Source organism: Plectropomus leopardus, chromosome 16 (assembly GCF_026936395.1).
Source record: "Plectropomus leopardus strain MGB_pleo_1.0 chromosome 16, ASM2693639v1, whole genome shotgun sequence".
Taxonomy (NCBI): Eukaryota; Metazoa; Chordata; class Actinopteri; order Perciformes; family Serranidae; genus Plectropomus; species Plectropomus leopardus.
Genome location: NC_142191.1, coordinates 33,334,395 through 33,395,342, shown reverse-complemented (window position 1 = coordinate 33,395,342; position 60,948 = coordinate 33,334,395). Strand labels below are relative to the sequence as shown.

At 40.2% G+C, this 60,948-nt stretch overlaps 3 protein-coding genes across 4 annotated transcripts; 2 read left to right on the top strand and 1 right to left on the bottom strand.

Annotated features, from left to right (window-relative positions):
- The first annotated feature begins 927 nt into the window (after nucleotides 1-927).
- On the top strand, nucleotides 928-12,811 carry psmc6 (proteasome 26S subunit, ATPase 6). Its single transcript, XM_042503642.2, has 14 exons — nucleotides 928-1,086; nucleotides 2,287-2,366; nucleotides 4,447-4,486; nucleotides 4,924-4,976; nucleotides 5,966-6,033; nucleotides 6,228-6,342; nucleotides 6,859-6,946; nucleotides 9,124-9,185; nucleotides 9,272-9,395; nucleotides 9,625-9,686; nucleotides 10,879-10,999; nucleotides 11,079-11,159; nucleotides 12,248-12,319; nucleotides 12,408-12,811. The coding sequence occupies exons 1-14, from the start codon at nucleotides 1,002-1,004 to the stop codon at nucleotides 12,524-12,526; spliced, it is 1,170 nt and encodes a 389-aa protein (XP_042359576.1). The 5' UTR covers nucleotides 928-1,001; the 3' UTR covers nucleotides 12,527-12,811.
- Nucleotides 12,812-14,503: 1,692 nt separating this feature from the next.
- On the bottom strand, nucleotides 14,504-21,753 carry cgrrf1 (cell growth regulator with ring finger domain 1). Of its 2 annotated transcripts, none has more exons than XM_088089645.1 (6): nucleotides 21,536-21,753; nucleotides 19,652-19,791; nucleotides 18,658-18,835; nucleotides 17,654-17,801; nucleotides 16,678-16,785; nucleotides 14,504-15,951 (listed from the first exon to the last, which is right to left on the bottom strand). In XM_088089645.1, the coding sequence occupies exons 1-6, from the start codon at nucleotides 21,637-21,639 to the stop codon at nucleotides 15,613-15,615; spliced, it is 1,017 nt and encodes a 338-aa protein (XP_087945771.1). In that variant the 5' UTR covers nucleotides 21,640-21,753; the 3' UTR covers nucleotides 14,504-15,612. The 2 variants fall into 2 exon arrangements, with proteins under 2 accessions (XP_087945771.1, XP_042359334.1); XM_042503400.2 differs by having other exon boundaries at nucleotides 19,652-19,788; nucleotides 21,536-21,752.
- Nucleotides 21,754-23,197: 1,444 nt separating this feature from the next.
- On the top strand, nucleotides 23,198-46,960 carry ddhd1b (DDHD domain containing 1b). Its single transcript, XM_042503460.2, has 13 exons — nucleotides 23,198-24,288; nucleotides 26,962-27,138; nucleotides 27,427-27,555; nucleotides 29,336-29,483; nucleotides 29,580-29,689; nucleotides 31,662-31,768; nucleotides 33,219-33,475; nucleotides 34,501-34,573; nucleotides 35,678-35,827; nucleotides 37,169-37,233; nucleotides 38,229-38,407; nucleotides 41,175-41,432; nucleotides 42,792-46,960. The coding sequence occupies exons 1-13, from the start codon at nucleotides 23,562-23,564 to the stop codon at nucleotides 42,974-42,976; spliced, it is 2,565 nt and encodes an 854-aa protein (XP_042359394.2). The 5' UTR covers nucleotides 23,198-23,561; the 3' UTR covers nucleotides 42,977-46,960.
- Nucleotides 46,961-60,948: the final 13,988 nt, after the last annotated feature.

The following is a 60,948-nucleotide window of genomic DNA, read 5'->3' as shown; positions in this document are numbered from 1 at the left end:
ACCTTGGGGGACAGAGCCTTTGCCACTGCTGCCCCAACCCTCTGAAACTCCCTCCCTCCAAACATCTGTATCTCAGACTCACTCCCCTCATTGAAAAATGAAATCAAAATTCTCCTTTTCAAAGCCTCAAACACCTGTCTCTACTGCCTCCCCAAATCCGAACTTTCATATGCTCTGAATGTCACTGGTTTTTTTTTTATTTTGTAACGTGCTTTCTTTAAATTGTTTTTCAACAAATATTATTATAAACATATATGAAACATATATTTTTAACATGTATATAAACATGTATTTTGTACTCTCTGTTTTGCATGTTTTTCTTTTTGCATTTCGTGTTAAGTGTCTTTAAGTACCTAGAAAATCGCTATATAAGTTCTATATATTATCATTATTATAATAATAATAAACTTTATTACAGACTCAATGGTCCAGATAAGAGCAAGAGAATACATACAAAAGATATAAAAGACACATAAAAGTACCATACACAACATATTCACAATGCAATAAGATCACTTAATAAAAAAAATAATAAAATAATAATAATAATAAATAAATAAATTTTAAAAAAAAAATCTCCTTAAATCTTAGAAACATGTTTGGGCAAGTTTGGCATCCTCAAGACAATAACCACTAAATGTAAGAATTTTGGTGGGGCTTAAGATGTCTACGACGGGCTATAGTGGGACAGGTGGAGCATTTTGGGGAAACATCCAAGTGGTGTGTGTAGGTAGGCGATGCCAGAAAGAGGAGACAGCAGAGCAGGATGTAGGACATGGAAGGACGTGACAGAAGGAACGCAGAGAATGGAGCTGAAAGACAGAAAGAGGACATATTGACCTGTAGGGGGACAGCTTCTAAGGTGGAGACATGGGAGTGAACATTGTAGGAGTTGACGCTCTCCGGAAGATGGCAGCAGTGCGACACGTAGGATGAAAGCTGCCGCAAAAAGCCAAGAAGAAGAAGTGACACTGTAATTTCCCAGCATTCAGCGGGCTATCATGGCGGACACTAGAGAGAAAGCGCTGCAAGACTACAGGAAAAAATTACTGGAACACAAAGAAATTGACGGGCGGTTAAAAGAATGTAAGAGACAGGTTAATTTTGACTTTAGTGGTGTGGTGTTCACACGTGTGGTTTGTTTGTTGTAGATAATATCAGCGAGTAGCCAGTATCAGCTAGCTGCTCTGCTAGCTAGTGCTTTGTCATGCAGTTAGCATCCTCGTAGGAATGAATAGAAGGAAGGCTAACCCGGCTCCTGCTAGCAGTTAGCTTCAGACTAGTAAACAACTGTAACGTTAGTGTTTTACCGAACACTAAAAAAACGTTACGTTGGGTTAACAACTCCTAAAATTCAGTGAACATTAGCATGTGCAGCCAGGACTTGAAGTTACTGCTACGTGTTTATTTCTTGTCGTATCCGTTTACTGTGTCTATAGTTTTATATTAATATAACTCCGACCAGCTAACTAAAAACTTACATTAGCCTTTAGAAATCTGGGTTGACATCAGTTTATCGTGCTGCGTTCAGATGCCTTACACAAGCTGTGTAACCCTTTGACGCCTGAGCAAATTGTTTTTTCTAAAACAGCAAAAAAGGCAGGAAACAACTTTGCACAAAACGTCTCCCAAACAGCGATAAAATAGTAGAAAAAAATGACAATAAGTGGGAAAAAACCCTAAAACTGAAAAAGTAACCCTATATTGTTTAAACATTGCAATGACATATATTATAACCACACCCACGTGTATCCTTTATGTAATGGTTTTATGGTAAAAGTCTCATAGAGATTTAAAATCTCAGTAATCCTACTTGGAGGGCAGCATTGAACATTGTTACCACGATGAACAACAAGCAAACAAATACAGCTGTCACACATTACCAAGAGCCAGCACATCCTCCAGTTAAAATGCAACATAACACAGTCAAATATATCAATATGTGCAATTTTCAACTGAGAATTGGAGTAGCAATCACTTTGACCAAGAGTGCTATTTTCTGTTTAATAAGTTACAGGAAAATATGTCCATCCGTATATATTTTTAATTGATTTTCTCATTTTCTTGTTAGTTTTTTAAACTTTTTTCTGTACTTATTTTCACGCAATTTTCTTGCAACATTTGACTAAATTCTTGCTCAATTTTTTGTTATGTTGCTCTTTGCCTTCTCTTTATGTTTTTTAATGAAATTTGCTCAGGTTTCAAGGGGTTTCACTGAGCTTTCATCCCGCAGTCTGCGTGTGTTTTTGAAACTAACTCTAGCTATCTCTCTTGTTTGTTTTCTAGTAAGAGAACAGCTGAGAGAACAAACGAAACAGTACGAGAAATCAGAAAATGACCTAAAGGCTCTGCAAAGTGTTGGTCAGGTAAGAATTTTTCTGTAGCCTACTGAATTCCCATGGGATGTCTTGGGATGTTACTTCTGGATTTGTTAAAGTGGCTGAAACAGTCGGCTTAAATTTAATGTTACACAACACACAAACAACACATTTACAATCAGTCACCGTAAATTGAACTTCCCTAATGAGGGTGAGTGTGACAAACTTGTGCCGGGAGAACGTGTCAGACATTAGTCCGCACGTTGACATGATGTTAGAAAAAGTCAAATTAATTAGGGCCTCAGCACCAAACGGTGCGAGGACCCTCTTGAAACTGAAGGAATTATTATTATTATTATTATTATTGTTGTTATTATTATTTTTTCCCTCTCAAAAGAATTGCCTTGTTGAGGGCTTTAACATATTCAAAAAACTTTGCAGACTTATCAGGTCTGGTGAAAATTTGATATTTTAATGGTCTTGTGCGTGGGTGGGAGGAAATGTATCAGTGGCGCCCCCGACTGATTTTCAACAAAGCAGCCCCCGCAGCATGTTTTACTGAGAGCTGTGAAACTTTGGAGGCCTGTGCAACACCCCAGTACCTACAAAAAAGTCTCTTGGGGTCATACCGTAAAACCAACAGAAAGTCGGGCAGTTTTATTTGAAGTTGTAATTTTGGTGTAATTTTGGCCTTTTTCAGGGGTCATAATATTTCTGACTTGTCCAAGAGGTTTCATCAGATTGACTTCAGATGTTATGACTACCTTCATAAAACCTTTGACAGTAAAAGTTATTCAAATCATGAGTTTTCATCACACCGTGTGATCTGTATGAGGCATCTAATTTGCATGTTCTGCCATTAACCAGGAAGTAAACAGGAAGTGGTATGTAACTCTACTGTAAATAGTCCAAGAGTCCCACCCTGAACACATCTATATGACATTTTTAAGTGATAATGAGAGCGCCACCTATTGGCACAAGAAAGGCAAAGTTTTACAGTAAGATGTCCAACTCGATTGCTCTCAAAATGATCTCAAAAAAATCTTTAAGGCGTCGATGATGCTTGAAAATGCATATTGAGAGTTTTCATTGAAAGGTGTTTCCACATGACATCAAAAACTCTTGTAACTTTGCCCCAGATGGTCAGATCTTTACAAAATTTCACAGATTTGATAAGAGCCCAGGCCTAAAGACATCTGCAGTACAATTTTGAATCTTAATCACAGCGCCACCTATTGGTAGCAGGAAGTCATTTTTTTTACTCTTTGATTTTTCCCCTGTAGCAGGTAAACCTCATTGACCTCATATCCAATTAGAATACTGTAAAGACCTTAATGATGCACAGAAATTACACTTTTGAGTTTTCATCAAAAGCTGTTGCCAAATTTACGCATTATTCACCATAAAGCACTTTTTGAGAGGCAAGCCATGCACCAAAACTCACCAAACTTAGCACACACATCAGAAGTCCTAAAATGTGATATTTAGTGTGATTGTTTTTGCCAAAATGGCTTTGTAACGCCCCCTAGTGTGCATCCACTAAAGAAGAATACTGTGATCAGGGGACAGACTTTCAATACAAAGCAGATAAGCCAAACGCATGCGCACACACACACACACACACACACACACACACACACACACACGTCTCCTAAAGCAGCTACACGTATCCAGCTCCAGTGCTACATGGAGGAAACAGTAATTCACTGCTGCATGCAGTGTACCCCTTTCACAGAGAGACATGGCCGCATCAGTCGGCGTTGTGCCAGTAGCCCTGACATGCGTGGAGGGCCCGTCCATCGCTGCTTGCAGCTTTACTGTAGAATTTGGTTTGTCTGACTAAAACTGGATTTTTAAAATGCACGCACACTTGAAAAGATATTATTCTATATTTATTGTAAATTTATTTGAATCATTTATTTAGATTTATTTTTAATTGCTGTCTGTCTGCTACTGTAAAGCCCGCTACTTCTCGTTTTAAAAAAGGAAATCTCAGCGCTATAACAGTTGTTCTATTCTGTGCCATGTTGGATCCTTGAATTTGAGGGGAATTGAGTCTGGAAAGTCCTTGGATTAATATGAAGAAAGGTGTGTTGATGCTGTTTTTTTTCTCCTCTGTACCCTGCAGATTGTCGGAGAAGTGCTCAAACAGCTGACGGAGGAGAAATGTAAGTTCAGTGGCCGATATTTCACATTTACATGTGTCACATAACTGGTTGTAACAATCAGAGGGATTTCATCACCGCTGAGCCACACACGTGCATACACAAGTGCCCAGCTTGTCAGTCAGTAAGAGCAGGATGCAGGACTTCCTCACTGAACCATGGTGATCCCAGCTCGACCCATTTTCTGCCATCACCTCAGTCCTAAATAAGCTCACTGCTTTCACTTTATTATAGGTCAACAGATCACTTACTGTCCATCGTGGTCTCAACAAAATATTGCTCTGTGCATTCATCAACACGTGGCTCTCATGTTTGCCACTTTCAGATGACTTGGCAGCCGATGACAAATTCTGCATATCGACGTGTGACTGTGACATGTCAAACAGTGATTAGCTTAGTCATGTGATGCCAATGTTTTCTTTGTTGTTGTTTAATTCCAGTCATTGTGAAGGCCACCAACGGCCCCAGATATGTGGTTGGATGCCGCAGACAGGTATGTGCTGGACAGATCCAATGTGCCAAACATTCTTGTTGCAAATTTTTAGAAAAATACCTGATTTTTGCAGCCTCTTTTCTAAAAAGTTGCAAAAAGTGTTGCAACTTATTAGCCCTTTCTTTGCAATGAAATAGACGGGTCAGACGAAAATTGCAAAAAAAATAGTTATTATGCTGTCTTTGATTTGGAGCTTATCAATTTCAGTCAGTGTTTCCCACAGAATTAGGATCTGCGATGGCTGGAGGTGGGAGGGAGGGGAGGCAACAGCTGGTTGCCGATGATTGACTGTTGGTATTGTTCTGACGCAGCACTGAAGGACTGCTTGGTGAGGTTATCTCTGTCTCTCTACCCGGCATGAGCCAACAGAACAGCGGTGACGATCATCAAACTGGTGCCATTAATCATCCCAGTAATCTCACACCAACAGTGAAACAGCTCAACTCTGTCACTACATCCGCTGATAAAAACTGGGTTATGTAAGCTGTTTGATCCTAAAAGTTAATTCCATCAATGTGTGTGTGACTCTGTCACAGGCGCAGTGTAATAAACAGAGTGGGGCAAAGAGGGGCTGAGTGAATCAATACGCTGAATGCGTCTCTACAGTGACATGGGATTTTAATGTTACCAGTTTCAAATAGTCACATTTTCAGTAAAGTTGTTAGGATTGGACACAACTGCAAGGTCATGCTGAATTTATGGGGACTGGCTAAAATAGTTGCAATGGCAACTTTGAGAAATCCTGGGGGGACTGAAGACAGCAGGATTTGCCTGTAGCAGTGGTGCAGTGGTGAAGGTAGGGCCAAAATGCAGTAGTCGATGTGAGACAATAAAAGCTTGGACAAAATGTTTTGCATAAATTTACACTGCACCAATCACAAATAGTTTTGAGGGGACTGAAGCCAAATATACTTATCGACCCATCAAAGTCTCACTACTTTTTGACCTCAGTGTTTAGAATCTGTAATCTGTGATATATTTCATTTCAGTTGGACAAGTCTCAGCTGAAGCCAGGAACCAGAGTGGCTTTGGACATGACCACACTCACTATAATGAGGTAAGCTGGAAATCCTGAACTCGAAGAATGAGAGAATATTAAGGATCTCTCTGTGCACCTGTTTCTGCCCAACACTGAACTGGATGATTATAGCCTGTGCTTTGGCATATATCCCTCTGCATATCAAGCAGTGACTTCCTGAATGCACCATGTGCTCCATGATGAGTTTTGTGTCTGTTCCTGTTCTTCCAAAGGTACCTGCCCAGAGAGGTGGACCCTCTGGTGTACAACATGTCCCACGAGGACCCTGGCAGCGTCTCCTACTCTGAGATCGGAGGCTTGTCCGAACAGATCCGCGAGCTGAGAGAGGTACGGCAGTGAAATCCTGGAATGATTGCATGATTTGCAGTGTGTTGTACTTTCAGAGAGATTCCATATATGTGCGGGCTGTCTGTTTTAGATGAGTATCCACAAAGCTTCCAAGTATAAAGGATGATAAAATTCTAAGAAAATTCTTAGTATTATGACATTTTCTTTGAATTTCTCATTCACAAAGGGTCTTAGCCCTTGAGAGAGCTCCCTAAGGTGGAAAAACTGTTAGTGAGGAAGACTTTGAAGAGGCTTAAGAGTTTCTCAAACAGAGGAAAAAGCAACAGGGCCATCCACTGCTCCTCACTAAGGGCAAAGTTTCTGTCTCTCCCTGCTCAGAGCTCTCAGAGACATTTCTAGTAAGACGTCCTAGCTGAAGAATTATATAGTTATATATAATTATAAACTTCTCAGAGAATTCTTAGAAAGCTTGTGAATATGGCCCCAAGTGATATATTTTGACTTTATTTTCTGTCTATTAAGACAAAAAACAATGGTGCTGTTATTTACTGTCAGGTGATCGAGCTGCCTCTGACCAACCCAGAGCTCTTTCAGAGAGTGGGGATCATCCCGCCGAAAGGCTGTCTGCTCTATGGACCTCCAGGTCAGTACTGCAGGGACAATACATCTGTCTTCATAAGGCTGTAAATCAGCTGCGTCCATGCACACGCGGTTCAGGAGGTAGAGCGGTGGGGCACCGTGTATGGCAGCCTCAGCCAGCTGTGTGTGTGTGAATGGCTGAATAGTGCTTATGGGTGCTTTAAGTGGTTGCTAATAAGACTAGAAAAGCACTTTAAATGCAGTCCATTCACCAACATGTCCAACCATTACCACTGAGACACCAGCACATTTGTTTTAATGTGTAAGCTTACTGGAGTTCAATTTTATTTTCTTCTTGTTTTTCGATTTTTGGTGATTTTTTAAAAAAGACAATATTTTGTTTATATTTTGGCAATTTTTATAGAAAACTTATATTGTGTTTTATTAAAAAAAAAAAAAACGGTTTGTTTTCTTTAAAAAGTTTTGATTATTATACATATTTTTTCTCCTTTCAAATTTTTTGGGCGATAATTATTTATTTTTTTCTTAAATTTGGCACATTTTCTTTAAAATCCTCAAAAATATTGTTGGATTTTCACATTTTAGGGGTTCTTTGAACACATCACGATGTGGGAGGCTAGGCAAGTGGGATTAAGGAAAAAAGTGATTGGGGGTCCTTGAAAGGTCATCAGAATCTGGTTTTTAGCCATGCCATTTACACATACAAGGAATGTGACTTGGTGTTTTGATGCAAAACAATTAACATAAAGGAAGAATAAATATAGTGAATTTAAATAGAACATAAGATAAAAAATATAGAAGCAATTTAAATGTATAAAATGACAAAATAGAATATAAAGGACACAAAATGTATGTTCAAAAGGTGCAGTGGAGGGATTGTACAGTTTTTCAGAAGTGTAGTTACAGTGCAAATGTTAAGTTTAAATAATTCAGTTGACCTAAAGTGTGCAGTGTACAGAAATCCAGTCCAGTGTGCGTTAATGCAACGCACTGTGATGTGACGACAGACTCAATGACGGCGGTGTAGAAGTGCGCCATCATTATCTTTGGCAGGTTGAATTTCTTCAGTTGCCGCAGGAAGCACGTCCTCTGCTGTGCTTTCTTGATGAGGGAGCTGATGTTCAACTTCCACTTGAAGTCCTGGGTGATGATGGTCCTCAGGAGGCGGAAAGACTCCACAGTGGAAACTGGGGAGTCACAGAGGATGATGGGGATGGGGGCGGCAGTGATCCTTCTGATATCCACTACCATCTCTACTGTCTTGAGACCACTTAGCTCTAAGTTGTTCTTGCCGCACCAGGTCACTAGATGGTCATCCTCCCACCCGTAGGTGGACGGACTGGTGGCTTGAGGTGCAGCTGTTTGTGTACAGGGAGAAGAGAAGAGAAAAAAACGCAGCCTTGAAGGGAGCCGGTGCTGATGGTTTTGCCGTCAGAAACATGCTTCCCCAGCTTCACCTGCTGCTTCCTGTCAGAAAGGAAGTCTGTGATCCACCTGCAGGGGGAGTCAGGCACGTTCAGCTTGGAGAGCTTGTCCTCTAGTAGAGCGGGGATTATTGTGTAAAAAGCAGAACTGAAATCCGTATAAAGGACGCTGGTGTAGGTTCCTGCTGAGTCCAGATGTTCGAGGATGAAGTGGAGGGCCAGGTTGACAGCGTCGTCTACAGACCTGTTGGCTCTATAGGCGAACTGCAGGGGGGGTCCAGGAGAGGGTATGTGATGTGTTTCAGGTGTGACAGTACGAGGCCCTTAAAGGATTTCATCACCACAGAGGTCAAGACGACGGGTCTGTAGTCATTGATTCGTGTAGTCCTTGTTTTTTTCGGGACAGGAATGATGGTGGATGGCACATGGCATGTCTCCAGCGAGGTGTTAAAAATGTCTGTAAACGCTGAAGACAGCTGATCGGTGCAGTGCTTCAGGGTGGAGGGGGAGACAGAGTCCGGTCCAGCTGCTTTGCGGTGGTTCTGTCTCCTGAAGATCTTATTATTCAGTCATCATGGGGGATGGTTTCAGGACTGGCCCATTGTCTCTCAAAGCGACAGTAAAACTCATTCAGGTCATTGGTGCGCCGTAAGTCATTCACAGAGTCGGGGGTTTGGGGCGTCATGGAAAAGTTCTGAAATTCTGTCCATTACGGTGTGTGGGAACCGTGTTTCTAAAATGTATTTGACAGTTGTGGACCTGTGTGTGGTGCTGATGACAGATTCCCTCTGAACAGGCACCGGGAAGACCCTTCTTGCCAGAGCAGTCGCAAGTCAGCTGGACTGTAACTTCCTCAAGGTGAGTGTGGTTGCCATCGCCACGGTCGAGGTGTACTGCCACAGCGTCAGCGAGCTCACGTTTCCTGCATGTGCGTGTGATTGAAGGTGGTGTCCAGCTCCATCGTGGACAAATACATTGGTGAGAGTGCCCGGTTGATCAGAGAGATGTTCAACTACGCCAGGGACCACCAGCCCTGCATTATCTTCATGGATGAGATTGATGCCATCGGTGAGTGACAGAGTTTTCCCCCCGAGGCCTTATTTAGTATTGTAGTTTCAGCTAAATGTACTTGAAAGAGTATGGGGGTAGGTATACAAATGCTGCACTCACTGACAAATGTGTCATTTTAGTTTATTAACGATGAGTTTCACATCAGTGTAGTAATCATCCAGTTGGTTGGACCACGTGTGTTGTCAGTCGCCGCTGTATGTTGCTGTATGTGTGCTGTTCCCTGCAGGCGGCCGTCGTTTCTCTGAGGGAACTTCTGCTGACAGAGAGATCCAGAGGACTTTGATGGAGGTAACTGAGTCACTGAAATGTCCCAAAACACACCTGCACCAGCACACATATGAATCTATATTGTATTATGTAAAAAATTGAAATCATTATTTTTAAATGTAATAATTAATTGCCTGTAAAAGGGGATTTATGGTCATGTCTTAGTTCTGTGCAGAGCCTACACACACCGCCTACGACACTGTAAGCACTGACACTGCGTGTTGGTGTGTCGGTGTCAATCTGCAGTTCCACCTCCAAAAAGCTAGCTGGTGGTGGGCTTTCTGTGAAGTGCTGTAGGCAGTGACAAGATCAAACACAAACACACAAATTAGCTTCATTATAACTCACAAGGTTCACAAATAAAACACTTGTCTTTTTGCTGGACACTCTCATAACAAATACAACATGCTAATGTTGTTAGCTCAAGCCTATAGCATTTTACATTGTATAAATGAACCTAGCGGCTAGCAGACACGTCATCTACTCATAAAGCTAGGAATCACAGCAACACGTAACTAAGGTAACGTTACAAAATTAGGCTCCATTACAACTCACAAAGTTTACAGACAAATTAACTTTATTAGACACGTTCTCCCAAAAAATACATTATGCTAACATTGGTAGCACAAGCCTATAGCGTTTAACAGAGACCACAAAGACTTAATCATGTGAGTCATGTGAGTAAATGTGACTAACATAACTTAAATCAAGCTTTTAATACAATCAGTCATTTTCTGTAACCACTCGCGCTGTCATCGGGCGGAAGGCGGGGTACACCCTGGACGGCTCGCCAGACTATCGCAGGGTCGACACATATAAACAGACAACCATACACACTCACAATTTAAGGCAATTCAGAGTCACCAATCAACCTGACCTGCATGTCTTTGGACTGTGGGAGGAAGCCGGAGACCCCGGAGAGACTCCAACCGGGTTTCGAACCGGGGACCCTCTGTTGCTGTGAGGCAACAGTGCTAACCACGACGCCACCGTGCCGCCGCTTTTAATACAATACAGTCAAATTAGATTAACAGTGAAGACATCAACTCCCATAGTGCCATGCTTCTCCATGATGTCATCAAAGTCCAACATTGGATATTGTTGTGATGGAGACAGCACAGCATGTCAGAGGCGCAGCTGTCAAAGTCAGTCCAGTGGTGGTCGTGGTGATTGAGCTTCTTATTATGGTGTGTCTGCGTTTGTGTCCCGTCAGCTGTTGAATCAGATGGACGGCTTCGACACTCTGCACAGAGTCAAGATGATCATGGCTACCAACAGACCGGACACTCTGGACCCGGCCCTGCTGCGGCCTGGCAGACTGGACCGTAAAATCCGTAAGATCCCACTTCCTGTTCACCATTAGCTCTCTGTGACGGTGACAGAGAGACACTAACGAACTGCTGTGTTCTTCAGACATCGAACTGCCCAATGAACAGGCTCGTCTGGACATCCTCAAGATCCACTCCAGTCCCATCACCAAGCACGGAGAGATCGGTGAGTGAGCACAAGTCCATCCAAAACAAGTCCCACTCCCACTCAGTGTCCCACATTCACTTTGTCACTCACCAGCCAAAGAGTAGATGAAAAAAAATCCACTGGCTGAACGCACTTTCTATCAAAACGAAGGAAGCGAGCAACAGACCGGCAGCTGGTAATTCTTGAGTTTATTTAAAACATGTATGTATGCATGTTAGGTAGGACTGAAGTTTTTAATTATTTTTTATTAACTTTAGTAAAACAAGGTGAAAGTGATCAGAAAGGTACCTGGAGTCCTGTGAAAGGAGATATTTATCGGGGTTTGCTGATTACAACTTGATTTGATTTTGAAATGAAATTTTTCAAATCTGCCTGTGTATGTAGAGAACGGGATATTGTTATGTTTTTAGCAACTAACAGGGTTCCCTTGGTCATGTAATACCTGGAAAAAAACATGGAATTTCCCAGTCACATTTTCCAGGCCTGGAAAAGTCATGGAAATAGTAAAAATCATGGAAGGTTTTGGAAAAAAATGTGGAAATATGTTGTGTGTCTTAAATCACATTGATGTAGAGTACCGGTGAATTTGTTTTCTGTTGCAGATGACGAAACGCAACTCTAAAATGAGTCAACTTTTGGCAACTTTTTTGGTTTTTTTTCCAATTGCTATTATTTTTTTATTGCCAAAGTTTCTTTAAAGGTGATTTTTTCCCCCCCATTATTTCTTTTTCTTGGCAATTTTTATAGAAAAGCTTTTTGGATTTTTTTTTTTTTAAGAAAACATTTTGAAAGGAATGTCTCTTTTTAAAACGTTTTGGCAATTTAATTTTTATTTTTTTATTTTTTGGCATTTTTTTCCCCTTGAAATTTCCTGGCAATTTCGTGGAATAAAAAAAAAGTCTCTGTTTGAAATCATGTTCTTAAAAAATAATCATAGCCAGTGCAAACAGAAATTGTTTCTTGCACATATGTTTGGGCAAGTAGGGCAAGAAAAAAAAATGCATTACATAAAAATAGTCATGGAAAAGTTTTGATATTTTGTCCATGACTGAAAGGAGAGATAGAGGGAGAGCTGCAATCCTCTAATGGTCTCTGTTTGTCGTCAGATTTTGAAGCCATCGTGAAGCTGTCAGACGGTTTCAATGGAGCCGACCTGAGAAACGTGTGCACAGAAGCAGGTTGGATATCTTCGCTAGTTTCACTGCCTCAGTCCGTGGTCTTCCCAGAATGCTCCGCTCACATGTTTACGTATTGCTGCGTCCGCAGGTCTGTTTGCCATCCGCTCCGACCGTGAGTACGTCACTCAGGAAGACTTCATGAAAGCCGTGCGGAAGGTGGCCGATTCAAAGAAGCTGGAGTCCAAGCTGGACTACAAGCCTGTGTAAATCCTCTGTGTGTCTGCTCTGCATTACCTGTTGGTGGATCTGCTGCGTTCGTGCTCCGAGCCCAGCAAAACCAGTTTGTTAACGGGAAGTAACATTAGAAAAGTACGTGTCATCACAGTTGCCAACTAAGTGACTCAGTAAGCCCTGTTTCCACTGTTAGTCTGACCTGCCTTTTTCACACGGGATCAAAAGATGCTCATTGATGTTACTCCACAAAAAAAAAAACTTCTAAAAACATGTCATTAAAATGTCTTTATGTACTTAAAATACAACATTATAACCAAACGTCTATTCTGGTCTCTCATTACCTGCGAGTGAGTGTGAGTGTGAGTGTGAGTGTGATGCTGAGTTCTCATCTCAGTGAGCGCAACACGTTTGTTCCTCGTCTTTAAGGTACTTTCTGCTCCATGTGATGGTTGTCTGTGCGTTTATGACCAACAGTCACAATCATGAATGAAGTACTGCATATAAAATCAGATGAAACAGAGGTACAAATTACATGCAGGAACGTTTAGTTTATGGGATGGCATCAGTCAGATTCATTAGACTAAAATGAAAATGACAGAATAAGAAAACAAAAACTGCAGAAACACTAGAAAAGATTTCTAATATTAAAAGTAGGCCAAGTACTAAACTACATGTTGGTATTTTTATATATGACTGAAAACATGAAAACAGTATCTCAAGAATGAATAGATGAAGAATTCTTTTTCATTGACTTTGACTAAAGGATGAACTGATTAGATATTGGGCATCAGAGGTCGGGGCCCCGGTGACCTCACATTCATCAAACTCTTGTGAAAACTATCTCAAGATCACCTTGAGGGAATTTAAGTGTTTAAATTTCAAGGTCACTAAGGTCACCTTAGATCTGTCACAGTCTCGTAAATGCCCTATCTGAAAAATATCTTGAGGGAATTGCCTAAAATCTGGCACAAACATTGACTAAGACTCCAGAATGAACTGATAGGATTTTGGTGGTTAAAGGTTAAAGGTCACTGTGACCTCACAAAAAATGTTTAGTGCCATAACTCAAGAATTTAAGTGCTAATTATGACAGGATTCACACAAATGTGTAATAGGATACGATGATGAAGTGATGATATTTGCTATCCAAGAAGTTCAAAGGTCAACTGTGACATCATAAACACTTTCCTGTCCGTTACTCAGCATCATTTCTAAGGGACAGAAGGCGGGACATTTGGTCAGATAATGAATTAGTGACACTGATGTTGAAACTGTGCGTATTGTGGAGGTCTTCTGTGCTGAAGATGTGTGTGAAGCATCCATGTTGCTAGTTGATGACTGATTAGTTTCCTCTGACCCAAATGTTGTATTTAGAACCGAAGGAGCCAGAGTGGATTTGTTTTCTCTAAAAAAAAGATAATCTTTGTTTTTTATTTTCAGTGATCACACAAGTGCTGATCTGTACAAAATCACTTTGATACACCGTTAGAAAGAGGAGAGTTTTATCTTTATAATTATATCAGCAGTGTTTTTGTACTCTAAATATTAAGCAAAATAAGTCACATTCAAAATGACTTGCGCTGAGCCAACATTAAGAGGAAACATTTGTATCACAGTGGCCAAAAAGATGCATTAATGAGGCAATTTGCCTTCTAAACTGGGAGCACATGCTTTAATCTGGGGGCTGTCCCGAAGTGAAAAATACACGGATCCCCGGGACATCGGCAAACCCAGTCTCTCCAGATGTGCCGCAGTTGAGCAGCAGCTGCACACGCCAGCAGTGTGGCTGCTGTAACCTGGTAACATGAACGTAGAAAAAAACGGAAAATGGTTGCAAGAACATTACTTTTTATTGTCACCTCGTGAATGTATTGCATATTGAGTAGACTGAAAATGGCAAGAGATGGCCCTGCTGAACGCAGCAAACTTGCAGTCAGTGGTGAAAAAATAAGATACTGCCCAAGCCTACACTCTGGTACTTCATGTATACTTAAAGTACAAAAAAACTACTCCCAGTGTGCATCACTTTATTTTGATTGTGAAACAGAAAATGGTTGTAAATTGAGTATCACTGGGATACAGTATCCTGACCAGGCCAGCAGACCAATCAAAATTCAAATAAAAACTTTCAAATTACAGGAATCATCACTGTGCTCTCCTGTGTGACGGATCTGTTGATGAGGTCCCTCTCCTCATGCTGATGAGTCACTGTGTTTGGTCTGCAGGTGTTTCCTCACTCATAAAAAACAGCAACACACCCAGGCCGGATTCATCTATTGAATGATTCATCACTTTTTAATGAGCTCAGTCATCTGCAGTTACAGAGTCAGAATAAAGCTGAGGAGCTGGTCGTCTGTGGTCAATAAATACTGTTAAAGAGGTCAAATTATCACCTAAAACATTCACAGACTTCAGGAAATATAAATAATATGCACATAAAACATCATCTACATCTGCATTATTTACAAATATGCAAACAGTTTCTTCTCTTCCTGTGTGATCTCACACTGATGCTAATTTTATTATTATTATTTTACATATTAGTATTTTTAATCTAATTATTTATGTATGTGTTTTGGTCTATTTGTATTCTGTTATAATGTTATTTTCTGTTATTATATGATTATTGTTATTGTCATTGTTCATTGTATTTTCTGTCTGTCGGAGTGTGTGACAGATGTATATCTGTACATTGATTTATTTATTTACATTGGATCCTCATTAGTTGTTACTGTAGCAACTATTCTTCCTGGGGTCCACACAAACAAAACACAACATACAAAATCAATCAAATATACATTAGTAATAAAACACTAATGTGCATGTTTTGATGTACAGTTGAAACTTCAATAACAATATTGAGAAAAAAAAAACATTGCCTGCAATTTCTTTGCCTTTTCTCTCAGGGCTTCCACAGGATGTCCCCTTTTTGTTTTTTGTTTTTTTAAATATAGACATTTCTCATGTTTTGCTGAGTGCTTAATGCTGCACACAGCCTGATGGATTAATCTGTTTGCAGACGGAGAAAAAGATGAAGATGTGTCAGGAAAGCTGCAGGGATGACTGTGCATCTTGCTGCATGATGTCTCTTAAACAGCATTGGCTTGTTGTGTGTGAAGTCAGTGTGGTGCAGCGGGTCCCGGACCCGGGTGCAGGCTGAAGGACTCCTGGACGAAGGCCCTGCAGATGGGGCAGTGCTGGAAGTGTGACACGCAGCTGTCACACACACATGCATGTCTGCAGGGCAGCAGCACCCTGTTCACTGCTGCGTTCTGACACACCACACAGTCTCTGCCCTGCCCCTCAGACCAGTCCTCCTCCTCCTCCTGCTCCTGCTCCTCCAGACCTGGACTCTGTTCTGCTTTGCTGGCCTCGGCTTCGGCTTCACTGGGCTGGACACTCTGCTCTGACTCAGGAGGCTCGGAGGCCCCCCTGCTGTCAGCTGACATGAAGAGAGGCTGCAGGAGACAGGAGACAGGAGACGGGAGGGACGTCAGGGTCAGGGACTGCCACTAAAACATGATGACAGTGATGTGATCCCAGATCAGGCTCACAGGTGACTCATCTATAAGAGAAAGTCTACATCAGCCCGTCACCCAACCAAACACTGACCCTGCCCGACCCTGCTCAGCTTCTGAGATCATGAGGAGGATTTCAGGCCATTTTTGGGGGCAGAGGAGGACCACATCTGTTCTGCTGAGTCACAGTTTAGTCCGAGCGTCTGCCCAAACAACTCACCAGCTCAGCGGTGCAGCTCCAGGCTTCTGCAGTGCTTTAGGACTCATTTCATTTTTCTGATTTTCAACAATGCTTTGACCAAAATAGGAGGGAGAGATTAGACTATGTATTTCTTTTATTAACTGAGCCAAAAACAAAAAGGCAAAACGGCGTGCCTTGGAATTTCTGATTTTGACTTTAACAAAAAAAACAAGTATAACCTCTCCCTCTTTTTTTTTTTTTACATTTTTTTCCTTAAATCCAAAGAGCACCTGTTTTTGAAAAAAACAATGCTTTGAAAAGTATTTCAGCTGTCAGCATTCACAGCACGTTTTCTGCCGGAAATACAACTCTACTTTAACATGTTAATGTCTGAAAGGCACTGCTGTCACAGTTACGTAAAAGCAGCTGCCTGTGTGTTTAGGAGGGAGGCGGGAACGTCCTGCTGAAACCAAAACATGACCCACCTTTAACTCGTACATGTTCCCTGTGGAGGTGAGAAGGTACTGGAAGAGAGTGCGGGCAGAGAGGCGGTACTTGTCATCAGGGACATGAAGAACTGTCACATTGGCCACCTGAGAGAGGACAGACAGCACGGTGAGTCTCTGATTCTGGTTTCATCCTCAAGTCTCTCCTGTCTCTTTAGCCTGCAGGAAAAATACTGAGATGAAACTGAGCAGCTGATGCAGGTCTGGTCACCTGACCCAAACACAAACGGGAGGTCAGAGGAGTCAGGGATGGCGTTCTGAGGAGGACAACAAACAGGAAGAGGACAAAGACAAATGAGACACACAGAGGAGTCAACCGGCTGAAGTAGCTAGAGCAAAAAGGGTTTTTCACGCAGTGGCGGGCTGCTTTAGAAAGCCGCTGTAGTGCCACCATCAGGACTATTAACCCTTTAGTGGAGGAAGTCTGGCTTGAGACTTGACCTGTGTGCAAGGTGTGGTTTACCTGCATGTGCGGGAATGCAGATGTCATGGTGGGAAGAAGGAGGAAGAGGAGAAGAAGAAGAAGAGGAAGAAGAAAACAAAAAAGGAGAAAAGGAGGGGGGGGGAGAAAGAGGATGAAGAAGAGGAAAAAGGAGAAGAAGATGAAGAACACAAAGAAGAAGAACAGGAAGAAACACAGAAGAGGGTGAAGCAGACAAAGAACAACCACAGAAGAAGATGAAAAAGACAAAGAGGATGGAGAACAGGAAGAAGACAAAGAAGAAGATTAAGACGGCGAAGAAGAACAAGAACAGGAAGAAACACAGAAGAAGATGAAAACGACAAAGAAGAAGTGAAGATGAAGATGAGGACAAAGAAGATGACGTAGAGGAAGGAGCTGAAGAAGAAAAAGAAGAACAGGAAAAAGAAGAAGGTCATTGACAAAAACGGGCGGGAGCAGCAGCTCTGACAGGCTCATGTGTCAAACTGTCCGGTGGGACAGAGGTCTACTCACGATGTTGTACGTCTCTCTGGCATCCGGCTCTGCCAGCGTCAGCACCGCCACGAGAGGGTATCGATCCCGCGGCAACGGCCCAAAGTCGGTGACCCCCTGCTCAGCAGGAATCTGTGTGTGGAGGTCCAGCGAGTCTTCACTGTCCACACTGGCAGCGTGCAGTCAAAGAGGCTAGCCACAGGAGCTACTGTAGGACACATGAGCCAGACACAGAGGGACAGACCCTCACACATGTCTCAGTCAGCAGGAGCATGATGTCCCTAGGATAACATGACCGCTGTATGATGTGGACACAGGAGGACCGTGTGGACTAAGTCCGATTTTCCTGTTAGGTGTATTTGTTTTTCCTGCAGGAAACATGAGTCTGTCATCAAAGCACAGACCCTCCAGTCACAGAACAGACAGAAAGGACATCGGCCAGACAGATGGAGAAAATATTTTAAAAAATAGAAACGGATCTTTTGAGGTATGACGAATGCACCAAAATGTTCTTCGCAAACCACCAATAAACCTCAAAGTAGAAGAAGTGGTTGAGTTTGAAAACACACGGGGAAGCTGCTGCATTATTGGCTGCCATGAACGTCTTCGTGCGATTTTGTATTTTTTTTTTAGCTTTCCAGCTTGGAAGCAAGTACATTTTATCTGAGGTCGCAGACTAAACAGACAGGCATTGCATGGCATTATGGGTAGCAGCCCTCAGATAAGTTCAGTAATCCAGTTTAACTGTTATGTAGTTACCATTAGCTCAGCTACACAACCATCACTGTTATCTTTCTTTGTTGGTAGTATCAAACATTTTTTTTTTTTCTGGGCTGCAGGACATCATGTGACCATATAATCACACTGTTTGCCCACTAATAAAGTAGTACAGAACCAATCGGGTTTCAGCCCCTTCAGGATTAAGTTCCTAAAGGGATTTAGTGAACAGGTGATGCTATCCTGCAACTTTTTACAGTCAGATAAATTTGCTCCCGCTAACTCTTTGTTGGTGATGAAAAGGATACTGGAAGCTCTGGCAGTGGTGGTAACGGAGGTGCAGGGCCTCCTGGAAGTGCTGGGGGGTGCTGAGCAACAGGCCGTGCTGGTGGGCCTGCAGCGCCCCCTGCAGGGCGCTGACCTCACAGCCCCAGAAACAGCTCAGGACACAGGGCTCCAGACAGCAGGGCTTCACCGTCACACCGTCTGCAACACAGTGTCGGCTGATGTTATGATGGCCTGGGACACATTAGATAAAGCTACAGCTCAATGGTAATATTGGACATCTAGAGGCTGAGACATTTGGAGGACACATAACCCTACACATTTACAGCTGTGCACATAGTATACTGTTGATTTTCATGTAATCACACGAATGCGTACGACAGACAGAACTGGAATGATATCTGACACCAAATAACTCATCTGCAGGGTTTCCGCACGTTCATGCCACAATCAAAACATCTGCTGCCTCCAGCAGATTGTTGTAAGCATCATTGCACCACACTGCTGAAGAGTGTACTGTTGTCACAGATGGAGCAGCAGAACAGCAGGTGCAGTTAGAGCGACACTTGCCCGGCCATTGTTCTGGGTCTAAAAGTTTGCATTCACTCACTCTGCACTCTGCTTCTCCTCTCATCTATCAATCCGTTCAGCTCTGAGTGGATCAACTGATCCACGCTGCAAATCAAACTGCTGCTGAGGGATAAAAAATAACTCATGAGTTTCCCCTGTGCTGCTTTCATGGACCTGCAAAAACCTCCAAATTTAGAGATGAGGCACAGAATGATTATAAAGAGGGACACGTGTACACAAGCTACCACCACAGATAGACTTCTGATTGTGTGGGAAACGCTGTGATATCCACACGTGGGAGCAACACAGTCCTTTAGCTGTGGTGCGCTGGAACAGGAGGGACTGATTGTCATTTTCTTGTAAACATTTGTTGGACGGATGGAGCACTTCGCATCCACAGACAGTTTAAATCCAAATCTGGCTGTCTTCAACCGTCCCAGTTCTCACCAGTGACAGACGCCGGCCCAGAACCCATCCGCATGCTGAAGGGATTGGTCGTCTGGACCATTTGCTTCTCAGGTGTTGGTAGGAGGGACTCTGTCTCATCGGAGCTACGAAGGATCACCGGGACATCGAAGCCAAACCTGCTGGACAGAAGACACGGTGAACAAATTGTAAAAGAACACAGGTTGTTCTCTTATTTTGTGTTTGACACTAAATGACTTTACTAATTGGCTGTGGATATTCATGGATCCAAAATTTGTTCATAGGAGTAACACGTATACATTTTGAAAATGGTTCCTCTTTGATTTTTTACTATAATTTACAGTTAATATTGATATATTTTCTTTATCTGCTCTTTACCTTTAAAACCTGGATAGACATCACTTTTCTCGTGCTGCATTAAGTTTTTTAAACCTTTGAACCCCCTTTGGTTTGATTTCTTGAGAAAAAAAAGGGGGAAGGAGATAAGCAACTGTCGTGAAAATTGCAAGAAATTAGTAGATTTAGATTTTTTTTTTAAAAAAGGTAGAAGGATAGGGGTAAAATTCCATATAATAATATAATTATCATCATTATATATTTAACATTATATACCAGAATTATTGTGGATTTTAAGCAGGTTTTTTTCAGGTCATTTCCTTGTGTTTTTATTTATTGTGACTCTGACTTTTTTGTTTGTCTTTGTTGCTAATTTGAAGCAGAAGAACACCAGGTGCAGGTCATTTTTGCTTATTTTCAGGTATTTTTTTCTTCACTTTCCCATATTTGTGTTTATTTGTTTGTTTGTATTTTGTTGCTAAATCATTCATTTATCTGTCTTGTACTTTTTTTTTTTTTTTTAATAATTTCTGGGTTCATTTGTGAGAAAATAAAAAGTTGGTCATCGCTTTCTTTCCAAGCTTTTTTAAAGAAACACTGCCAATTTGCCCAGGTTCCAAAAGGTTAAATAATACGAATCAGTGCGCCAGTATCTTAAAACAACTGACTTTTCCACCCGTCAATGCACCATGTTGGTGTAGCGTCAGCGAGATGTTCGTGTCTGCAGGTCTTAATACACTGCAAGCCTCGATGAGAAATTTGATGTATAAATTTATAGGTCGGCTGAACAACTCAGAGAACTGTATAATCATGGCTTTGACAAGCATCAAACTGAGCACTACACGCTGTATGTCCAGGATATGGAAGCATTGGTATAGTAGTCTCTTCTGTGGTCACTGACTTTTTTAATTGTTTTTAAGTGATCTGTACATATTGTATTGGGAATATGTTTTGTTGGTATAATAGTCTCTTCTGAGGTCATTGACTTTTTTTTTTTTTTTTAAGTGATCTTATTGCATTGGGAATATGCTGTGTTGGTATAGTAGTCTCTTCTGAGGTCACTGACTTTTTTAATAGTTTTGAAGTGATCTGTACATATTGTATTGGGGATATGTTGTGTTGGTATAATAGTCTCTTCTGAGGCCATTGACTTTTTATTTGTTTTTGGGTTTTTTTTAAATGATCTTATTGCATTATGAATATGTTGTGTATGGTACTTCTATGTGTCTTTTATATCTTTTGTGTGCATTGTCTTGCTCTTATCTGGACCATTGTGTCTGTAAAAAACTTTTACATTTGGCCAAAATATGTCTGTGAGAATCAGCGATGGTAGCTAAGTTGCAGTCAGCTGGAGCTGCTTCAGTTGTTCTGCTCTTGTTTTGTGTAACATTATCATGATAATGAGGCGATCGTGTAATCCAAGTGCCAAGTCATTAAGATAAAACAGTAAGAAAAGTTGCCTGAATGGAGCCAGAGTTGGTGGAGCCGTGTGGGTGAACTGTGAGTGGAAAGTCTCTAAGTGTTATTAGCAGGTCAGTGGCTAAGCTAATGTGGCTAAATAACACTCACCAGCCGAGCACCATGGCGGCGGTAACGACGAAACACAGAGAGACCACACTGATGTAAAACAACGGGGAGTACTCATACAGCGTCACGAGGAAAACCGCTGCCATTTCATTTGATGTGTGTCACAGAATGAGCTTAAGTTATTAAAAAATCCTTTGCTAAACACTTTCCATATCAGCCATGACAGGAACCCAGATGGAACTACGGTGGCCTAGAAGGTAAAGAAAGGACAGAAAATGCATGACGCATTCCTACCTAATGTGTTTCAGGACCGCTGCATCTTTTATTTTGGATACTTGGATGCTTAACGTTTTTCCCAGTTTCTGGCTGTGATAAATTGTGTAATTTTGGCAAATTTTACTTTGGTGGGCTCACGGGTTTTGAAGGCGTTGTTTCAAAAATGAAAAAGGGTAAACATTTTTTGGAGAAAAACGCTCTGGCCAAAAAAAGAAAATAAAAAATTAAAAAATATATATAAATAAATGTATATATATTAAACAAAAAGGAAATTACCCGAAAATTTTAAAAGAAAAAAAGAAATCGAAAAATGTTTGTAAAAATCCCCCTAAAAAAATACAGAATGTTTACTGCCTAGATTTGGAGAAAATCTTTGTCCTTGAGATAAGGTAAGTAAGCTAGAGAAAGGTTGGAAAAAGGTAACTACTTATATGACAAAGTAACCCATGGTAAAAAAAAAAACAAAAAAAAAACTACTTGATTTGTGTAATATCTGTTAGTATTTATTTAGACATCCATCACATACACATTCAATATTTTCACAACAATATTTCATAATAAAAAAAAAAAGATTCAATTGCATAATAGATCAAATATAGAGGAAAGAAAGAAACATAGTAATGAGTATCAAATTTTCAATAGATGTCAAGTATATTTCAGAATCAGTATCACTAAAAATATTAAAGGTGTGTGCTTTTTCGATCCAAATCATTTTATGTATGGATTTTTCTAAAATAACAATCAAACAAATAACATATTTTTTAATTAGCTGATTATTTTAAATGAGGAATATATCTAATTTTGTCTTTTGAAAAATTCTTCGAAAAGTAATTTTTTAAAATTAAACCAAAAAGAGGTGGCATGTAAACAATCTTCAAACACGTGTTCAGTGGGTACTCCTTCCAGTGGCCTAAGGTGCATTGGGACGTCAACATACATATTACCCAGCAATCAACATTGCATATCTGCTGCTCAAAAAAACAGAAAATAGAAAATAAGAAAAATTAACTGTTTAATTCCATTGCTTGTTTTTATTGTGTATGTATAATTAGGATCATATTATGTTATAGGTGAGATAAAATCAAACAAAAAGTACATAAAACTTGACAGAGATAAGTTTGCCTTTTTATGGACATAAATAGCTCAATTTTAGGAAAATAAACACAGTTGCGTTTCCAGGTTGATGTTTTCTCATATTCTATGTAACATATATATTGTCATAGGTAGTTGTAATAGTAATAGCAATAGGATCAGTAGAAGTGGTAGTAGCAGAGGTAGTATTAGTAGGAGAAGTAGTTGTGGCTATAGTAGCAGCAGCAGTAGTAGTAGTAGTTTTGGTAGTAATAGTAGTATGTATATCCGCTTTTATTTTGAAAGTCACCGACTCTTGTTCGCGGAGTTTATTTTGAATGTTCCAACAGGAAGTTGTGTTTGTTGTCATGAACTTGACGTCACGGAGCAGCTGAGATTACCATCGTAGCTCGTGCCGTTCATTGAATATTTCTGCAGTTATCACAAAAAAACCCCCCAAAAAAACAGGCAGGCCTAATCTGAGCGGGTCGTGTGCACAGGCCGGAGGACAGGAGGACATGTTTGACCTGTGCGGGTCATGATTGTGACATGTGTAGCTGTCATGTTTAGACATTTTGCAGGGTCAGACCGGTTCGCATACAGATGTTAGCAGCTGGGGAGAAAGAGACCGTTAATCCGGTGTAGTAGTCTGACGGCTGGGACACCATTGTGTTTTTTATAACGCTGTTTCCATGTCCTGGGTGTCGTTTTTGGGCAGACCATGAGCATGATGAAGGAGAAGCCGACCATCCGCCAGCAGAGCTCGGAGAATAACTCGGTCAGCAGCAGTGAATGGGACATGGCTAATGATGTATTCGTGTCCGGCTACGACGACAACCCGATGGGAGACGGGGTGTCAACTGGGGACAGGGACCCAGAGCAACCCGGTTTGGACAGACACCTACCGCTGTTGTCCCAGGACGGCATGATGCTGGGCCTGGCCGAGGACGAATATGCGGCCACATCGTATCTGGGCATCGACCCAAACTACACCGAAAGTGACGGGAATGTGACCACCAAGAAACGGATCCGGTCCAACAGCTCCAGGCACCGCGGGGAGATCGTCACGGAGCTGGGACCGGAGGAGGTCCGCTGGTTTTACAAAGAGGACAAGCGGACGTGGAAGCCATTCGTCGGACACGACTCTTTAAAAATCGAGGTAATTTATCGGAGATTCAGTGAGCAGAACCCCGAGAAAGTCAAACGCCCCGTGGATCCCGCCGACGCCGAGTGGAAGGAGGCGTCCCGGTCCGGGGAGATGCAGCCGGAGAGCGGGGCGGGAGATGCCCGGGTGGAGTCGGTGGCGCAGCGTGGCGGAGGGCAGCGGCTGTCGGTGTCAGAGGAGATGAGGGAGCCAGAGGACAGCAGCGTGGAGGCAGTGTGTGTCAGAGGAGGACTCTATGAAGTGGACATCAGGGAGAAGGAATGCTACCCTGTCTACTGGAACCGTGAGCATGCCAGTCAATGCATCACTGTAATGATAACGCTGTGATAATGATAACGCTGTGATAATGATAACGCTGATAATGATAACGCTGTGATAATGCAGGCGTCTATTACCGCATATTTACTGATATTACTTGTAGCACCACCAGCCTTAAGTTACTACTGTTACTGTAACACATCTGTTTAGGAAGAAGGGACAGGTCCCTTACCACTACTTCCTCTGCTGCCACCATCTGCCTACTATTACTACTTCTACCATCACTATTACTATTACTATTAATACTAGTAGTACTTACTACTACTGCTACTACTACTACTACTACTACCATCACTGCTACTATTATTGCAGTTGCCACAATCAGAATCAGAAAAAGATTTATTGCCAGGTATAGTTAACACAATATGAGGGATTTGTTCTGGTGGGTTGGTGCAACATAAATATAGAAAAAAACAAACAAAAAAAACCAGATAAAATAGAAGATACAAATATAAAATATAAAAAGGACGAGTCTAGCAGTGCAAAACAAAACAAGTAACACAAGTAACAGTGTAACAGTGCAAGAAACAGAACCATGGAATTAAAGTATATACAAGAATGGTTGGAGTGCAAGATATATATTGATATTTACATTGAAATTCACATTTATACAGGTTTGAGTGCAAATCATATTTATGTGTGTGTGTGTGTGTGTGTGTGTGTGTGTACATATCCCTTGACAGACCACTTTATGCTAGTCCCATGCAGTTCTTAGCTGTCATTTGAATAACTTCACTACGTCAATATATATATATTATATTATATATATAGAACTGTTTTGAAATGCTAAATAATTATAATGGAAATGAAAACATGAGATGAAAAAAAAAAGTTATTGATCACGATTAACTGCAGCAATTCTGCAATTAATCGCAATTAAAAAATGATTTACGTATGTTTGTGCGTGTGTGTGTGTGTGTGTGTGACAGAGTCAACTTGGGATGAGAGCATGTTGGATGGTCACAATAAAAGGCACACTACAGTATAAGCGTACACTAGTATACATACTGTATATGATTCACTGTGCATACTATACTATACTATACTATACGTACTACACTGTACTATACTGCACTATATATATGTATTTCACTCTCCAAGCTATACTTTACTGCGCCATACTACACTGTAGGTACTACAATTTACAAACTATACTATACTATGCTATACTATACATACTACACTGTATATACTACACTATACAAACTATACTATGCTAAGCTATGCTATACTATTCTATTCTACATAACACTATACTATTCTATACTACTATACTAAGGTATATACTATACCTTACTACACTACATGGCACTATAACATACTATACTGCGCTATACATACCACATCATACAAACTGTACTTCGCTACACTAACTGATTTTCACTTGTTATATGAGTGTATTAGTCAAGTCAGTTTTATTTATAGAGCCCATTATCACAAAACATGGTTTGCCTCTGATGGGTTTACAGTGTACGACATCCCTCTGCCCTTAGACCCTCACATCCCCCAAGGAAAAACTCCCAAAAAAGAACCCCTGTAACGGGAAAAAAAAAGGATAGAGGCACAGCAATAGTGGAAACAGACGCATGTCATATTACAATAACGACAGGTGTAAAAATTATCAAATGCAAGTCCCCCGGCAGGTTAAACCTATGTCAGCCTAACTATGGGCTGGTCCAGGCAGCCTGAGCCAGCCCTAATTATAAACTTTATCAAAGAGGAAGGTCTTAAGTCTACCCTTAAAAGTGGAAACGGTGTCTGCCTCCCTGACCGAAACTGGAAGATGGTTCCATAGGAGAGGAGCATGGTAGCTGAAGGCTCTGGTTCCTAACCTGCATTTGGAAACCTTGGGAACCAAAAGTAATCCTGCATTTTCAGAGCTCAGCGATCTTGAAGGTTGGCCTGACCATTTAGAGCTTTGTAAGTAAGGAGGAGGATTTTAAATTCGATCCTGGATTTCACAGGGAGCCAGTGCAGAGAAGCTAAAACAGGAGAAATATGGTTCCTTTTCTTGGTTCCCGTTAGAACACGAGCAGCAGCGTTCTGCACCAGTTGAAGAGACCTAAGTCATTTGTTGGGGCAACCGAAAAAAAGGGAATTACAGTAATCCAGCATAGAGGCGACAAATGCATGTACTGATTTTTCAGCATCTGTCTGGGACAGGATATGTCTAATTTTTGCGATGTTACGCAAGTGAAAGAAAGCCGTCCTTGAAGTTTGTTTTATATGGGAGGCAAAGGATAAATCCTGGTCAAATAAAACTCAGAGGTTCCTTACAGTTGTGCTAGAGGCCAAGGTAATGCCATCTAGAGAAATTACATCGTTAAAAAGGGATTTTCTGAGGTGTTTAGGGCCAAGAACAATAACTTCAGTTTTGTCTGAATTCAACAACAGGAAATTACGGCTCATCCAGGCTTTTACATCCTTAAGACATGTTTGAAGTCTAGATAGCTGATCAGTTTCATCTGGTATTACTCCGTATCTTGGTCTCATTCACTTGACTTCTTGATCTTGACTCCCTCTATTATTTCAATGCATGTGTTTCCCGTACTTTGTTTACAACAGGGAAGTAAATAAAGCAAGCACTGAGAAAACAAGTTATTATAAAGTGTGGTAAACATCATGTGGGGTCCCTCAGAGCAAGACCGTATTCCTGTGATGAGGGGTCAGTGGTTCATCGATGGAACATGGCTTCCCCTGGAGGAGGATGAGAGCGACCTCATCGAGACGGACCACCTTGCCCATTTCCGGGGGCAACAGATGAGGGACACATATGAGATGGAGGTGGTGACCACCACAGTGGACAGTAAGGACGGTAAGCAATGTTAGACAAAGTGTTGATAAAAGTAGACCTAGAAAGATGTGTGTGTGTGTGTGTGTGTGTGTGAGACAGACTTACAAGATAGGTGTTCAGGCTTCTGGTGCTGTAAAGGAGTAGCTGCGTGCTGCGTGCAGTCTCTGTCATGCCTATAAATGGGCTTCAGTGCACTTAAGTGTCACACACATACAGAGATATTCTACACATCCTCACGGGGAATGTTACAGTAATTATTCTGGATGAAGTGTGTCACTTGCTGTTAATCACTGTGAGACTGTCTCTCAGCCATCCACAGTCTGAAGCTGAGCAGGAGTCATGTGGACTGGCACAGTGTGGACGAGGTGTACCTGTACAGCGACGCCACCACCTCCAAGATTGCACGCACCGTCACTCAAAAACTGGGCTTCTCCAAAGGTAAATTGAAAAATTTCACAATCTTTACCAGGGATACTCAACTCGCTTTGCTCAGGGGCCACTTTTTCACAATGACAGGAGGCCAGGGGCCAGTCGCAGCAACCCCATACATGTTTCTTAAGTTTTAGGACATTTCTACGATTTTAGGATACTTCTGCAATTTCAGGGTGTTTTTAGGATTTCAGGACATTACTTGGTTTTTAGGACACTCCAAGGATTTTAATACATTTTTAGGATTTTTGGGTATTTCTAGACTCAACGATTTTAGGACATTTCTACAATTTTAGGGTGTTTCTAGGATTTTAGGACAATTCCTCAGATTTTAGAACATTTCTAGGATTTTAGGAAGTTCCCAGGATATTTCTAGGATTATATGACTTTTCTAGAATTTTAAGACATTTCTAGGATGTTAAGATGTTTCTAGTATTTTATAACATTTCTAAGACTTTAGGACATTTCTACAATTTTAGGGTGTTTTTAGGATTTCAGGACATTACTCGGTTTTTAGGACACTCCAAGGATTTTAATACATTTTTAGGATTTTTGGGTATTTCTAGACTCAACGATTTTAGGACATTTCTACAATTTTAGGGTGTTTCTAGGATTTTAGGACAATTCCTCAGATTTTAGGACATTTCTAGGATTTTAGGAAGTTTCCAGGATTTCAGGACATTTCTAGGATTATATGACTTTTCGAGAATTTTAAGACATTTCTAGGATGTTAAGATGTTTCTAGTATTTTATAACATTTCTAAGACTTTAGGACATTTCTACAATTTTAGGGTGTTTTTAGGATTTCAGGACATTACTCGGTTTTTAGGACACTCCAAGGATTTTAATAAATTTTTAGGATTTTTGGGTATTTCTAGACTCAACGATTTTAGGACATTTCTACAATTTTAGGGTGCTTCTAGGATTTTAGGACATTTCTAGGATTTTAGGAAGTTTCCAGGATTTCAGGACATTTCTAGGATTATATGACTTTTCGAGAATTTTAAGACATTTGTAGGATGTTAAGATGTTTCTAGTATTTTATAACATTTCTAAGACTTTAGGACATTTCTACAATTTTAGGGTGTTTCTAGGATTTTAGGACAATTCCTCAGATTTTAGGACATTTCTAGGATTTTAGGAAGTTTCCAGGATTTCAGGACATTTCTAGGATTATATGACTTTTCGAGAATTTTAAGACATTTGTAGGACGTTAAGATGTTTCTAGTATTTTATAACATTTCTAAGACTTTAGGACATTTCTACAATTTTAGGGTGTTTCTAGGATTTTAGGAAGGATTTTAGAACATTAGGGAACCTCGGACTGCTTTCAGGTGGTGTGGGGGATCCTCCACTGGCACTTAAACAAGTTCTATTTTAGGACATGGCTAGAATTTTAAAATGTTGGTGCTGTTTTATGCACTCTGGCACCTTATGTGTACTAAAAGTACAAAAACAATTCCCAATGTGAATCACTTTATTTTTATTGTGAATTAGAAATTGGTTGGGGGGCCACCTTGCACCCTACTGGGGGCCAGATTTGGCTGTAAGTTCAGTATCACTGATCAATTCTATCCACAAATACCATCCACAGAAATTGAAAGTGTTGTTGCGTGTATTGTGACACAAATACAGTATTCAGTATGATCAGACTCATATATGAACATGATCTGTGGTTTGCTTGGTGATGTGGAGGGGCGTCAGAAAGTTGCCTTGTTGTGTTTTGAACACTGCTGGTAGTGTCACAACACATCAGCTAAGGCAGTGAGGTTCCCTCTCATGTCCTCAGCCTCCAGCAGCGGGACGCGTCTCCATCGTGGATACGTGGAGGAGGCAGCACCTGAGGACACCCCACCTGAGACCACACACATTGTCTTCGTGGTGCACGGCATCGGCCAGAAAATGGACCAGGGCCGCATCATCAGGAACACCAGCATGTGAGACACTGAGCGGGCTCCAGTGGGGGACGCAGAGAATTGAAAAGGAATTAGAATCGTTGTTAAAGTAATTGTTTTGTGTGGGCTGGTGTGCAGGATGAGAGACGCCGCCAGAAAGATGGAGGAGAAGCACTTCTCTGATCGCACCACAGAGCACGTCGAGTTCCTTCCTGTGGAGTGGAGGTCAAAACTGGCTCTGGATGGAGGTACGGTAGCCCTCAGGTCACACACGTGTAATAAAGCTGTCTGTACACAGGGGAAGTGTAGTGGTGTCGTGCAGGATCTATCATGCCTTAAGAGTGTCAGAACTGGGATTAATGGTATTGGTATTCAGTCAAGGCAGACGAATGCACAAAGACCATGGGCATTTGTCTGAGATGGTGACCATGTCAGTGTGGCACATCAGCACACACTGGAACTGATGGAAAAAAAAAACAAAACACAGGGACAGACTTTAATGTCCCAGTGGGATATTTACTTTGGACATCATAGTCTGCAGTAGAAAATCACATCAAAACAACAGTAGAAAACAAACACATTTATCTATCAATCACCGCAGGATTTTGCAGGCGCTTTCTTTAATTGTTGCAGCTTAAAATGCCTGATTTCACAGCTGATTTTCTAAAAAAAACGGTCACAATATTTTTAGGCGTTTTTTTCCCATAATGATAAGAATTTTATTTTTTATTGTTTGAAAAAAAATCTATTATCTACTATTTATTTATTATTATTATTATTATAATAAAAAAAATCAATAACAACGGATGCACATCATGATACGCATTTCAGAGCCAATGTTGTACTATAAATGGTTTTTTTTGTTTTTTTTTTTAAATGGTGCTGGTCCAAAGTTTTCTTGTGTTTTCTTCTTTCTGTGACACATCAGAACCAGTCACTAAAATTTAAAAGGCAACATCGCACTCCACGAGGATGACGGGCGCCCCTGATTATGAAGACAGTTGAAGAACACTTTTTTGCGATAAATGGGAGTTTTTTCAAAATTGACATGTTTCGATCAGGGCGTATTTTATATTCGTAAGTTCAACTTGCACAATTAGAGGGTTAATTAAAACCCACGTTATCACAGATCTTCATTTATCAGAGGAGGGGGGATGGCTGGAGTGTGACTTTTTTATTCAAAATAAATATAAAACATCATGACATCATGCAAACATACTGATGATACATAATTAAAATCACCCGTTTTGTTTGTAACAGAGTCGGCGTGAGCCTTTACTTTCTGTTGGACTTTTTGGTCCAGTTTTGCTGAAGTATCTGAGCATCATGCAAATTAAACCTGTTCGTTTGTTGGCAATAAATAAGAAGGAACGCAGGTATGGACTCATACTGCTTGTTGGGACAGACCTCCTTACGTTAGCCATGGAGGTATTAAGAGACATGGATACAGCTGGACACGCTCTAGGACGGGTTCGATCTGCTAAAGCAGCCGGCGGCTGAGGACGAGAGACTTAGACCTGCTGATACACATCAGTATAAACTGCATTAACAACTGTTGTTGCTTTCCTGTGTGCGGCAGCTGGGTCCTGATACCTCCGGTTACTAAATGATGTGTATAAATATGGATTTATTGTGCTTTACAATCACTCTTCTTTCACTAAAATATGAAACAGCAGCTGGGTTTCCATCACAGATTTGCGCAAAACTTAAGCGATATCCTCGAAATTTCGATAAACCAAAATTGCGACTGCGTTTCCACTGAGTGAGACAACTTCTCTAGCAATTTAACATGACTTTCCTCTGGCAATAACACACCAGCAACCATGGCTGTGGATGTTCAAAACATCGCCAGGTTTATTTCTGCCACTCAATAAAGCCAATCTAATATCAACGTAATTTTTCGGTCTGGTATCAGAGTTAAGATGATCTCGGTCTCCCTCTCCGTCCACACATACCGAGTCATGTTTTGTAGATTGTCATGTCGCTTTGTTGTACTTTCTCTTCTTCCTTGCGTTTAGTGGCGGCTGGCATCCATAAAGTCGCATTACCACCCCCTGGTGGTACACATCATATGAGCTGTAAAAGCAAAAAAAGTAAAAAAAATATTTTGTATTTGCAATTTCATTTTGCGCAATTTGAGGGTTAATGGAGAAACCTGTCTAGTGTTAAAAATGAGCGATTTTTCTCTGGGAGCGTCAAATATTTATGCTCTCTCTGCAGACACGGTGGACTCCATCACCCCAGACAAAGTGCGAGGACTCAGAGACATGCTGAACAGCAGTGCCATGGACATCATGTACTATACCAGCCCTCTGTACAGAGACGAGGTGAGAATAAAGCACACCACTGCTTGGAGTTTAGCCTCGTTCTGTCTGCTCACAGCTGTGCTGCAGCACTTTGTTGCTGACAGTCTGGGAGCGTTGGTCCCATGAGCCTGAATCAATGCCCCTCAGGCAGAACTTAACCCGAGCTCAGATGTTTTTATCCAAAAAGGCTGTAAAGCACTAAATTATTATCTGACTGTCACAGAGTAGATGGTGTATCAAGACTCTGATGGCTCAAACATGTTCTATTCTCGTATCCCAGTTTCTTCTTCTTCTTTTTCTTTTGCTTTTCTTCATCTCTCAGCTGAATCTTTTAGTTGTTTCATCTTTTCTTTTGGAAGAATTGTATTTCCTGTTAGCCTTGTTTAGTTTTATCTCTCATCTTTTTTTTTTCCGTGTTCAGGCAGATGTCACAACACGTTCTCATCCCAAGTCGTCATATGTTGCTGCTTTGCCGCACACATCTACATATAACGCTCTCGGTATCTTTCTGCGTCTGCTATTTAGGATCCACGATGCCGCTACCGTAAACAGATGCATGTAGAGGGATGACGCTGCATTTGGTTATGTTAAGGCAACAAAAACACATGGCAACCAATGCCAGGACATCAGGAAACGCACGTGCAGGCACGGGTGGTTAGGATCAGGGGAAGGAGGCACATGGTAAGGTGTAGAAAAAAAAAGGTCACATTTTGGAATGTGGATTGGAAGTGAACACCACACTCCTGCATGAAAGTCCAAGGTTTGTTAGACTAATCCACCACGCCTCCCACTCACCCTGTTGGCATCCCTGGGCTCCATAGATTATGTTGTTACTTGCAGTGGTTCAACCTGGAGCTGTCCTGCTGGTTTCAGGCGTGACAGGCTCCGTCTGACGCTCTCGATTGTGTTGCGGCCGGTGTGTGTATCATTCTGCCGCAGCAGGTGCTGTCCTGCTGTTTGGTGTTGTATAACAACACTGCAACTGGTCTGACCGGCTGCTTTCTGAAGCCTTCCAGTGTCGTTTCATGCACATGCATAAAGTGGCTTTTGGCACTGTGATCTTATACCTAAAGCACCGTCAAAGTGGCACTATTTTAGAGTTCGGAATGAAAATGGGCTATATGTCCCTGATTTCCCGCCAAGCTAGACTTTTAGCCAATCAGAGAGCAGCTTGGTGTTAGTCAGAGATGTAAACACTTTGGCAGATGGACAGTTTATACAGGCAGAAAGAGTCTGTTACCATGGAAACAGAGGCTGATTAAGGAAACGCATGGACAAATGTTTTAACTAACTGTAAACCACTGACCTCAAACCAGTTTGTCTTCTGTCCATTAAAACCAACCAGTTTTAGCCAGAAACAGAGAAAATGATCAAACCTAACCAATGTTACTGAAATGTTTTTGACACAATTAAAAAAATATAAGAGACAAATACCTCAAAACTGTGCACGTGTGTTTGTGTTTGTCCATAGATTACCAAGGGTCTGACTCTGGAGCTGAATCGTCTCTACTCGCTCTTCTGCACGCGAAATCCAGACTTTGAGAAAAACGGGAAGGTGTCCATAGTGTCGCATTCGCTTGGCTGCGTCATCACCTTCGACATCATGACAGGCTGGGACCCCGTGCGTTTTCATCATCAAGAAGCGCCAGACCCGGAGGAGACAAAGGCTGGCTGGGCAAGTGAGGAGGAGCGCCATCTTCAGGAGCAGTTGAGACTCATGCGGCTCAGGTACTGCTCCGCTTTCTTTCCTGGTCAGTTCAACATCTGTTTTGGCTTAAAACTGACCTAAAGGTACAGAGATTTCAGTGATTCAGCCAATCTTTGTCCACTTATTTACGAGCACAAACACTATCTGAATCCAGTTCTAATCAAACTGTCAGAATATAACTTTTTATATGTCATGTCATTGGTAACATTTTTGCAATGCGAGATAAAAGAGAAATTAAAGGCCTGTGTTGAAGAGAAGTTTGATGAATTGTGTCTTGCCCTTCCTGCCAATGCCAACACTCCTCTCTATAGATCCCTTTACAGCGAAGGTCATCAGAAACATTTTTGCAATTGTTGTGCCATTGTTCGCCAGCCATCCAGACCGATACAGACGAGGAAGTAAACTTTAAACATTGAATAAAAACTGTCACCGGTATCAGAATGCCTTGTTGTTGCATGAGCTACTCTGTCAAAGAACAACCAATAGATTAAAAAAAAGAATGAACGAATATATAATTGTCTAGTCTGCTAATGATGTCATTCACATGTCAGTGAATGTCACTGGGTTTTTGCAGAAACCAGGGGTGATGTTTATTAATAATTTTGGGTGTGTGTTTGTAGTTTGAGCCTTCAAGGTTCTTAAAGTGAACTTTTTATACTTCATCTGTCAGAAAGCTTTCCCCTCCATTCATTCCACCAGTCCACTGAAAGAGGATGAGATGAGCGATTGGTCATTTCTGGTGTTGGCTCTGACTTCACCTGCTGATATTCCCCCGACTAAGCCTCTCTTTTAGTTTGCACCCACCCATGGTCACCAAAATAGCAGTAGTTTGTTGCAGGGGAGGAGGACCTCCAACCAAATAAATGTTGCTTTACTAACTTCTGGATAGTAAAGCAACATTTAATCTGTTGAAGTCTGACATTTGTTTACATGTGTGTTTGCCCTGCATGAAGTTTTAAGAAAATAGATCCCTTTCTGTGTCAGAGTGCCTCAAATTGCTTGCGTTGGAGTGATTGTAATCTGTGTATCATATCCATCATCCTAGGCTAAGAGGCTTGGAGGATCAGTTCCATGGTCTGCAGACCTCATCGTGTGCCATGCCAGCCTTGAAATTCAAGGTAAAGTTGGCAAGTGTTCTACAGACTCTCTGATTCAAACTACAAACCTTCTGATTCAAACTACAGACTCTCTGATTCAAACTACAGACTCTCTGATTCAAACTACAGACTCTCTGATTCAAACTACAGACTCTCTGATTCAAACTACAGACTCTCTGATTCAAACTACAGACTCTCTGATTCAAACTACAGACTCTCTGATTCAAACTACAAACCTTCTGATTCAAACTACAGACTCTGATTCAAACTACAAACCATCTGATTCAAACTACAGACTCTGATTCAAACTACAGACTCTGATTCAAACTACAAACCTTCTGATTCAAACAACAAACCCTCTGATTCAAACTACAAACCCTCTTTCAGTATTTCAGTAGTAGAACAGAGGACTCTGGCAAGAGCCTGAGAGAAAGCGTGCGCTTTACACTGAATAAGGAGATGATGAAATGTGAGGTGCTGTCCTGTTCCTGCTGCCGATTACGAATGACTAATACAGCGATCAGAGCTGGCTGCAGTGTGACGCTGCCTGAGTTGCAGGAGGAGCGATCATGTTGCCATCAAGGTTTGGAAGTATGGACAATAAAATTATTCAACAACCAGAAAACATAGATTACCAGGACCACCCGGAAACAGCAACACACACAGACACACACAAAAAAACAGACAACTAAATTACAGAGCATAAGTTGTGCCTTGTATGTAATTTTATGTAAAAAAAAATGGTTGGTTGGTTGATTCATTAGGTTTTAGCCTCTATTTTTATCTCTTTAAACAGTTTTTGCTGCTGAGTTAGTTTGACATCCTGGAGGCCTCTGATGCTCCATCTCACATGAATTTGCACAAATTTTCAGGAGGAAAACATAAACCCCTCAGGCTTAATGACAAACCGGCTCAAACTCAGATGCACTCCCCTTGGGTTTCCTAATCCTAATCATTAAAGTACGGTTTGGTTCATGTGCATGTTCACTTTCAGTGGTTTGGTTCAACCACAATCCGATGTCACTGAGCAATGAGCAGCTCTGTAGGAGCAGATAGAGGCTGATAGCCTTTCGGGGGAGAATCTCTTATTCTGACAGTGAATTTATCTTGTTTTCTGTGTTGCAGGTAGAAAATTTCTTCTGCATGGGCTCTCCTCTCGCAGTCTTCTTGGCGCTGCGAGGGACCCGCCCTGGAAACAACACTGTGCAGGACCACATCCTCCCCACATCTATCTGCAAACGCCTCTTCAACATATTCCACCCCACAGACCCTGTGGTGAGCCAAAACTGAATGCATCACTGTCCCGCTCAGATCACAATCATCACTCACTCTTTTAGATCAGCCTGCTGCCAGATGTTTAGGGATGAGTCACGGATAACAGAAACAGAATTTCAGAAGTTTGTGGTGTTGTGTTGTGTGTTTAATATTGAAACTGATACACTTTATTGTTGTTTTTTTAAAAATACAGTCTCACTTGAATTTGATTTTCTGCAACATGTTCCATAAAAGTTTGGACAGGGGCAACAAAGAAAAAAAAGAGTTTGGGACATTTCGCAGGTAAACATGTTAACTGGTGAGAAACTGAAGTGTCGTGATTAGCTATAAAGTGGCGTTCTCGAAAGGCTCAGTCGTTCACAAGCAAGGATGGTTCTGAAAAACTGCATTGAAAAACAGCCCAACAGTTTAAGAACAGCGTTCAGTTGCAAATAATTTAGAAATTGCAGCATATACTAATCTGTAATACCGTCAAAAGATTTATAAAATCTGGATAAATCCGTGCAGATAAGGGGCGAGGCTGAAAAGCAACAATGAATGCCGGTGACTTTTGACCTAGCTACATTAAAAACCGTCATGACTGTACTAAGGATATCACCACATGGGCTCAGGAACACTTTGGAAAAACATTGCCAGTAAACACAGTTCATCTCTGCATCTACAAATGCAAGGCATCATGGGTAACTTCACATCAGTGAAGGTACCATGGATGCTGAAAGGTACACACAGGTTTTAGAGCAACATATGCTGCCATCCTGATGAGGTCTTTTTCAGGGACGTCCGCCTTATTCCAGCAAGATAATGAGACACATTCTGCACGTGTGTTTTCCTGTAAAGTAAAAAAGTGCAGCGACTAGACTGACCTGCCTGCAGTCCAGACCTGACTCATGAAATATGTGGCATGTTATAAAGCGCAAAATACAACAACTGAGTAACTGAGTGTTGGTAAAAGAAAAGGTGATGTCTCACAGTGAAAAAATGCCCCTGACTCAGTTTGTTTGGAATCAAACAAAAAACAATCAGGCATCAAATTCAGAATGAGTGTATATTTACAAAAACAAGTTTATCCGTTTGAACATTAAATATATTGTCTCTGTGCAGTAATAAGTTCAACAAAGGTAAAAAAAAATAAAAATCAAATCATTGCATTCTGTCCTAATTTATTTTTTACACTATTTCTCAACTTTTTGGGAATTGGGGTTGTAGATTAAAAAATTAAACATTTGAAAACTAGATAATAAGCTGGCAAATTCAATTTTTTAAAAAAGTGTTGAAATAAGAATAGTAAGAATGAATATCGTGACAAAACTTCATCTGCTCTTGCATTTCTGTTTGTTTCAGGCGTACAGACTGGAGCCTCTAATCCTAAAGCACTACAGTAACATTGCACCTGTTCAGATCCACTGGTAGGTCGTTGCTGGTCATTAAGAAATTCTGTGAATTTTGCAAAGCAGTGGCTGCTGTGATCTATTTTTTCACATCATCAACAGTTTCTGCCTCTTTGTTTTTGTAAATCAGTTATTTGTTAACCCTTAGGGTCCACACTTGTTTCGCTCTGTGCACAAAATGTGCTTTTCAAAATCAAGCTTTAAAAAAATATTATACATTCATATTATTATCTACCTTTATTGAGTTAACCTTTTAACCAACATCAGTCCTCAGCATAAATATCAAATATTCATTAATTTTCAGAATTTTAACCTTTAGAATGCCAGGTTTTTGTCATGATGCCACTGTGTGGTTTTTTTTTTTGTTCGTTTTTTACGAAAAAACACAAAAAAATTAATTATTTTCAATATACTACATGCCAAGCAGATTATTATTTTGTTTTTTTTATGACGACAGTCTGGGATATGTCAATGATTAGCAGCAACATTGATTGTGCACCTAGTGGAAATAGCATGTATTTTCTCCATATGCCAAATATGGTAAAATGGCATCATCAGGAGGAAAATAGTAAAAATTACAAATTCCAAGGCAAAAGTCCAGAATGACAATCAGAAATAATACAATGCATGTTTTTTATGCTTTGATGGCTGTGGGATCAAAAATGGCAGTTTGAATGGGTTTCAGTAGAGCATTTTTTGACTTTAACAGTCTGAATGTAACAATTTAGTTTCCACAGTCTGTTTTAGACTTATTGTAGGAGCTGTAAATTCACTGATTACTCTAAAATACACAATCTGGCCAAAATTTCTGTCATATGCGTGAACACAGACACACAATTATAAAATAATGAAGAATAAAAAGTGTAAAATGCGCCAAACAGTCCCAAAGGGTTAAACCATGACTGAAGCCACAGTAAACTCAGAGTGCTACATTGAGCTCAGCTTCATCAAATCAGCTGGAGACAGAATGAGGATAACATGCCTCAGTGACCTGAGCTTGATGCCATGTGCAGGTACAACACCACCAGCCCAACACCGTACGATCAGATTCGACCCACGCTGCTCAACCCCCCGAAGGAGACTGCATCTGTGTCAGACTCAGAAAGCATCCCCAGCCCCTGCACCTCCCCGCCCCAGGCCCGACGGCACTACGGAGAGTCCATCACCAGCCTGGGCAAGGCGAGCATCATGGGTGAGCACAGGGAGGGTTGCTGGTGCTGCTAGAGAGTTATTTCCTCTCATGAAGAACATGCATGCTAGTTGTCCATTGGCTGTAGTCTTTGTGGTGTGTTCAGTTTAACATTTTGGCTTATACGACAGCAATAATAGAAAAACTGTAAAAGATTTCAAAAAGCTAAACCAAAGTTCAATCGTTTAAAGTTTTGTAACCCGTTTAAAGTTTAACCGAAGTCTTTAGTTGACAGTGCTTTCGGCGTGAGCTCGTGATGCCAAAAGCTCCTTTTGCATTTTGCGCCTTCATACATTATAAAATATGTCGTCACCTGACGCCATGCAGCAGCGGTTCAAGCACTTGCGAAAGGAGCCTTTTGGCGTCAGCGCTATTTGACAAGTTTAAAATGAGAACAGGCTGGTGCCACTTTGTTTACTGTGAAGTGGAAAGACCGAGAATCACGTAAGCTCATGGATTAAATCAGCCAACCAGGTTCATGCTGTTTCAATATTATTTATCCAGTCAATGATAAATTCAGACAGCTAGAATTGGCAGGATTAGTCTTCAGTATTATTTCCCCAATGATAATGATAAGGAATTTTTTAACTTAGACTTGCATATTCTTATGTTTTTAAATGGTCAATTTGCGTGCTTAAAAAAAAAAAGGTAAACATCATACAGAAAACAATCAACCGAAGCATCTGGTCCTGTTTTTGCATGTTCACCAGTCACTCTCTAACCTGTCCCCTGTCCTCCACTCATTCATTGTAAAAAGGTTGAAAAAAGTCGGCTCACACCAAAAACATTGGATACAGCTGACAGCTGTGAAACCCGACTGAAAATCAGCCCGTTGAGTCACAACAGTCACACTCAGTGTTTACCTCGTTTGAGTAGAGAGAAAGAGGAGCTGCTTGCACTGCGGATATTGTAGCAAAGGAAGCAGCTGACAGTCAGCACGGTCCAAACAAATCAATAGAAGCAAATAGCTCCTGTCTCCTGGACTGACAGCACGATGCTCCTCTTCCTCTCTGCATCAGAGGGACAGTGGAGACTGAAGGCACATTATGGGCTGTAAACTGATGTCAGTTGTTAAATATTATCAGTAAAGGTGGAGATATTGTTATTATTACCACTACATATGTCCTCTTTATTGAGCTCCTTCTCCATGTATCACCTGAAAATGGAAAAAAATTCTAAGTGTGTCAAAGTTATAAAAGGACTGAGTCAATAAGTCATTCGGGTGTCGTCCGTTTCCCAACCCACATATTCTGCTGAGAGCAATTGTGAGCAGGCTCTGGACCGGACACCAGTCTTTAACAATCCTGTCATTTTTAATGGAACAGGATTAAAACACAGTTCTGACCAATGAGCCACTGTAGACCAACCTTTTTATGACATTAAATGTTAAATGGGCTTGCACACATGCATACATGTGGGTCGCAGAGGCAACCATACAAGGTGCCACCTGTCACTCCCTCTCTGTGGATGGTCACGCGGAACAGAACGATAGCCAATCAGGAAGCAAGATGACTGACGACGGAAGCACAACAAACGAGAGACATGGCGACAGTGAGAAACCATGGCTGTATTACAGATGTATTATAGTAATAAACGCCGAGCATAAAGTGAGATGGACCTCAGAAATGGAGGACCAACTTGTTGATTTGTGGCGTCGGCACGAGTGTTTGTACATATGAAACATAGAACAATCCAACCGACAAAGAGAGGAGTTGGACAAAAATTGCTACTGTAATGGATGTACCGGCTTGCAAGATTTCGAGTTTTGAGAGTGGAGACTCTGGTTTTTGGTGAACGGAAGGTGCTGCGATGGTCTTCTCGTTGCACAGCACACACTATAATAACAGAACTGCTAAATCTGTCATTATTTATCACCGTGTGTGGTCTTCGACATTTTCTAAATCAGTTAGGATTTTAAAAATCTTTCAGTGTGTGACAAGCTTTAGAGAAGTCAAATTATTGGGTTAGTCCAACTAAAGCTGGACTGTTAAAATTCATGTTAGCCTTATGTAAATCATACTCAGTTAAATTTCTCGAGGCTGGACAAACATACCTAGATAATGCAGTTTGGGATTTACTCTTTCATGTGTATGACTCAACCGGACCTAAACTGGCCCAGGATTTCTCCCTGCGCTGAGCTTTGACCCAGAAGTCAAAAAGCATCAAAATTCGTTGATGAAAAATGGGAAAAACAAAAGAAGCAGTACATTTACATGCACTGTCTGTGTAGGAGCTGACTATTAAAGATCCAGTCAATCATCAGTCATTCAACCGATCAATTTGTCACATGAAATCACAAAATACAGTCCCAGTGAAATGTAAATTAAAGTGAGGTTTATCGGTCTGCCGTTTTGCCGTTTTAGTCATTCCCTGTCGAGGTGGATCAATGAGCCAACACAGCCTCCCACTCCATCAGCAGTAACTGTCACCAGCATCATTTTGCAATTTACCACACTGACGTTAGATATTCATTTCTTATGTGCCTCTCATGTCAGTGTAAAAGCCTTGGCTAGTAGCATAAAAACACAACAGCTTTGGGATTTTCTCTGTAACTTAACAAAATATAGTGACCTGTAACTTAATTGCATAATTCTCTCCTTGTATTATGTTTCTCCCCATGCTTGGGCCTGAAAGTGAAAGGTCAAATCATAATTTAATATAAATACTGGACTTCTATAGGAAAGTTTGGCTGAAGTTTTTGGACATTTTACTGTGTATTAATATCTGAAATGAATGAATCATGAAGAGCATGAATCTTACTACCCCTCAGGTGCTGCCAGTCTCGGAAAGGGAATCGGAGGGATCCTGTTTTCCCGCTTTTCCCGTTCCAGTGGCCAGGTCGGAGGAGTAGAGGAGGAGCCGTTAGATTCCGAGGGCGGAGCCTCTGAAGTTGAAAATGTGGCATCAGGAGAGGAAGAAGCAACGGCGGCAGAGGCCGAAGACAAGGACAAAGAAATAGAGGAGGAGAGGGAGGAGGTGGAGCCTGTCATGTCTCAGTCCACCTCAGCTGTCATGGACAGCACCTCGTGTAAGTACTGTGCTTTTAGTGGGAAACTTCCCTGCAGCTTGAGATCGGATGGTCAAATCAGACATAGCCATAAAATCTGTTTTCCTGTTTTATTATGTTCTCAAATTATGTTTTTCTAAAAATCCCTGTGGTCCCATTCCAGTGTCCCCCTCAGCACCGAATGAGGCTGTAACTCAAGTCAGTATGTTTACATGATGTCAGAAAAAGTTGAATATTTTGTCAGCGGGACTCAAACTGGACTTTAAAAATACATGTTAACATGCTAGTCTGACTGAAGTTGAATTTCCTGTGTCTTCAAATCCGAGAGATATACTGAAATCTTAGAAACATCCTAACATCCTAGAAATGTCCTAAAATCCTAGAAATGTCCTAAAATCCTAAAAATGTCCTAAAATCCCCCAAATTTCGTAAAATCAAAAAAAAAAAATCCTACAATCTTAGAAATGTCCTAACATCCTAATGATGTCCTAAAATCTTACAAATGTCCCAAAAATCCTGGAGATGTGCTAAAATTCAGGATAAATCCTGAAATGCTCAAAATTTCCTAAAATCCCAGAAACATCCTAACATCCTAGAAATGTCCTAAAATCCTAGAAATGTCCTAAAATCCTAAAAATGTCCTAAAATCCCCCAAATTTCGTAAAATCAAAAAAAAAAAAAAATCCTACAATCTTAGAAATGTCCTAACATCCTAATGATGTCCTAAAATCTTACAAATGTCCCAAAAATCCTGGAGATGTGCTAAAATTCAGGATAAATCCTGAAATGCTCAAAATTTCCTAAAATCCCAGAAACATCCTAACATCCTAGAAATGTCCTAAAATCCCAGAAACATCCTAACATCCTAGAAATGTCCTAAAATCCTAGAAATGTCCTAAAATCCTAGAAATGTCCTAAAATCCCCAAAATTTCATAAAATCAAAAAAAAAAATCCTACAATCTTAGAAATGTCCTAACATCCTAATGATGTCCTAAAATCTTACAAATGTCCCAAAAATCCTAAAATTCAGGATAAATCCTGAAATCTTAAAATGTTGTAACATCCCAGAAACATCCTTACATCCAAGAAACGTCCTGAAATCCCAGAAATGTTTAAAAAAAAAAAACCTTGAATTGTCCTAAAATCATTGAAATGTCCTTAAATCCTGGAAAATATATGCTGAATATTAATGCGTCATGTATATTAGCAGTAGACTGCACATAACTTGCATAGTTGGAATTGCAATTATTATTTTCAGACGGTGAGAACTGGACAAATTATGACTGAAGTCCAGCAGGACTTAGAGAACTATGAGAGAAAAAAACATCTTGAGACACTTCATGCAGCTGCGTACTAATCTGTCATGTCCTCTGTTCCAGTGCAACTGGAGAGACGCATCGACTTTGAGCTGCGGGAGGGCTTGGTGGAGAGCCGCTATTGGTCAGCAGTGACTTCACACACGGCCTACTGGTGCTCTTATGACGTGGCTCTTTTCCTCCTTACCTTTATGTACAGACCACAGGAGCCTCTTGAACCTACAGAAGACAACCCAGAGACATCATAAACTGACACATGGAGCCATCACAGCTCGGGCCACATCACGTACTATTCATGGTTTCCATGTGACGTTGCTGTGCCTTAGCGCTGCCATATTTGTGACTGGTCACAGCTGCAAACCACAGCCACAAGTGAGAAGAAGAGCACGGAGGTACGGCAAAAACAGAAATCCAAACAAAAAATAAATAAAGTTCATACATTATGCCCCGAATGCGTTGTGCTGTCGGCTGTAACAACAGTTTCAGAGAAATCCTGAACTAGAGTTTAATTCCATCCCAAAGCAGCTAGATCGGCAGAATAAACAAACAGAAACAGAAAACAATAACAATAACTATTACATAGTGGTGAATTATCCTAAGTCCTTTTCACACAGGACGAGTATTACTTGGGGACCTACAGTAATTATTAATAATTGTGGAGGATGTCTGTGATTTTAATCCCGTGTGAAACAGCCATGTCCATAATTTGTAAAGTTAAACTTCCAGGACAAATTATCTTCCACTTTTGGGCAAACACAGAGGTCATTAAATAATATTAGTCCTGTGCGAATCAGCCTCTCTGTGATTTGCTGGTGATTCTGGGTTGTTTTTTTTGTTTTCTTTTCCTTCGTCATGTTCACTCCTTAGTAACTGGACTAAGTGCTCAGTGTATTTGTTATTTCTTGTGGAGAAAGAGGTGCTGCGAAAGGGGTCACGCATTTTAAAAAACAAAGGCATTGAGGAGGGACTTACATCTCACCACCCATACATCTTAAAAAGATAGAAATTATTTTTATTTTAAATAAAAAAGTTACAACCCAGCCACCTCCCTCCTCTGATCAATAAAGCAAAGTCCCACAACACCGGCACAGAAGCTAAACGTTGTCCTGCTGTGGACGGGGCCACAGCAAAACATACTTTAGCCAACTAAAATATCAGTATCAATTTATCTTTACACTATATTTGAATATTTGCTCCTCTTTATCTTACAAATTAGGCCTGTGTAAACCAGCAGCTCCACCGTTCAGTGGAGTAAAATGAGTTTTTGACAGAACGGCTTCAAATCCCTGTCAGTAAGGGATGTATTACAGCAAGGTAAAGCAGTGAAAATATTCTAAATATAGCGTATTGATTTTTTTTAGGTGGCTTCAAACTCATCAATGAGTTTGCTCAGTGCTGTTTGATTATATGTACGTGACTGCGGTTTTCTTCTGTGGCTCCACTAAACTGCATGGAAACGTTCTGAGTTGTCAGTAAATTTGAGTAACATACAGACATGACTTCTCTTGTGCGAATGCACCGCATGACGCAACACAGATGTGGGGTCGATTTCTGAACTACACGAGGTCCGCAGGTAATACTCGTCCCGTGCGAATAGAGCTCTGTCTCATTTAGATGCTCTGCATTTGCAATCATATCGCTCAGGGTGAGTGTACTGTTGATCACAAATATGGCACCGGGCAATGCGGATGCGCATGTAAACCAAAAGCAAAGTTATGGAACATAAAATGAAAAACTTTCTAATTTCTTAATTCAGATAAAATTTAAAATGAAAATTTATCATGAAACAGGTGCCCGTACAAGGCAAATACAATTTCGATTTGGCAGTCCATGATTACAACATTTCATCAGTAGAGTTAACGAAAATTATAGCTGCTGTGCAGCAACGGGTCGAGCCCGGGCGTTTTTAGCAGCAAGCAGCAGATGAATTGGAAGACAAATAACCACTCTGCATTAGACTGTGCATTCTGCATCACATGAGGCTTGAACTCGCAACCTCAGACACCAAGTCACTATTCCCAGAGACGGCTTCACACTATGACTGAGCCGACCACCAGGAGGCAGGATATCAGCTGTCTGTCGACTGTCGTCAAAAATTCACTTATCAAGAAAACGTTTCGAGAATCTGAATACTTTATCTCGACAGTATAGAGTTGTGATCATTTGTTTTTACAAAGACTTATTTGTCTCAAAAGTGAAAATCTGTTGTTGATGTTGAAGATGCCATTTTCCCATTAACAGCAATACTTTACATGAGGGCAGAATTCAAAATGCTGTTACACACTTACCATAACAGCAAAATTTTGCCTTTTTTTCCATGAACCTCGAACATTAATTTAGCAAGAATGCGCAGGTATTTGTTTACAGCAGTGTTTACAGTCAAACATGTTGGTGCACTGTCAGCTAAATTTTTGATTAATCAAAAATGTGTGTTGGACGTTTGTGTAGAAAAGCCTGCCCTGTTTGGTGTCATTTGAGAATAAAATATGGGAGGAGATAGGTTTGATAAGTTTAACAGTTTTTGATGATAACAGAGTGATGGACTTCATAATTTGTACCACAATGAAGTGTGCAAAAGTTTCTTCAGCATCGGGCTTACATTGTGATTGAAGTTGCGAGGCTGTAGCATGTAAAAATGATGTGGTTTGAATTTTCAGACTTTTGAAATTGGTCGCTCTAACGCCAACATCAGGACTATAGGCTTGTGTTTGCAGCTGAATTTTGCCATTGGACTGGACCTATGTGTAAACTTTGATCTATTTTCATGCAAAGGAAGTTGAATTTATAATAATAATAACAACACTGCAGGAAAACAATGCCGGCCCCTGATGACTGTTCTAATTATGTGAAGGGAAATTGACCCAATACAGAGATAAACACACATAATTCACCCACCGTTTTTTTTTTATTGATTTATTTTACATCTGCTCCTCCCAGTTCACACACTCTAATCTCCAGAACTTTGCTATGGATGGAGTGGATATTTGCTGTGCCCCAACCTCGCACTCAGTGAGGCGTTTACACTCAATGCTGTCCTTTTTCCTGGTCTTTTCTCAACTACAGCTGTGTGTTGTGCTGAGCCTGGCTGTCCCACTGATGTCCCACTGAACATGACTTGTCTTATCACAAAGCTCTGTTGGTCCTGGACTATAGATGTGCTGTTCAAGCTGTAGCCACAGAAAAAAGCTGCAGTGCTTGATCCAGGTCTAGCCTTGTGCTTGTGTAAAATATGTTCGATCGAATTAAAAATGACGTGCAATCCATTGCAACCTGTATGTCTAATATCTAAAACACATTACACACTAAACCCAAATGCATTTTCAAACTATGGAAAGTAATCTGACCTCATGTTTTAGCACCATCCTCGAAAATCCTAGAGACGTCCTAAAATCCTTGATACATCCTAAAATTCCAGAAATGTCCTAAAATCCTAGAAATGTCCTAAAATCATTGAATTTCCTTAAATCCTAGACAAATTCTAAAATCCATAAATGTCCTACAATTCCAGAAACTAACTAAAATCCTTGAAATGTCCCAGAATTGTATAAAACATTCCAAAATCCTATAAAACACTGTAAAATCCTACAAAAGATTGTAAAGTCCTCAAAATGTCCTGAAATCCTACACACATCCTAAAATCCTAGAAATGACTGAAAATCCTACAGATGCTCTAAGATCCAAGAAACTTTGATCCTTTCATCAGAATAAAAGCTGATTGAGCTTACACTGTACTTTCTCCCCAAAAGCTCTGAAAAAACTGTTCTTATGTGAGAAAAAAAAATCAAAATGGATCATAATGATGGACAACAAAGTTGGATTTGACTGTTGTAGAACTTCATCAGTTCATTTAAAGGTAAAATGGCTATTTTTATTCCTGTTACCGGTTAACCCTTCAAAATTAGATTGATGTCACTTTTCTTGCGCTTCAGATGCCTTCAAAAGTATTTAAACCTTAAAAATCTGAGCGAATTGGTTTGCTGACTTTTTTTGTAACCTCTTAGTTTCTTTTCCTCAAATTTTAAAGTACTATTGTATTTTTTTTTAGTTTTTGCTAATTTTTTGGGGTCATTTTTTATGCAGTTCCTTGCCCTTGTCTGATGTCATTGAAAGAAATCAAGCCAGTTTGCTCAGGTTTCAAAGGTTTGAAGCATTTCTGCCAAGAAGCTCTTAGAAAGCAATTTCTACGTGAGAAAGATGTAAACTGGATCACAATAAAGAACAACAGAGCTGGATTGGGTTTTCTTTGGTCTCCATGCTGCAGAATTTTAATTTAAGCCTATTTCAAGGTAAAAAATAATAAAATGTGTAAGCAGGAAAAAAGCTCATGGAATTGGATATTTTTAGGACAGTTTCAGGCCTCATTCATATGTGGAAATAAATCAGATATGATTCAGATTCTGCAAATGAATCTGTAGTCTAAGCAGACAGCTCAGATAATCCCTGGCGCTGTGAGTGGTAAGTTATTGATTATGTGAAGATGGCACATTTTAATGATGTTATTACATGTGCTTGGAAAGCAGAAAATACAACGATGTAGGGCAAGGGCTCGAGCTGGTGGTCAGATGCAGATCACCTGTCTTTTAAGCCTTTGGGGTGAAGAAACTGCTCAGGCGAAAATATGAAAATACAGGCTAAAATCAGAACAAACATGTTTATGAGGACATTTCAGTCTCAGCAGGAGAGCACAGGTTGAAACGCTCGCGGCTACAGTGCCAAGCAGAAAATCAAAAGCATAAAAGCAAAGTACAAGTAGGTCAGAGACAAAGCCCTGTTAACTTATGTTGTTTCAAGCGTAAGTAAAGTTTTAGCAGGTGTAAATGCAGATATCAGATTTGAGTCTCTTTGAAGAGTAGATGTAAGCAAGCATTCAAAAATGATCAGATAAAGGCAACAGATTAGAAGTGGGCGTCAAGACTTCTCACCCATGTGTGAAATTTGACCAAAATGTCTTAGTATAGAATGACATCAAAGATTTTACCGAAACTTCATGGTATAGTATGTTATTCAAAGTTTGACCAGAATGTAATTGTATATTATGTCGTTAAATAAATGACCAAAAATGTAACAGTATAGGATGTAGTTCAAAATTTGACCAAAATGTCATCGTATTGTGTGTCGTTCAAAATTTGAAAAAAATGACCAAAAAGTCATAGTATAGTATGTCATCCAAAATTTGACCAAAATGTCATTGTGTAGTACGCCGTTCAAAATTTGACCAAAATGTCATTGTATAGTATGTTGTCCAAAATTTGACCAAAATTTCATAATTTTGTATGTTGTTAAAAAAATTACCAAAATGTCATAGTATAGTATGTCGTCCAAAATTTGACCAAAATGTCATAATATTGTATTTCATTAAAAAAAATGACCAAAATGTCAAAGTATAGTCAGTCATTCAATTGACCAAAATGTTTTGTTTGGTTTTTTTTTTGTTTTTTTGAAAGAAATACTTAACAATTATGCTTCTATTAAATTTTGAACAACAGACTTGACATTTTAAAAATTTGTTGGAGGGTGAAGTGTGACATTTTTAAGAAACATGATTTGTTATGATTTTTTTAAAAAGGTTTTTTATGATTTTTTTGAGAGACTACCATACTATGAAGTTCTTATGATATTTTGAATGATATAGTATACCATGGCATTATGATATTTTAAGAGACATATACTTGGATGTTTTTATCACGCTATACTACGATATGATCATGTTTTTTTCAGTGACATACTATACTATGACATTTTTATGATATTTTGAGCATTCTACTATTATAGTATATGACGTAATTATGATTTTTTTTTTAAAAGACCCACTGCTCTGTCGTGTTACTACTCTATGTCTATGTCAAAAAGCATCACGTTTTGACAGTTTTGTAGAAGACATGCTACATGAAAATTATATATATATATATATATATATATATATATATATATATATATATATATATATATATATATATATATATAAACAAATTATTTTAGAATGTTGTTTTTATTATATTTTAAACATACTGTGAGGTTTTCTTGATGACATAGGGGCGGCTGTGGCTCGGAGGTAAAGCGGGTCGTCCTCTAATCGGAAAGTCAGCGGTTCGATCTCCAAGCAAGAAGAAGTATCCTTGGACAAGATACTAAACCCTGAAGTGTGTGTGAATCATTACTGAGTAGCAGGTGGCACCTTGTACAGTAGCCTCGGCCAGCAGTGTGTGAATGTGTGTGTGAATGGGTGAATGTGACAATGTTATGACAATGTCGTTATACAAGTACAGTCAATTTACATGAAATATTAGGATGTTTTTATGATTGTTTTTGAGCTACATACTATATTATGACATTGTTATGTTATTCGGGACAACATACTATGACGTTTTCACAGAAACATTAAAATGTTATTGATATGCTGTGTGCTCTTGGCTGGCTTCTTCAGAATTCTGGCTTTTCAGGTTTACTGTTTTAATTCAGAAAAACTCATTAAAATCTAAAATTAGATGGAAGGTGAACATTGTTCTTGTTAAAGGTACGTTTGCACAAAGCTAAATACCACCGTGTCCTCCTCTTTCTCCCCATGCAAATACATGACTTGTTTGGAGTCTCATGCAGTTTTCACTTGTTCCCATCAGTCTGGTGTAAAGGTAGTTTTCAGCTTCACCACTAGATGGCAGTCTCACACTGTCTTCCCCTCATGCTTCATGGATCTATCAAAGCATTTTGTCTTCTCAGCATGCCTCTTATTCAGGATGGATGGATAGGAGGATGCAGGGGACATGTCCTCCTCATTATTTCAAACATATGCATTTTTCCCCCTCAATAAAAATTTGAAAGTAGCGGAGAATGATTAATTTGACCAAATTAAAGTCATTTTCACAAAAAAATGAATGCAGAAAAACCCACCCCAAAACCCACCAAAATCCTTACAGCATTGTCCTTACAATGCTATAAGGACACACTACACAAGGGATTCTGGGAGACACTTTTGCAAAATGACATGAGACTAGGGGCCAGTCGCAGCAGCCCCGTACATGTTTCTAGGATTGTAGGACATTTCTAGAATTTTAAGGCGTTTCTAAGAATTAAGGACATTTTGAATTGTAGGTATTTTTTCAGGATTTTAAGATGTGTCTATATTAGGATGTTCTAGGGTTATAGGATATTTCTAGGATTTTGGGACATTCTAGGATTATAGGACATTTGTAGGATATATCTGGGACATTCTAGGGTTTCTAGAGGATGCTAGAATTGTAGGATGTTCTAGGATTTTAAGTCAGTTCTAGGACTTTAAAACATATCTAGGATTTTAGGAAATTTGTAGGATTTCAGGATGTTTCGAGGATATTAAGGATTCTAGGATTTTACGATGTTGCTAGGATTTTTGTACGTTTTTAAGATTTTAGGATGTTTCTAGGATTTTTCTAAGGTGTGGGGGATGATCAACTGGCATTTTTTTTTATTAACATGCTCTATTTTGATGCTGTTTTATGCTTTAAATGCAGATCCAGAGCATCCACGTACATTTGTACAGTGCTATATGCACATATTGAACAAAAGCCCACACAGGCGTCCTCGCTATTGTATGTTTAGGATGAATCACTGGTGGATACACTGTTTTACAGAGCAACAGTTCATCCCATTTGGCTCTTCCTCTCTGTCTAAAATTGAATGTGAGCCGTTCCCCACACTGCTGCAGGGAGAAACCTGTAGATCTGTGACCTTTGACACCAAAATGGGATTTTTGTTTTATCGTCGCAGCTTATTTTCACTGTACTTGTATGGCAAAGACAAAGCACAGAGGCTGCAAGTGTAAGAAAAAAAAGATTTAAAGAAAGAGTAAAAAAAAAAGAGAGGCTCAAACAGAGTTTACCATTCATACAAGAGAGTTGCATTTGATTTTTTGCTGCTGTGATGCCATGTTGATCCTGAACCAGTGTTGCCAACTTGACGACTTTTTCACCATATCTAGCGACTTGGTGACTTAATTAGTCAAAAGCGACCAGCGACAAATCTAGCAACTTTTTCTGGTTATTTGGGGAATGTTTGTGTTGAAAAAGCTCTGCAAATGAATCACGCATGTGCAGCTTAAGACCAATCACAGATGATGATTTTGTACGGTTACAGCAGATTCGTTATGTTTTTGTTTATATATTCACTCCTTTTTAGTTTCACACCCCAAAATCCCTCACACGGTTCACTCTATCTCAGTCAGTCTCACCCACACGCTCAGTCATATCTTTGTCCCTCTCCTCGCTCCTGTAGCGAAACATAAACTACAGGACCATGTTTTTGTTTTGCTTTACTTTCATTAGGTCACTAAAAAAGAAAAGAAACAAACCTAACATTATAGTTATATGGCGACAAAAAAAGTTACATAGTACATAGTTCCTGGTCAGCCTTCTCTATTCATTTTGTCACTTTCATATTAGTGGCACATTAGTTGATTACATCATCTAGCTACTTCTAGCTACTTTTGGGAGAGCCAATAGCTACTTCCCTTACAGAAGAGTTGGCAACACCGTCCTGAACTTGTTTCTGTAGATCTAGGATGGCAACAGGTCCTGGTTCTAGCCTGTTGGTAAGCACACTGGTTAACATAGCCTCCCTAGTGAGCAAGTTAACCTTTGGGCCCTGAACAAATAAGTTTGATTTGTTTCAAAAACATAGGCAAAAGGCAGTAAATAACTTGGTAAGAAATGCAAATTGCACGAAATTTGTAGGATTAGAAATATAACTAAATAAAATAAAAAAAACAAACTCTGGAAAAATTTCCAGAAAACTATATTTTCACTAATCATGATTATATAATTAAAATTATGTGACATGATCTCACAGTTTCATGTGCTGTAAGTTAAGTAAAACAAGTTTCACTGGTATGCATCAACTCTTAGCTCCACAACACGGCTGTCACTGTTATATGTTTGATACGAATGCTGAACCAATGACTAAAAAAACAATAGAAACATCCTCCATGTTTAGACATTAATAAGAATTAATTAATTAAGAAACTACCAAAATATGTCGTTTTCTTGAGTTCAACGTGGCGACACGGAGAAATGTGTGTGTGCTGAATGCCCAATTAGGTCACTTACTTTTTATCACTGAACTACTCCAAAGTGATGCAGCTCGCTCCACAAACAAATGATGAAAACACGTCAAGAAAAGGTGGTTAAAATCCCAGCACTTACCATAGGTGATGTCGGCAGCCGCATAGGGTGCTATTCCAAAGTTCAAGTGAATCATCACAGCGATGATGGACCTACCAATCCAACGACTTTCCCTTACAATCAGTCAAAGATTAGGTTTGCATGAATGAATTGATTATGGACATGATTACTGCTGAGCATTTGTGACACTGAAAGCTTACAGAGACTTTAAGTGACGATGGGAGTTTCAGCAGCATAATATATAAACCAGAGGAAAGTGTGGATTATTTCACGTTACTAAGCAAAACCTTCTCATCACCAAGTCACAGCTATTACACATTTTTTCAAACACACGCAAAAAATACAAATACACATACAGTAGCTGCATAAATCCCATACTGCATGCAAAACACCTAAAAACTCAAATGTGTGGTCTAATTTAAAACAATAAAATATTGCTACTGACAGTGCATTCAATTATGTAACCTTCAAAGGAAACAGCCAACATAAAGGAGTATATGTATTTCTTTACCTGGTATTTACCTGGTGGTACTCTACATTGAACTCCACTGCTGACAGGAGTGTATGTGCCAGGGGAGGCTTGCCTATGACACCAAATGTGCTAGAAACTCCACTGTGCCCGACCACTCCTTGTGTTCATATGGACCAAGGCTGTTTTATTTCTTTTAATTTTTCAAAGTAATGGATCTTTGCTTCCTTCTTCAGCTTTACTCAGTTGGGCATGTTGCACTTGCTCTTAGACCTCTTCAATGCATTGTTTTGGTGGACTGCAATACCAAATTTTAGGTGCATACTGCCGTACCAGACTTCTAACCTGCAGTAGCTCATTAGGATATTGTTCAGTGTTGTTTGAGATGCTGTTTCATAGTGCTACCTTTAATTTGGAAAAATAAGCTTCTTTCGTAAGAAACACAGAGGAACAGCACATGGCAACCAATGCAACTGTCATGATGGTTGGGATTCGGCAACAAGGTTGCGGTTGGTTAGGTTTACGCAAAAGAGGCACATGGTAAGGTGTGGGAAAAAAAAACATCCACAACGACTGACGAGTGATTTGATACGAGCACATGCATCACTTGAGACCTCAGCCAGACTAAACCTGAAACACGGCAGAATGGCATCAAATTGAAACACTGCCAGTAACGATATAATATACGGAGTCCGGGGTCCAGTCCCATCTGAATGTGATGGGTTTTTTTTACACCTTACCACGTGCCTCCTTCCTCAAATCCTAATTATCCCTGACTGCATGTTTGTTTGTTAATGTTCCAGTGCGATGTGCTATTGTTGCCTAAACATAATCAGCATCATCCCACCATGTGCTTGTGTTGACATCACAGTAGCAGCATGGAAGACAAATATCTATGCAGAGGGATACCTAGTCATACCTAGTCATACCTAGACCTAGTCATCTGCAAAGTGGCAACACGGTGACTTGGGATGACAGCATATTGGCAGAGCACACATCATGTTACAGCATTCTCATTCTAGTTTTGCACCTTGTACTTCCTGTGGTTGTGTGAGTGCACCTGTGTAGCTCCTCTGTATTGCTGTTTGTACACACTGTGACAGACTCGATTAGGGCCCTGGCAGACAGAGCAGCTGAAGTGTTGCCTGAGCAAGCCAGCTTTGCTGCAAAGTCACAGCATCCCCTCTCTCCAGCAGAGAGAATCACAGAGAGGCACACAGACATGCAGCACAATTTGTTACATCCGTCTGAATATCTATCAGCGTAGCTATATCTGTTCAGAGCTTGGCCATAATTCTCAGTGAGCATTGCTCCGGGTTTGTTGTTGACAATGAGCTGGTGAATTCTCGGGGCTGTAGCAGCAAAGAAGAGGCAACACACAGCGTCTTTCTGAGCATGCCAGGACTATCTATCTATCTGTGTAGGGCACAGCCTGCTGGATCAGCACTTTGCTCAAAGAGACGAGAGAAAACTCTGTTTCCAGTTCTGAGGCTCAAGAAGGGAGCAGGCAGGGACGGTACGGTACATTGTAGACACATGAAATTTTCACCAATGATCAGAAGCTGTGTGCAAATGCTGCTCAAGAAATATGACTTAAATTGGCCAGATAGGGTCGTGATAATTAAGGCCAAAAAATTACATTTTTGTAAAGCCACACACCTGGCACCATAAGTCTGACTGTCTGACTGAATTCAACATGCAAGTGCAGCTCAATTCAGTGCTCCAGGGATGGTGTTTTTCTGTAAGCCGTTGTGATAGTTAAAGTTGCCCTGGTTTCCTTGTCAGAAAGCCTATGAGATTTTTCCATTTGATTTCTGATCACTGCAGAAAATAAGCTCTGTGGTTAACAAACTTTACAATACGTGCGCATTTTGTTTGACAAGAAAATCTTTACAAATGAACACCACTTTTAGGGTTTTCCAAGAAAACATTTCTGTCTTTCCTTATTAATATTATTATTTTTTCTAATTTTCAGATAATTTTCTAATAGCATACTATCAACTAATTAATTGGTAATTTCTGGTTAATTTCCTCATTTATTGCCCATTGCCCTATCTTTGTTTTTGCACGAAATAAAACTAGTTTGCACAAATTTCATAGGGTTTTAATCAAAGAAGGACATAAACACCAGCCACCAGCCAAAATGCTGATCTGATCAGTCACAAAAACATTGGTAATCTAATGAGTGGCAGATTTTTGAATAAAAAAAATAAAAATAAAGTCATAATAATAATAAATAAATATATTATAAATATAATAAATAGAATTTATATTATAAATAAAAGTTATTAAATTACCTCCACATGTGACGTTTCGGTCCATAGCCCCATAAATAGCATGAACAGGTGACCTGACAGGTCATGTGATCCCAACATATCGACAAAGAAACATGACACAACTATCCAATACAGTTAAAGTGTCATGAGACAAAACAAACACCTTAATGGGGCAAACACTCAAAAACATAGGCAAAAGGCAGGTTTTTTAATCCATCAGCTACAATGGCAGTTGGACAAAAAACTTAATCTCCAACCCTGGTAAAAAATACAAGTAATTGTAATAGTTACAGATATGAAATAATTTACAGAATTATTGTAATTTTTGAAGCACTTTCTCGAGGTCATTTCCTTGTTGTTTTAAACTTTCCTTTATTCCTTTTTCTTTTCCTTTTAAAAGCAAGTAATTTTCAGGTCATTTTATTGCACTTTTTTATGATCTCTTGCTTATTTTTGGGTCAGTTCTTTTTTAGCATTACAAATAAAGCATTACAAAGTGAAAAAAAACTACACTTCTAAGATCAATTTTTGAATTCTGAACATCAGAGTAACATTTCTTTCGAAATTTAACTCATACTTTTGACATTTTCCCTCAGAGTTCATAGAGGAACTGTATTTTTTTTTTGTTTTTCTAAAAATGGCTCATTGCCTTCTTTCCAATTTTTTAATTTAAATCAAGTCCGCTTGCTTGTTAATGCATTCATTCATGCATCTGTCATGAGCTGTCAAAGATTTTAAGTTATAGAGGTCCCCGGAATCGCTGCTTATTGCAGCTCATATTTGTTTTTGTGTTTTTTTATTTACTAATCTCTCTCTTAAAATTATACTGTACACCTTCTTGCTCTCATCCGTATCGGCCAGCATTTCACTTAGAGTTTCTCCTGCCATGAAAAGCCTTTTGCCTCTTTTAATTCAGCTTCAGATGGCAGCAGAGTCAGCATCCTTTACACCAGCGTGTCAGATCCAGCCCCCGCAGCTGGCACCTCTGCCAGAGGAGACAAGGAAAGCACGGCTCGCTTCAACATAGCCTCAAACCTCTCCCAAGAGTTCACCTTCATTTGAATTTGCAGCTAATCAATACACAACAGTGGAGCTGCAACAATAGGCTTGGTGGATTTCCCCTTTAAAGGCACACCAGGGAACTGACTTCATTAATTTAAGAGCTCTTTTGCTGCCAGTTGTGCTACTTTAGTCTTGTTATAGAAAAAAAACTTTCTACTGTATTGCTCCTTTCTATGCGCTCCCTTTCTCTCTATCTGCCTCTCCCCGTCCCCCGACCCACCAGCTTTCTGCCACTAATTTGTTGGGGCCGGTATCACTCCTGCAGGCGAGAGCTGCCGGCTCTGACTTTGACTCACCTTTCTAATTCGACCCGCTTCCTTTGTAAAGTGGTATCAGGGGTGTTTGTTGAGCTTCTGAGACAGCAGCACTGAGCCAAAGGGCAAAAGGACAGCAGTCACTCAGGACCTGTTCTGCTAATGAAGATAGATTAGTCCAGCAACAACTCCCACACACACACACACACACACACACACACACACACACACCTCCTTCCTATTGACTATTTGAAACAAATACACGTGGATTGCATTGATATATTATGCTCCTATAGATATCATATATTTTAATTCCACCATAAAAGACTAATTTTGAACCTTTCAGAGACAACTTTAAAGGCTTATAAATGTGTATACTATCCTCTTATCTGTATGGTTGCAGGTTGGCATGATTCTGATTCTCTCCTGTTCTCCTTTCCTCATTCTCTTCTCCTTCCCATAATGTCTAAACAGTCACTTGAAAAATAATCATAAATAATCGTCTGAATAAATTTTAAATATCTTTAAAAATCATCCCAGAGAACACATGCGTGCAGTGGCTGCAGCTCTGTTCTCTGTGCTCTTCGCACACGTTAGAGCGGACCAAACCCATTTCACACGCTTTTCATTCTTCATTATTTGACAATTTTGCTATTTCCACTTGGTGCACTGTCACAGTCAATGCTGCTTTTTTTCCATCTAAGAACAAAGTGGTATCATGACATAAACCTCCCATTTGAAATTAAAAAAAAAAGGAAAAGAATATTTCTTATTTATGATAAGGACTGATGTTAGTTATTGACAGTAAATATTACATTAATGTATAATATTTAATATAATATTTAAAAGCTCAATTTTAAAAGCGTTTTTTGTGTGTTTTATATTAAAGTGAATCTAAGGGTTAAATAAATTATCAGAGCCATGGTGTGGGAAAGGATTTTTTGTAATTACACTTGGTCTTTACAGAAAAGTAAAAGTTGGAGAGGAGTTTGGTGTCTGTCTCTGTGGTGAATCTGCCACAGAGTGGGAGGGAGACAGCGTGAGTTTACCCCAGACTATCTTAGTTATTAGGCTTAATGCTGGGTTATTGCCTTAGTTGGGTTGGCTATGCAGAGATGTTTTTAATTGTGGTTTAATGTCACAACAGAGACAAACAAAGCTGAGGCCTAGAGCAACCTGGCTGTCTGTGACGGCAGGTTCGGGAAATGTTCTGTAGGGCACTTGATTTGCAAGCATTAACTGTGGGAAAGTATTTGAAGACGGAGCGGAAGTTGCTGAAGAATTGCTCCCATGACCTAATTTTATAAAACTAAAATACAAACTTACTTGAGAAAATGTTATTTTATTTAGAAATAGAAAAAAAAGTCTTGCAAAAAGGGCACTTACCCAGTCGAAGGTATACGATACCTGAAACGTCATACGTATACGCAGAAAGTCACTGACAGAGCGGCACCATGTGATGAATTGAGAACGTGTTGGGTGAACTGAGGTGGGAACTGAAACCATCCAATTCTTCCTTTTTGAGGATGTACTGTGAAGTTGTGTTCACCAGATCTCTCTTCCCTTCCCATCTCATTCATCTGACCTCATTATCAAGCATCTCAGTCTTAAGGGGAGTATCGCCCCAAGCAAAATAAAAAGTGCTTTAATGTATAAACCTGTACTCATCCAAAAAGGAAAAGCTCCTACTAAACAGGTAACATCATTTTAAAAGGATATTAGAGTGCAACAACACAGAGCAGAGAAATACTAATGACAGAAGAGGGACCATGACACAAACCTGCTCAACTCACTTCTTCTCGTCTCTTCTTTAAAGCTGCACTAAATGGTAAATGGACTGTACTTGTTAGCACTTTTCTAGTCTTTTCGACTAATCAAATCGCTTTCACAGGACGTCACATACACTTGTTAGGTAGTAACCATTCATATGCATGCACACTCTGATGACACTGCATCAGGAGCAAATTGGGGTTCAGTATTTTGCCCAAGAATACTTTAACATGAGGACATAAGGAGCTGGGGATTGAACCGCTGACCTTCCAATGAGAAGACAACCACTCTACCTTTGAGCCACAGCTGCCCCACTATTTCAGGGAACAAATGGATCAAAGATTGTATGTAAGTGAGCTGCAGCGTCCACCCAACAAGCCTCCACATGTCGGACGTCCCTGCCGACCACCATGACTCCGACGACTGGAGCCTCCACCCGTCGGGCTCCACGACCTGACCCAACAACAATTATCATCGGGGATCTCGAGGATGCTCCGCGAGGCTCTGGAGGACTGTCATCGTTCACACAGACGTGAATGACATCCAATGACAACAGTTGGAGATTTTAAAACGGGAATTTATTGAGTTGCTGGACTTTTTAGAAAAGGTGACACGTGAGACGCTTTTAGAAATGACGGCCTGCATTTAAACTTTCAATGGTCACGGCTCCTCTCTGGAAACATTAATTACATCATTGTTCACCACGGGGACACTCAACAGGCTGCAGTTTACCCCAGATCAGCTTCATCATCATCCACCTCATCATATGACTGACTCCCAGCTACAGAGGATCCAGGTAGACACTCCATCACCAGTCACAGCCCTACCAGTCACACCTGCGCTCACTCCCCGCACACTTTTAACATTCCTGCTATTGTAACCACATACAGGCATCATAGCAATCACACCGGTGGAGCCAACGTCAAAAATTTAAAGACAATAAAACCACAGACAACTATCCTGCAGAGGAAGCAGACTGCTGTGACCCTCAACATGGCAGTACTGAACGTATGTTCACTGTCAAACAAAACTTTTCTCTATGAAATGATTTTAGATCATAAGATTGACTTTGTCTAGCACAGATGCACCAGCTGCCCTCATTGAAGCTTCCCCACCAAATTATAACTTCGCTTTTTCCTTGAGGAGCGGCAAAAAAGGTGGCGGCACTGCCTCTATCGACTCAGACAGGTTTGCTTTAAAGTTAGTGTTATTTGACAGTGTCACCACGTTTGAATGTACCTGTTGAACTTTGGATAGAGCTGCTCTAGGAATCTGGCCGAGTTTATTAGAGGCCCAAAGCCATGACGTCCCAGAGTTGGGACCAGGGTGCAGAGTCACAGTCTTACACGCTTCTCTGAGCTTCTAGCACAGTCACACACCCATAATGTAAGTGTTATAAAAACGGTGTCTTTCCCCCGACCACTTCATTTGTTTAAAGCTCTGAATTTCTATCTGAATTCTCTGAGCTTACGTACATCAAGTTTAGTGCTTAAATCAGACAAAATTATTATCGTAGGGGATTTTAACATTCACATGGATGTTAATAGTGATAGCCTTAGTTCTGCTTTCTCCACGCTTTTGGATTCAATTGTCTTCAGTCAGTGTGCACATAAACCCACCCACCGCTAATATCACACACTTGATCTTGTTCTTGCACACGGCATTGATATTCCAGATTTATTAGTCTTTCCTGAGATTCTTGCACTGTCAGACCATTATTTAATAACTTTCAGTTTTTTATTACTCGACTACAAGCCTTTCAGTGAGAGTTACTCTTCTAGATGTCTATCTGATTCAGCAATGGCTAAATTAAAGAAATTGATTCCTTCTGCTTTGACATCATTACCATGTCTTACAGCGACTGAGAATACTCTTACTAACTTAAGTCATTCTCAAATTGACTGTCTCATCGATAATGCTACTGGCTCACTGCCATCAGCTCTTGACTCTGTTGCACCCTTCAAGAAGAAAATAATGAAACAAAGAAAATTAGCCCCATGGTTTAACCTCCAGATTCACAAATTGAAACAAACATCGCGAAAATTTGAAAGAAATTGGCGTTCAACCAACCTGGAAGAGTCCCGGTTAGTCTGGCAGAACGGTCTTAAAATGTATAAAAAGGCCCTCCGCCATGCCAGGGAAAACTATTACTCATTAATTGAGGGAAATAAAAACAATCCCAGGTTTCTTTTCAACGCTGTAGCCAGGCTGACTCAGAGTCACAGCTCTATAGAGCCCTGTATTCCTTTGGCCCTCAGCAGTGACGACTTTATGAATTTCTTTAATAATAAAATCATAACTATTCGAGATAAAACCCATCACCTCTTACCCTCAACTGACCTGACCCCGGACACAGGTAGCCTGGATATGGCAGCAAGGCCTGAAATTTATCTGGACCATTTCTCCCCCATTGACCTTTGCCGACTTAAGGAAGTTTTGCCCTGATTAGACAACTCTTTATTAGATATAATCAATGCATCTTTATTAACAGGCTATGTACCACAGTCCTTTAAAGTAGCTGTCATTAAACCCCTTCTAAAGAAAATAATTGAGAAGGACTATCTTAGGTTGTTAAACTGTATGTTGGGGTGGGAGGTGATGTTGTTTTATGTTTTAACTTGTGAAGCACTTTGTGCTACATTAAATGTATGAAAAGTGTTGTTTGTATAAATTAAGTTTGATTTGATTTCCGCAGGCGTATAATAATATAATATAAAAATAACACCATGACTGGTTCTGTCCAGCCGCACTCTCAGGCATTGTTGTTCAGCAGTGTATCATACAGATGCAAAATGTGGCTTTTGGCATTGAGAAAATACACCAAAACCACTGTAAAAGTGGTGGTATTTAACAACTTCAGAATGAGAAGGGGCTGGACATCGAGTTTTGCGTGTCCAATTCTACTTCTGTGAAGCTTGACACATAAAAGTACCATCAAACCCTCTTTGACATTATGTGTATATTAACATGATCACTGACCAGATGTGATGTGTGCACACAGATGCATTCACTATCACATGCAGTTGCATATCTCAAAATGTGTGCACTGTTTTGTTATTTTTGCTTCATCTTTGTCACAGCCCCTGTCTCTCATCCCCCTCCTGTCACTCTGCTGCAGTACTTTTCCACTCACCCTCCCTCTGCTCCACTCTACCTGCAAGCCACGCCCACCTCATCAGCCCAACTCTGCTCACCTGCCTCACAGCTGCAGCTCATTACAATCAGCCCTGCATATAA

What these genes read in the sequence shown, in the direction of transcription:
- cgrrf1 (XM_088089645.1), bottom strand. Translation starts at nt 21,639, where the DNA reads ATGGCAGCGGTTTTCCTCGTGACGCTGTATGAGTACTCCCCGTTGTTT. An exon ending in CACCACTGCCAGAGCTTCCA is followed by an intron (nt 17,802 to 18,657) that starts GTATCCTTTTCA and finishes GCACGCTGCCAG; the next exon opens with TGTGGACAGTGAAGACTCGC. An exon ending in CCAGAGAGACGTACAACATC is followed by an intron (nt 16,786 to 17,653) that starts GTGAGTAGACCT and finishes GTCCTCTCTCAG; the next exon opens with GTGGCCAATGTGACAGTTCT.
- psmc6 (XM_042503642.2), top strand. Translation starts at nt 1,002, where the DNA reads ATGGCGGACACTAGAGAGAAAGCGCTGCAAGACTACAGGAAAAAATTA. An exon ending in CTCTGCAAAGTGTTGGTCAG is followed by an intron (nt 2,367 to 4,446) that starts GTAAGAATTTTT and finishes TGTACCCTGCAG; the next exon opens with ATTGTCGGAGAAGTGCTCAA. An exon ending in TCCAGAGGACTTTGATGGAG is followed by an intron (nt 9,687 to 10,878) that starts GTAACTGAGTCA and finishes GTGTCCCGTCAG; the next exon opens with CTGTTGAATCAGATGGACGG.
- ddhd1b (XM_042503460.2), top strand. Translation starts at nt 23,562, where the DNA reads ATGAGCATGATGAAGGAGAAGCCGACCATCCGCCAGCAGAGCTCGGAG. An exon ending in ATCATCAGGAACACCAGCAT is followed by an intron (nt 29,484 to 29,579) that starts GTGAGACACTGA and finishes GCTGGTGTGCAG; the next exon opens with GATGAGAGACGCCGCCAGAA. An exon ending in TCCACCCCACAGACCCTGTG is followed by an intron (nt 35,828 to 37,168) that starts GTGAGCCAAAAC and finishes TGTTTGTTTCAG; the next exon opens with GCGTACAGACTGGAGCCTCT.